The 72089-nt window shown below is 39.6% G+C and overlaps 1 protein-coding gene, 4 long non-coding RNA genes and 1 pseudogene across 8 annotated transcripts; 3 read left to right on the top strand and 3 right to left on the bottom strand.

The window, feature by feature from the left end:
• Positions 1–1806: 1806 nt before the first annotated feature.
• LOC121785306 lies at positions 1807–5233 on the bottom strand (annotated as a pseudogene).
• A 22001-nt stretch (positions 5234–27234) lies between these two features.
• LOC121783544 (FCS-Like Zinc finger 7-like) lies at positions 27235–28670 on the top strand. Its single transcript, XM_042181644.1, has 2 exons — positions 27235–27552; positions 28320–28670. The coding sequence occupies exons 1-2, from the start codon at positions 27305–27307 to the stop codon at positions 28471–28473; spliced, it is 402 nt and encodes a 133-aa protein (XP_042037578.1). The 5' UTR covers positions 27235–27304; the 3' UTR covers positions 28474–28670.
• A 10956-nt stretch (positions 28671–39626) lies between these two features.
• On the bottom strand, positions 39627–41858 carry LOC121784940. Of its 3 annotated transcripts, XR_006046863.1 has the most exons (4): positions 41790–41858; positions 41637–41711; positions 40333–40397; positions 39627–39866 (listed from the first exon to the last, which is right to left on the bottom strand). It is a non-coding gene; the product is annotated as an uncharacterized LOC121784940 (long non-coding RNA). The 3 variants fall into 3 exon arrangements; XR_006046864.1 differs by lacking the exon at positions 41790–41858 and having other exon boundaries at positions 41637–41759; XR_006046865.1 differs by lacking the exons at positions 40333–40397; positions 41790–41858 and having other exon boundaries at positions 41637–41770.
• On the top strand, positions 40996–42189 carry LOC121784937. Its single transcript, XR_006046859.1, has 2 exons — positions 40996–41842; positions 42027–42189. It is a non-coding gene; the product is annotated as an uncharacterized LOC121784937 (long non-coding RNA).
• Positions 42190–49097: 6908 nt separating this feature from the next.
• Positions 49098–51242, bottom strand: LOC121784939. 2 transcript variants are annotated; one of them, XR_006046861.1, is made up of 3 exons: positions 51109–51231; positions 49804–49868; positions 49098–49337 (listed from the first exon to the last, which is right to left on the bottom strand). It is a non-coding gene; the product is annotated as an uncharacterized LOC121784939 (long non-coding RNA). The 2 variants fall into 2 exon arrangements; XR_006046862.1 differs by lacking the exon at positions 49804–49868 and having other exon boundaries at positions 51109–51242.
• LOC121784938 lies at positions 51227–51661 on the top strand. The gene is made up of 2 exons (XR_006046860.1): positions 51227–51314; positions 51499–51661. It is a non-coding gene; the product is annotated as an uncharacterized LOC121784938 (long non-coding RNA).
• The last annotated feature ends 20428 nt before the right edge of the window (positions 51662–72089 follow it).

Below are 72089 nucleotides of genomic sequence, written 5' to 3' on the forward strand. Positions count from 1 at the left end.
AAAATCATGACACGATGGAAATATGTAAGAAACAGTAAAAAAACACTACCACACCCTCTGCTTTTGTTTCAAGACATCATGCTAGGCTCAAGAATATAGAATCATGGCTTTAGGAACCTCACAACAGTAGCTAATTTAATTAGTTGGGCCGAGGGAAATAAATGGGAAGAAGAAGAGGGCTAGTAATAAAGGTTTAATTAGAAGCTTGAGCCTAAAAGTGTTAAAGAAAAGAATGGACTTATTTATTTATTTTAGTTGGGCCAAGTGAATAAGTTAAAGGAACTAGTTGCTAATTTAAATCATGGGCTCTCTTAAGTTGCTCGATCGAATAATCGATGTTGAGTAATGATTCGCTAATTAATTCCGCGATGATGAATATAAACCTTGGATTTATTTTAGTGCTTGAATTTTGGATAGAAGATAATGCTCAAGGACTTTTCTATGAAATAAGAAAAAGAATAAAATGATCATGCACTTAGGAATGCATTCACGCTAAGTTTATTCGGCTTCCTAAAGCCTAATTTAAGTATACTTTATTTTTTTTCTTTTTGTTCTAAAGGGACGTCTCCGCACGTCGAGTAATACCTAGTCAAGAAAACTTTCGGTTAAGCAATTACGCTTTTGAGGTGAGCATTCCTTTTTAAAATGTGACTTTTAGCATGATTTTAGTGAAAATTGCTATACATGTTTTTGTCATGCCATGTTTTGTTTTATGAATACCTATTTGCTTGGCTATGCCAATTATGTTTAACCGAATTCGGATACCAGTAGGGCCGCAAACCCTACTTGGACTAGTGTACACATATGGGGATCGTGAGCTAGCTTTCGAGTTGGCCGGTCCAGTGACCGTCGTAGAATATGGCCACATTCCCGCTTTACATACGTTTCAGATATGGTATCTATGTTATGTGATTGAGTAATCAGTTTTATGAATAAAAGGAAATTTTAGTGAGTCGAGCCTTTTAAGTAAAACCCCATGCTCGCTCAACTGTGGCTGACAAAATATTAACGAAACTTATGATTTTTGGCAATGTGCCCACTGAGTATATTAAGTACTCAGCCCTGTATGTTTTTTTTCTAACGTGCAGATTGAACGTGGACGAGGAGCAAAGTGTTGAACAATGGCAATAATAAGTAGTACTAAGATGCCTAAAGAAGTGTGTCTTCACATATACTTATTTGTCTTGGTCGCTGACTCAACTTATTTTAACACAAGAAATTCCCGCAAGTGTACGGGGCTAGTGTAGCACAAAGTAAGCAAGAGTATCGTATCCCACAGAGACAAAATGTGTAAACTCAAGTACCGCGGACCGATTTTAACTACTATCTAGACGATTCAAAGGTTTGGTTTTTGATTTTTAAAAACAATTAAACATAAACAAATTAAAATCACGCAACAATTGAAAGGTTTCAAATAAGAGAAAGAAGTAGAGCTTTAGATCCAACTACAACGAACACAAAGTGAACAATTCAACAACTTCGATTACCCAATTGAAGTCTCTAGGATTACTAGGAAAGCCGCTAGTCTAGGCTAAGCCCTCTCTCGAGTGCACCCAACCCGTTGATTAACCATTAATATTGAAGTCTCCTTCTAATACTTCACAATTAACTCCTTAAAACAAAAGGCTCAAGCCCTCACTCTAGAATCCCTTCTCTCGAATGCAAATTATCTAGGTGTTGTTCATTCTTTTATCAATCCTAATTAGGTATCTCTCGATTACTCAAAACTAGGTTAACAAACTCAATTGGTAGCTAAGCAATTGAATTGAAAGAGCACAAGAATGAAACAAAGAAATCACAAGAGCATAGGTAATCAAAAGTCCTTAAATTAATCAAAAGCGTTCATTGTAGTCTTCTCTAAAACTCTACAAGGGATTTAGCTACTCATATTCAATGCAAATTCACAAGATAAATCCATGGAAAGTGAATTAAACATAAGAAAACTAATAAAGATACTCCCAAAGGTGGATTGAGTGGGCAAATCGTCTTCGTCTTCAACCTTCTTGATGAATCGGACTCTTTGTCGCTTTAATCTACTCTCCAATGTGAAAACTGCTCTTGGGGGCGTGTCTGCTGTCCTGGGCACGAAAACCTAGCTCCCCTTTTATACCCGGGGCGGAAATAATAGCAATTGACTCTCGCAGAACACATCGCCCGGTCGGGCGATTTTAAGTCGTCTAAACGCCCGGTCAGGCGATCTCTCGATGGCCCTGATTTCTTCACATCGCCCGGTCGGGCGATTCTTCCGAGGGATAACGCCCGGTCGGGCAAACTTTCTGTATTCGTTTCTTCTTTACACAAACGCCCGACCGGGCATTTCTCTTGTACACGAACGCCCGGTCGGGCACTTCTTCTGTAATCTAGCTTCAAGCTCGTTTTCAAGTAATTTTCATCTGTTTTATCCCCAAACACTAGACAAACTCATCAAAACACTTAAGTAGTGGATAATGGATGCAAACTCGAGTAATATGCTACAAAACATTGAAGTATTCACGTTAAACATCCAAAATACTTGCTATACTACGAGTTTATCAGTCGCTGCACTAGTAATTTTGTACTAAGACTTCATAAACCTAGTTATCGTACTCTGATTTTGATTGGTTTTGATTGGCAATGTACCACTTTCGCATTTGAAACTGATGTTTGAAATTGACTCACCATCTACGCTTATCTCTTCCTACCTTCAAGTTTTATTTAGTCACGCTTACTATCACTAGTAAGATGTGGTCGTGACACTTGTCCCGATTAAAAAATGTGTTATTTCGAATGGCATGAAATATAGTTCACCTTTCGTGATTGTATGAAGACGACTTCTTGAGCACGGCTCGTTCGCACAATCATTTGTCATAGATTCCACAATGCTACCGCTGAAGTACTCCTTCTCCTCGGCCTGCGAGTTCCCGAACCTCGGATTCTCCGACATGTAGCTGATCATCACCCGCTCATCCTAGGTCGCCATCTTGGCCGCCTTGCACATCACCCCCTTATGAAGGCTACTCCCGCCTCCTCCGCTGCAGCTCTTCCTCCCGGGGACGTGCTCCTTCACAGAGGCAGGGATCACGGCCCTCCTGAAGGAGCCCGTGCCCCCACACGCGATGAGGCTGAGCAGCATGGAGTTCCTGCTCAGCATCGGCTCGCTCCCGATGGGATCAGCCTCGCTGGGGACGGGGAGGCCGTCGCTCTGGGGGTTGTCGGAGGGGGTGGAGGAGGTGGTGGAGGGTGGCGAGGAGAGCGAGTTCGTGCCGAGGTTGAGCTCGGTGCGGGGCTGATGCCGCTCTTTAGCGAGTGCTTGTGCTTGATTTCATCCTCGGCTTCTTCGGTGGAGACGCCTCTCGAACAGGTGGTGTGCGTCGCGTCTTTCTCTTCGTATTCTTCGTCTTCGTCTTCCTCTTCCTCCTCTTCGACGTTCATCATTTCCTGCTTCGGAGATGGATTTCGGCATTTTGCAGGGTACAGATTTGCTTCCTAGTGCTGGAATTGCTGAGCATTGCCGAATTGTAGGTGGTGCAGCTTCTCTAAAATTCATCATTTTCAATTGGATTTTGTTGAAGTGACAAACAAACAAAGTGTGCTTTCTAGGGACAAATTGGTCTAAAAAAACAATGAAATTCGGTCAAATTATGATCCGTTTTCGTAATTTAGAAATTAGGCGAAAAAATCATAAAGTTTAAATTTGTCGCCATTACTTTACTACGAGTTTTTTTTTACCAAATTGTATCTAATATCGGTTACATGGATGTGAATGTCACCAATTCGTTAAACTTTGTGTCTAATAATGCATGATCGATCAAAATTCGATCAAAATTCATAATTAACAAACAAATCTAAACATCAAATATTTCCGTCCAATTTTAAAAATTATTATATGAGGGACCAAATTTCGACCAAAATTCATGATTTTAACCAACAGATCCAAGCATCCAAATTTCCATCAAATTTTAAAAATTATAGGACAGACCAAAATTCATGATTTTAATGAAAAAAATAATGAAGTTAATTACCAGCGCAGTCGACAAGTACTTCACATACCTTGAGCACATATTCACCTCCTTCCGATGGTAAAATCACATCATTTTGAGCCAAATCATTCCACACATACCCATTCTGAAGCTCCTATATTCCTTAAATCACAATTTATCTCTACAAATCAAAGGTAAAAAGGTAAAAAAAAATAGTACTAATAATAAACAATATAAAAAATCTATCAAATGAGGTAGTAGTACTAATTTTTTGATATTTAATTGTTAATGCAGTTGATATGTGACAATTCACAATTCAGTCCCAGTAACATAAATTTAGTAAAACAAAACAATATAAAAAATGTCAACGTTCACCTAAACGATGCAAAATCACACATCACTTCTGAAATTCTATATTCAAAAGTCTGAATTTGTTTACTGAAATTACTGAAATGTGATTAATAGGTAGTCCCCCACATATTTACTTTTTCTTCTTCCCTTTGTTTACTATCCTCCTTTTTGAAGTGAATGGAGTAAATTTGGGAACCTAATTAAATCTTTAATCATGATCAATTATCCATTATATGGCTTTGGATTCCATATTTGCACCAACTGCCTAATCATTTGTGTATGCTTTTACTTTTACTAAATCGACTTGTAATTATTAACTTCATTGACGCTCGTTGCTTCAATCATACTCATGATTTGTGATTGGAGAAATTAATCACACTTTTCCCAATCTAATATGTCTACCTTTTAGGGATGAATTACAATTTTTATACTATTATATCCTTCACTACATTTTAAATTTCAATGATCAGTGCATGTAATAAGTAGTACTAATAAGTAATCCTTTCGTCCTAGCCGTAGCGAGACATTTCATTTTCACACTTGTTTTGAAAAAATGAAGATAAATAGTTAAAGAGGAGATAAAATTAAGTATGAGAGCGAATAATGTAGAAGAGACTGGGATATAGGGATATACGAATAGCATATCTATTTTCATGTTTTTTTAGTCAAAATTTAATTAATTGTACAAATATTCTCTCTCTCTGCTTTAGCCCAATTGGATTCTCTGTACAATTTCTGAAATGGCTTAGAGGCCCAATTAAGGCAGGCCTATTAAATTAGATTCTCCTTGTCACGAATCTTGTTTCATCCCATGTTTTGTTATGGGTATTAATGTGGAATCTTATTTAATTATTCAAATTAAATTGTGAAACTTGAGAATATCTCAGCTTTAACTTAGTTAGAGTTACCCCTCCATCCGCCATTAGGAGTCTCATTTCTTAGCGGCACGAGTTTTAAGAAATGTTAAGAAAAGTGAGTCTTTTTATTTAAATAGACAGCAACTTTCAAAATGTAACTTTAGCATATACTATTATCGAAACAGACCTTAATAGTTGAATTCATTGACAATATATAATGTTTACTATATAGCGTAAGCCAAATCTCTGTTAGCAAATAAGTTCACTTGATTGTAACCAGACTATTTTAGGTTAGGTAGAGTTTTGGACGGGACCGAGCCGTGCTAAAGTGACAAAATGTAAAGTGGGCTTGGCTTGGCCCAGAGTACTAGACGATTTACACTAAGCTTAGAGGGATCGGGAGGTTATGGACAAGCCGAACTTGGTTCAGAGGAAAGACCCGGCGGGCTTAGGCCGAGCCAACCAAACTGATTGCCATCTCTAAGTGAAAATATTGAGTCTATGTTCAATGTAAAGTAGTAATACTTACTCGTCCCTTCAATATAGTTCAACCTTTTAAGTTCGTAGCAAGTAGGGTAAAAAATCACATTAGAAACCACGTTGATTTAGTAGTGTCAAATAGGATTAAAAAAGGCACGTAAGTTAGTCGAATATGGTAATTGACCTGCCGTGGAAAATAACAAACAACATGTAACATTTGTGATATTTAGACAAATTTTAAAGTTCATGAAAAATACCGAAATTTGGCCAAAGTTTATGATTTTGAGAACCAATATCTTTTAAATTTATTGGTTTATAAATAGAGTTACTATTTATTCGATTATGTGGGCCCCATGTATATAAATCAAATCCAGATTTATTTCTATTTGTTCCATACCATAGAAGGTGAACATGCCCTAAGTCTATAAGGATGAGAGAGAAGTAATGGACAAGTTCAATAAATTTTTTTACCTATAAGAGCACCCACAACCGTGCTCTTGCCAGCGGCATGGTTGTGGGCCCGGGCGGTACTATTCATGCCTGCTCTCTGGCAAGAGCACAACACCCACAACTGTGCTCTTCCGCAAGGACGAGCACAATTAATATAAAATTCAATTACACAAAAACATTTTCATAATACTAAAATTCATTAAAAAAACCACAATAAAAATTATAAATTACAAATAAAATAAAAAGACATAATTAAAATCCTAAAAATTAAAAATTACATAATTAAAATACTAAAAATTAAAAATTACATAATTAAACTCCTAAAAATTAAAAATTACATAATTATTGGCTAATATTACCCGAGGAAGACTACGCATCCGGCGCCACCAACCCCAATTATTTTTGGAGACCCAATATCATGGACTCGTGCGTTTGAAGTTGCGTAGGGGTCATAGTTGACCTATCGGCCATATTGAGTTGGGCCAAAAGGGTCCACAACGAGTTGTTCGGGGGTGGAGGTGGAACATAGGGTGCGGGTTCGGGAGCGGGGGCAGATGGAGTCGCGGCGCGACGGCGTTCGGCCGCCGCCTTCTTCCTTCCTTGCGGTAAGCGTCGGGAACCGCTTGGTCCGGCGTCGGGGCTACCCAAGTTAGCTTCGGCGAGTTGGCTAGCCACTTCTTCGCCGGCGTCGGATAGGGATGCCGACCGTGAGCGTTTGGAGGAGCCGCTAGAGGAGGATGTTACGCCTCCCAGATACTTCGGGTGCGTCCTCGTTTCCTGCCAAACATTAAGGTACTTGAACGACTTACCGTTCATGGATTGGTAGGTGCTCAGCGCGGCAGTGATGATGTCGACCTCGCTCCGCCCGCTCCCGGCATTCCGCGACTCCTGGAGGAAATAGCCGTTGAACTTGCCAATTTCGTCGTTGGCTCGGCCGATGCAGTTGCGCACCATACTCTCGTTGCGCTCGATCGTTCCCGGCGGCCGGTTTGCATTGTACCGCCGAGAGACGCGCCACCAAAAGTGATCGCCGGATTGGTTCGTGCCAACCACCGCATCTTCGGAGATTTCCAAGTACGACTTGAACAATCTATCCATCTCCGCCGGTGAGTACGGTGTGCGGACACCGGCGCGAGATGGAGGAGTCTGCGTTTGGGAAGGGACGGGAGGCCTAGGCTCCGGAGTCCACCCATATCGCCCATCGGAGCCACCTTGGTCGTCGACCGGGTATGGCCGGTAGCCACCCGGAACGCCCGAATCTTGGGTTTGAGGAGGGGCCGAATATTCCGTATCCGGACTAGGAAACGGTTGCGAGCGAACCATTCGGGGTTCCAACCGTGGGAGCCGCTTGGGTTGTCGTCGTGACCGGATATAGTGGTGTTGTAGGGTGTGAGAGGAAGATGAAAATGGATATGAGAGATTGAAGATGAGAATGGAGATGAGAGAATGATGATGAGAATTGTGTAGTGAAAGTGTGAATTTTTGGGAGTGAAATTGGGGGTATTTATAGATGAAAGTGTGTATTTTTGGGGTAAAAAAATGAAAAAAAAATTAAAAAGGTGTAAAAAACGGTTATAAACGGATATATTTTTTTGGGGAAGTGAATTTTTTTTTTATCGATTTTTTTATTAAAAAACCGATTTTTTTTTTTAAAAAAAAATTTTAAACTCAACGGCTATGCCGTTGACGAATGGGAGGGCGACACGTGTGCGTCCGCTGGCACGGACGTGCTCGATACATCGAGCAGCGCCGTGCCAGCGGCGCGGCTGCAGCGGCGGCGGTCCTTCGCCTTGCCAACGGCGCGGACGGCGGTGGCGACTTTCGCCACCGCTGCGGATGCTCTAATGAGAAAATTGAGGGCTATGTGCCAAATCACCCAGAAAAATTGGGTATTTGGGTTATGTAAAGGTGTTTAAGAAGCCCAATTACGTACAGATGGGCAAGAGTTGATAGCCCAATAATATTAAAAATTTGATGAATCAATTTCTTCAATCAATTACACATTTGAAATCTAAATTAAAACGTGTCATCTCAATAGAATTAAATCATTCAGATTTTGAATCCTAAATATTTAAAGATAATTAGAAATCTAAATTGCTAAAAACGTGATCAATTATAAAATCATTGTTTATGAATATAAGATATTAATAGTAGTTTTTTCCTTTTTACTTTAAAACGCGTCATCCAGATGATTAAACACTCAATAGCATAAAATCATTCAAATTTTGAAAGCTAATATTTATTTAAAGATAATTTTAGAAACTATTTTAGTTTAAGGGTGTCGAAATAATAATGTAGTTATAGCTTTTCATAACAATCTTCACATAAACAAATCGTATAAAATAAGAATGCAAATTATAATTTAAAATTTTATTAATATCAAATGTGAGAGACATCTAGAACTAAAATAAGTTGGATTACCGACGGAAACGATATTACCTAAGAAATTTCCAACGGATCCGGAAGCTCGTAGTGCAAAGGTAAAAATAATTTCCTGGTAAAAATAGGAATTATAATCAACAGAAATTTTCGTCGATAAAATTGTTGTTTTTTTAGTATAGGTTGGGATATTAAGCAAATTGGCACCACTAACCCTAAGGCTAGATAGATACGATCTACAATGCTACATAACATTCCTAAGAAATCTTTTATAGACCAAAAGCAATCGAACGTGGACAAACATAGCCAAGAATATAGTGACAATAAGCTTAGTTGTTAGGAAACATCAATTATTCTTTTCGAATTGATTGGAATCTCATAGTTGGGTACTTGTGATACTCTATATTTAACTATTATTTCACCCTAGCTAGTTATAGTACCAGTGAAATAAATAGTCATAGATTATAATCCTTGAATGTTATATACACTTATGTAAATACTATTCCCTCCATCTCATAATAGATGTCACACTTTACTTTTTAGTTTGTCTCATAAAATATATTACATTTTTTTTTGGAAAAAGTTCTCTCAAACATTAATATAAATATATTATTTTCTCTCTTCATGTAACACACAAAACTAACATCTCCTAAAATCTCTTGCTATTCTCCAACTATGTCATCTATTATGGGACGGGGGAGTACTAATTTTGTCCCCGAACAATAAACTAATTAAGAAAAGAACCTAAAGAAATATTCCTCTAAGAAAATATATTGTTATGTTGTGTAATGTTTAGGGCATCATTAAATACATTCACTTGTTGTAACATTTCAATGTGTTCAATTGTTTTATTTAGTCCCTCCGTCTACTAATTATGAAAAATATAATGTATTATCACATCATGCATCCACTTCCAAAAATCTTGGTAGTGTATAATATGAATTTGATGCAAATTTACAAAGTAAAAAAGATCGAGGTGGAGAGAAATTTACAAAGTAAAAATTTAATGTTGGAGGCTCAAATTATTGTTAATATTTATATGGTATTTTTGGTAACGAGGTCGTTAAAAGTAGTCGTAATGTAAGCAACATGGGTTCTGAGAAACATGAATAATAACGAGGGAAATAATAAGATTATTGATGGATCCGCGAATTTCTGATGTTAGTAAATGCTGGTAGAGAATGAAGACTACGACACAAAGAATTTACGTGGTTCGATTTACTGAAGTAAATCTACGTCCACGGGAAGAAGGGAGGGCAAGATTGTATTGCTTGATCTGGGATTACAGCTTACAACACAGACTTGCTATATGGTATTTTATCTCTAGAGAGCTTAACCTTTTTCTATCTGATCTAAGTTCTATTTATATATTGAACTAAGATCGTGGCTTGCATCACCACCCTAAGTCGTGGATGTCGTGTAGGTCATGGCCTAAGATCGTGGATGTAGCGTAGGTCATGGCCTACGATCGTGGCCTGAGTTGACACCAAGTGGTAGTGGGTGTGTTGGAAGTTGTGGAAATCCTGCATGGGTCCACTAACTCCTTGTTCGGTCGAATACTGAGACCGAACTGCTTTGGTTGCCGATCTGAGAGCAGAGCTTGATGCCGACCTGAGAGCAGAGCTTGATTGGTTGGCTTTTACCGAGCTGTAGGCTGAGGCCGAACTCTTTGTTCGGTCGAATACTGAGACCGAACTGCTTTGGTTGCCGATCTGAGAGTAGAGCTTGATTGGTTGGCTTTTACCGAGCTGTAGGCTGAGGCCGAACTCTTTGGTAATGCCGAACTCATACTCTTCCTTGGGCTTTGGGCTGATGGGCCGTCATTGCTGTTGGGCTTGTTTAGTACGCACCCCATCACTACCCCCCCCGAAGGGCGAAGTGAATCACTTCGGCGAAGTGAGTCACTTCGGCATTCTGGATAAAGGCAAGGGGGAGGCTGATGTCAGGGGACGTGCCTTGCATTAAATGCGACAGTAAAATCCGGCCGTTGAATCCTGAAAAGGTGGGATTCGAAACGGTGCGACGATTTTGAAATCTTCGCCGAATCTGATAAATACCTCCTTTCTTCATCATTGAAGCACTTTTGCGACTGCTTCTTCTGCACTCTCTCTTTTTTGCGAAAATTCTCTCTCCGCTTTCAAGAATTTCTTCAGACTTTCTTCACCTTCAAAAAGTAAGAAAAATGTCTTCTTCTTCTTCTTCGGAGTCGGGTAGCGGTAGGAGAGGCGGTAAGGGGTCTTCTGGCCGGAAAGAGTCCGGGGAGAAGACCGTAGAGTATTTCCATAGTATTTTGAGTAAGGATACTGTGATATCCCTACCCGAAAAATACTTTTTTCCTGGGGGGAAGGTGGTGGTACCTGACGGTGATCATAGGGCTGACTCCCCGCCGGAGGGTTACGCCACCGTGTACGAGGCCTGCTTAGAATGCGGGCTTCGTTTCCCCCTCCCTTCTGCTTTTATAGATTTACTAGATTTTTTTCAGCTTCCTTTAGGCCAGGTGACTCCGAACTCTTGGAGGCACTTGTCGGCCTTCGCTGCCGAACTCCGTAATTTAGGAAGGGATTTGTCTTTGAAGGCGATCCTTAAATTCTTTCAATTTAAGAGGAAGGGGTCTTGGTTTTACTTGATCCCTGTACAGCCCTTTAGGGCCTTTTGTAAAACGAAGTGGCCGAAGTGGCAAAACCGCTTCTTCTACTATGATAGGACCGCGGCTCCTAGTTTTCCCTGGAGAGGGCCGAAGTCCGTTATCCGTCATCCTCGGCCTGAACCGTTGGACGAGCTCGATGGCGAGCTCAACAAGATTCCCATAGTTAGGAAACAATACACGGAGTCTGAGCTCGTCAAGGGCGACGTCGTGTTCGACATCTCGTCTTCGGACGAAGAGGCCGAGGGTGAGGATTTCTCTTTATCTTTATGCTCTGCTGCTTTAACGAAGAAAACTAACCTTGTTTTCTTGCTTTTTGGCAGTGTACATGCTGAATAAGGCTATCCGAAAGTCCTCCGAGCTTGTGGAGCCGGAGAGGCAGAGAGCCCCTCGCTCGGCGTCTGAAGCCGAGAAGGATCCGAAGAGGCAAAAAACCTCTTCTTCGGATTCGAAAGAGCCGGAGTCGTGTTCGGCTAAAGGGAAGGGGAAATTTCATGAGTCCCCAAGAGTGCCGGGGAAAGACCTGGTCATCTCCGAGGTGGTTGCAGACATCCCGGAACACGTCCCTGAGCCTTTTCAATGGCCGACGAATTTTGTGGAGGTAAGCTTTCTGACTTGGCTTCTTTTCCACATTTTTTGATGGCCATTCTGTTGAGTTTTTTCCTTGTTCATCTTCAGAGAGCCAAGCTCGTCTCCGTGGAGCTCTCCAAAGCATCCCACGACTACGAGGAGATGCAGAAGAAGTTGCATCTTGCTCGTAGTCTGGCCGAACAGGCTGAGGCCAAATTTGAGAGGGCCCGAGCTGCTAGGATCTCGGCTCAGGATGAAGCCCGGTCAGCCAAAAACCAGCTCATCATCCTGCAAGAGCAGACGAAGCACCGGGAGGCTCAGAAGGAGGCTGCCGCCGTGGCTGCCCAGGGGGAGGCTCTCCGTGTTTACACGGAGAGACTCTTTTTGAGCAGCCAGTTCTCGGCCTTTGTCGGTAGTCTGGTAAGGCTAATTGCCGATAAGGGCGAGCAGGGGCCCGACGTCGTGTTGCCTCTGTACAGCCGAGAGATAGCAGCTCGGCTTCAGAATCTGCCGCTCCTTGAGGAGCTCGCTTCATCCTCGGTCCTGCTTTCTGCAGACCGAGTCCGGAGTTGTCGAGCTGATCGGGACGAGAACCTGGAGGCTATCTTTGCCTCCGTGGGACCCGTTTCACCCGCTTCGACTTACAACGGAGAGGGTGAGGCCGAGCCGCTGGAGCTGGAGGCCGAAGTCGAGCGGGCCGGGCATCCTGAGAAGGAAGCCGATCAGGAGGCGGAGGCGAGGCCGGCAGGATGCGAGGCCGAGGCTGAGGTAGCACAGGAGAAAGAAGCTGAACCAGACCGAGGATCCGGAGACGAAGCTGGCGGAGTATGATTTCGTCTCCCTTCTCTTAGTCTAGTTTCTTCCTTGTAAAATGGCCTTGAAGCCCTCCTAGTGTAAAAAATTTTCCTTGTGAATGAAAAATTCTCTACACTTGTCTTCGTATAGCTTTTCGTACTCGCCTTTATTCCTGTTGTATTTTACTATCTGCTCGGTACAGCTGCCGAACTAATATAGCTGCTTTGTACTCAAGGAGATGGAGATACTTCACTGGAAACGGCTGTACTCTTCGGCTTTAGACGAAGCTGAGAAAAGAGCTATAGCCGATCAGACGAAGAATGACGAGCTTCTGGCTCGTTTAGTGAAGCTGGAGGCCGATAATAAGGACTTAGAGTCCGATAAGAAGGATCTGGAGGCCGAGCTGAATACGACCATTGCTGAGAGGACTGCGTACGAGGATTACATCCGTGTGCGCGGGGGAGTGACCATATCAGATGTTCAGAGTCGAGTTGACGAACTGTGGGAGGAATATCATGTACTCCGGAGGAACAATGCGCTGGAGAGCTTGGCTTGCCAACAAGTTGTGAAATCATTACGGCGCTGGGCTTCTCGGTACGACATCATTCTTTCCCGGCGTCCCGCAATCGAGAGATTCCTTAGGCATTTCCCGCCAACAGATGCTCGCACTCCAGATCAAGCCTCTGGTTCCCTTGTTCAAAATCCTACTCCAAGTCAACAACGAACTCCGGAACAGCCGGAAACGTCAAGACGAGAACGGGCTCAGGAGCAACCGGAATCGTCAAGACAGGGACGGACTGAAATTCGCCGAGGAGTTGTGACTATGAGCGAGCAAGATCAGCAGATGCTTATTGCAGAGACTCTTCATCGCCGAGGGGTTAGAGCTTCTGGGGCTCGCGGAAGAGGTGTTGGGTCGAGGATAGCGTCTCGTCGACCTGCTTATTCTTCATCTGCTCGGAACAACCGAACTCGGCTTCCAGAGGATTTTGCAGATAGGTGGCTTAACTTCAGCAACCCTGGACATTAGAATAGTCCTTTGTAATAGCGTAACGCCATTTTGTAGGGTAGCTGAGTTGTATGCCGAACAAGATTTGAAAAATGAAATTTTGTTTTCGCTTCTAACACTGTATTTACAGCTTAGCGAAAAAATTTCATCGTACTTGTCCTCGGTCTTATGAAGTAAACTTCTTTGACCGGACTTGGTCCTTGGTCTTATGAAGTAAACTTCTTTGACCGGACTTGGTCCTTGGTCTGATGAAATAAACATCTTTGACCGGACTCGTCTTTGGTCTGATGAAATAAACATCTTTGACCGGACTCGTCTTTGGTCTGATGAAATAAACATCTTTGACCGGACTCGTCTTTGGTCTGATGAAATAAACATCTTTGACCGGACTCGTCTTTGGTCTGATGAAATAAACATCTTTGACCGGACTCGTCTTTGGTCTGATGAAATAAACATCTTTGACCGGACTTGGTTTGTGTCCTAATTTGGCGAGTTTTATCGCTCGGATCGGACTTTCCGTTGTCCTAATTCGGCGAGTTTTATCGCGTGGATCGGACTTTCCCTGTTAACCGAAGTGGTCTCATGCAGTAAACCTCTTTGACTAGACATGGTCGTCCCCGGTCTTATGAGGTAAACTTCTTTGACCGAACTTGGTCGTCCTAATTCGGCGAGGTTTATCGCGTGGATCGGACTTTCCCTTATTGCAGTTCGTTTCAGACGAAGTGCTTATTAAGCTGAATTGCGGTCTTGTATCCTCCTTGGAAGCTTGGACTCACAATCGTTGGCTTATTGCAGTTCGTTTCAGACGGACTGCTTGTTAAGCTGAATTGTGGTCTTATATCCTCCTTAGAAGCTTGGACTCACAATAGTCTTTAATAATCGATCTAAAAAGGGGATCAGTCTTTAAAGAACGATATACCTTGGTACCATTTGTAAGAGACGACAAGCACATAGAGACAGAACACATAGAGAAAAAATGAAAAAGATGAAGGAAAAAAACTTTAAACTTTTTTTTTTAAAAAACGACAAGTAAAAGGTACAAGTAAGAAACAAACAAATAAAAACACATACCCCTATGACCGAACTAGACACGAGACGGACTGACCGGACTTTTGTCTCTTACAAGTGGAACTTCTTGAGGTTGGAGACGTGCCATGTTCGGGGTACTTGTTCTCCTGACATGTGAGTCAATTTATAAGACCCTTTGCCGAGGACTTCTGACACCCGATATGGACCCTCCCATGTGGGTTCGAGTTTGCCCAGCTTTTCTGCTCGGCTTACTTCGTTGTTTCTCAAGACGAGATCTCCCACTTGAAATTGAAGCTTTTTCACCCTTTGGTTATAATACCGGGCTACTTGCTCCTTATACTTGGCTGCTTTTATGCACGCCAATTCTCTTCTTTCTTCGGCGAGATCTAGTTCTGCTCTCAGTCCGTCGTCATTCATTTCTGAGGAGAAATTTAGAGTTCGGGGACTGGGTACGCCGATCTCCACCGGAATTACGGCTTCAGTGCCGTACACCAGACTATACGGAGTTTCACCGTTGGAGGTTTTGGGTGTAGTTCGGTAGGACCATAGGACTTGAGGGAGATTTTCTACCCATTGTCCTTTGGCTTGTTCTAACCGAGCTTTTAACCCTTTCACCAGAATCCGGTTCGTTACTTCCGTTTGTCCGTTTGCTTGGGGATGGGAGACCGAAGTGAACCGCTGTTGAATGTTCAGCTCTTGGCACCAATTCTTGAACGTCTTGTCGGTGAACTGAGTCCCATTATCCGAGATGAGGATGTGGGGTATGCCAAATCGGCACACTATGTTCTTCCAGACGAAGTCCAATGCCTTTGAGCTCGTTATCGTAGCTAATGGTTCAGCCTCCACCCACTTCGTGAAGTAGTCCACGGCAACGATAAGGAATTTCATTTGCCGAGGAGCTTGAGGAAGTGGTCCCACTATGTCTATGCCCCATTGCATGAAAGGCCAAGGGCTTTGCATAGTGTATAGATCGGTCTGCGGCATCCTTGGGACATTTGCATGAATTTGGCACTTCGTACACTTCTTGACGAGCTGCACTGCCTCTTGTACCATGGTTGGCCAATAATATCCCCATCTCAGAACTTTTTTAGCTAAAGCTCTGGCTCCGATGTGGCTACCGCACGATCCTTCATGAACTTCTCTGAGGATGTAGTCCGTCTCTTCTGGTCCTACGCACCGCAATAACGGCTGGAGGTAAGACTTTCTAAAGAGGACTCCTTCATGAAGTTCGTACCGAAGTGCTCGGCACGTGATCTTCCGAGCTTCTCTCTTATCCTCGGGCAATTGTCCTTGATCCAGATACTGCAAGATCGGCGTCATCCAGTTCGGCGAGCTGGATACTGAATGTACCTCGGCTTCATCAATGCTTCGATGCATTAATTCTTCCGCCTTTGAGCTCGGATCTGAGGCCAACTTACTTAAGGTATCTGCTCGGCTATTTTCCGCTCTGGGAATGCGGATTATCCGAAAATAGGAGAAATTTCGGCTGATGCTTTGCGCTTTGTCCAAATACTTCTTCATTCTCTCGTCACGAGCTTCACTTGTACCCAACATGTGATTTACTATGACTTGTGAATCACAATGGACTTTGAGAGATTTGACGAGCAGACTTTGCGCTAACTGGAGTCCGGCCAGGAGGGCTTCGTACTCGGCTTCATTATTAGTAGTGGGGAATAGGAACCGAAGTGAGTAGGTTACCTCGTGTCCGTCGGGAGCGACAAGTAGAATACCAGCTCCACTTCCCATCTTGTTTGAAGCTCCATCTACGAATCCGCTCCAGCAGTCCGGCGGCTCTACTTCGGATTCCAAGGGCTGTGCTAGTTCGGCATTGGCGGAATTCTTCTGTTCGGCAATAACAGGAATTGCTTGATCGAACTTTGCTTCTGCAAGAAAATCTGCCAAGGCTTGTCCTTTGATGGCTTTCCGAGGTAGATATTCAATTGTGTGCTCTCCCAACTCTATAGCCCACTTGGCGATTCTGCCTGATGCTTCTGGTTTGGTCAACACTTGCCGAAGTGGCAGATCAGTTAAGACGCATACCTTGTGAGCATAGAAGTATGGCCGCAGTCTCCTTGCTGCATTTACTAATGCCAGAGCAATCTTTTCCAGAGGTTGATACCTGGTTTCTGGACCTCTTAATGCTCGGCTTGTAAAATAGATGGGAAGCTGCTTTAGGCCTTCTTCTCGTACAAGCACCGCGCTGATGGTTTGATCCGATGCCGCTAAGTATAAGAATATTACTTCGGCTTCGGTTGGAGCAGAGAGAATAGGAAGCTCGGCTAGATAACTTTTGAGCTCGTCAAAGGCCTTTTTCTGCTCGGCTCCCCACTCGAACTTTGGTGCCTTTTTCAACACCTTGAAGAACGGCAGTTGCTTTTCGGCTGCTTGGGAAAGGAATCGATTCAGTGCGGCTAGACATCCGGTTAGCCTTTGCACGTCATGTATGGACTTCGGCATTGCCATGTTCTGAACGACTTGAACTTTTGAGGGGTTTGCCTTGAGTCCGTCCTTTGAAACCCAACAACCCAGAAACTTTCCCGAATCTACCAAAAAGGTACACTTTTGGGGATTAAGTTTGAGGTTGGCTTTCTTGAGCACGTTGAGAGTGGACTTGAGGTTGTGCTCGTACTCCGAAGTGCTTTTGCTTTTGACGACTATATCGTCAACATACACTTCGACCTCCTTTCCAATCAGGCGCCGAAAAAGCTTGTCTACCATCCTTTGATAAGTGGCTCCGGCATTCTTTAAACCGAATGGCATCTTTTTATAAGCGAAAATGCCGAAATCAGTAATGAAGGCCGTCTTTGAAGCGTCAATCTCATCCATTAAAACTTGATGGTATCCTTTGTATAGATCAAGAAAACAAAAAATTTCAAAGCCTATCAAAGCTTCTACTTTTTTATCTATGTTCGGAAGGGGATAGCAATCTTTGGGACAGTGCTTATTTAGATCGGTGAAATCTATGCACATCCGCCATCCTCCTTCCTTTTTCTTGATCATGACAGGATTGGCCACCCACGAAGGATACTTCACTTCGAATAACACATCCGCCTTCAATAATTGACGGACTTCGTCATGGATGACTTGACTTCGTTCTGCCGCAAAGAGTCTTTGCTTCTGTTTTATCGGCCGGACCGAAGGATCAATATTTAAACGATGAGTGATTACCTCGGGGGGCACTCCGGTCATGTCCAACGGAGACCATGCAAAGACGTCTTTGTACTCCTTGAGGAGCTGGATGGTTTTTTCCCGAAGTAGAGGCGTTCCCGCGAAGCCGATCTTAACCGTTCTGGATGGATCGTCTTCGTACAGCTGAACTGTCATCGAATTCGGCTCCGGTATGACTTCGGTCATTGCCTCTGACTCCGGCTGCTGTGATTGCTATGCTTGGTGGTGCCGATCTGAATGCTCGGCACTTCTAAGCGCAATTTGCAGACATTCCTTTGCTCTCTTTTGGTCACCTCGGATGACCGCTATCCCTCCTTTAGTAGGGATCTTGATGGTGAGGTGATAAGTGGAGCAAATGGCCCGAACTGTGTTGAGCCAGTCTCTTCCCAGGATGACGTTGTACGGGGACCGAGCTTTCACCACGAAAAACTCAATCATCGTACTGGAGCTAGTAGGCGCTTTCCCCACCGTGATCGGAAGGCTGATAATACCTTCAGGGCGGGTGTCCTCCTGGGCGAAGCTCTTCAGGGGAAGCGGAGCCGGGCTGAGCCGAGCTGGGTCCACTTCTAGTTTGTCGAAGCACTCTTTAAAAAGAATGCTGACTGACGCTCCTGTATCCACAAACACCCTGTGGATCAGTTTGTTTGCCACTCCGGCTTGGATGACAATGGCGTCTTGGTGAGGAGAGATGGCCGGGACGGGATCAGCATCCGAGAACGTAATCACTTCGTCCTGCTTCAGCCTTTTATGCGTTGGCTCCTCTCGATTGGAGCCCCTGCGCTCTGACTTCAGGGACGACTTGGTCTTCCCGGCAGGGAGAGCGTCAATAGTCAGGATTACTCCATCATATTGCGGCTCGTCATCGTCTTCGGGATCCGGCTGCCTTTTCGGATCCTGAGGAGCGCAGTTCGCACCTCTCTGCTTCTTATTCTTCTTTGACTGCTTGCTTTGGTATTTTTTCAATGTCCCTGCCCTCACAAGAACATCGATACCTGCAGCCAAGTTTCTGCACTCCTCGGTATCGTGACCGTGGTCTTGATGGTAGGAGCAGTAGTTATCCTGGGGTCGGCGCGCGGCTGATTTCGTCATCCGCTTTGGCTTTTCGAACAGGTCAGAGTGCAGTTCGAAAATTTCCGCTCTCGGCTTATTCAGCGGTACGAACTGAGCGGGCGGCTTCTCGGGATTGAGACGGGGTCCCAATCTGTCTTGCACCGGAGTCCTTTGAATCCTTTCAAAAGGAGTTCGGCGAGGATGTCCCTGATCGTCAAAAGGAGTTCGGCGAGGATGTCCCTGATCGCTATGATCGGGCTTCCTCCTGTCTCCTCGGGATGAGCTGTCTAAAGACCGTTTGCGACGGTCAGCCTCATCGGCACGGGAGAACTGGTCCGCAATGTCCCACATCTCTTGAGCTGTTTGCGGACTGCATTCCACGAGCTTTCTGTAGAGAGCTCCGGGCAGGATTCCATTTTGGAATGCCGAAATGACAAGTAGATCGTTGAGATCATCTACTTGTAGGCATTCCTTGTGGAATCTCGTCATGAAGTCGCTGATCCTTTCGTCGCGACCTTGACGTATAGAAAGCAGCTGAGCCGAAGTGATCCGGGCTTCCGCTTTCTGAAAGAACCTCCTGTGGAAAGCATCCATTAGATCTCGGTAAGATCTAATGCTGCCTTGGGGGAGGCTATCGAACCACCTTCTCGCGTTCCCGATGAGCAGCTCGGGAAACAGCTTGCACATGTGGACCTCGTTGAGACCCTGGTTCGCCGTGTTATATTGATAGCGTCCCAAGAAATCATGAGGATCCACGAGTCCGTCATAGGTTATCGACGGAGTTCGGTAGTTCTGTGGTAGGGGAGTTCGGGTAATATCGTCCGAGAACGGAGTCCTCAATGCTCCGTACATGGCGAACCCGACATTTCTTCGGTATGGAGGAGATGGAGTTCTCCTGTGATTCCGGTACCGAGGATTCTTTCTCCTGGAAGACATGACACTACTGCGGTAGTGACTATCTCGTATGGAGGGAGAGGGGGAATCCGCCGTTTTCGTCTCCGGCTGCTTTTGGCTTTTTTGCAGGAAGGTTAAGAATTCCTCCTGCTTTTCAGCCAAAAACTGCTTGACAGCCTCATTCAAATCGGGCTGTTGGGAAGACTCAGTGGGACGATTTTTGGAGCGGCTTGTTCCTTCGCCATGAGAACTGGTGGTGGATTTATCCCTAGGCTGTTTTCCAGACCTATGGGATGGATTGGCTTCCTCCTGGTTCTCACGGGTAGGAATACGGGTACTCTGCGATCTGGTATGCATTTTTTGGGTGGAAAAAATGGATCAAAAATTCGCTTTATCACAAATTTTGTTCTTCGTTTCCCACAGACGGCGCCAGTGATGGATCCGCGAATTTCTGATGTTAGTAAATGCTGGTAGAGAATGAAGACTACGACACAAAGAATTTACGTGGTTCGATTTACTGAAGTAAATCTACGTCCACGGGAAGAAGGGAGGGCAAGATTGTATTGCTTGATCTGGGATTACAGCTTACAACACAGACTTGCTATATGGTATTTTATCTCTAGAGAGCTTAACCTTTTTCTATCTGATCTAAGTTCTATTTATATATTGAACTAAGATCGTGGCTTGCATCACCACCCTAAGTCGTGGATGTCGTGTAGGTCATGGCCTAAGATCGTGGATGTAGCGTAGGTCATGGCCTACGATCGTGGCCTGAGTTGACACCAAGTGGTAGTGGGTGTGTTGGAAGTTGTGGAAATCCTGCATGGGTCCACTAACTCCTTGTTCGGTCGAATACTGAGACCGAACTGCTTTGGTTGCCGATCTGAGAGCAGAGCTTGATGCCGACCTGAGAGCAGAGCTTGATTGGTTGGCTTTTACCGAGCTGTAGGCTGAGGCCGAACTCTTTGTTCGGTCGAATACTGAGACCGAACTGCTTTGGTTGCCGATCTGAGAGTAGAGCTTGATTGGTTGGCTTTTACCGAGCTGTAGGCTGAGGCCGAACTCTTTGGTAATGCCGAACTCATACTCTTCCTTGGGCTTTGGGCTGATGGGCCGTCATTGCTGTTGGGCTTGTTTAGTACGCACCCCATCAATTATCAATAATTTTGCAACTTTGATTATCTCAATATCATATAATAATATTCGTATCCATAACATTTCGTTGAACTACACGTAGCATGAAAAGAAATTGATGCATAAATTAAATATCAAAGTTAATTACATGGCAACTTTAGGATTTGGCACATGAGCGAAGACTACTTTGGTGAAGAAGGTGTGAGGGGTTTCCCCATAGCTCATAGGCATAAGGTATCATTAAGTGGAGTATTTATCTTTGAGGCCAACTTGCTAGTTTTCTACAAATGATGCTAGATGAGCTAGGGGTGTATAGAGTGTCGGTTTCTCGTGATTTTTTGGTTTACTGTGGATTGTCGATTCTTGATGGTTGTTGTCGGATGTTTCCCTCCTCTTGTTTCTATTTCTCTTTTTCGACTCTTGTTTAGTAGATTTTCTTTTTCGGGTATGGGCTAGGCTGATCTTGAGGATGGGCTTGTCTGTGTGTCTTTTGTGTGTGTCTTTTGATGTATTTTTTAAGCAATAAAACTCATTTTGAATTGTTACAAAAATACACAAACTTATAAGCTGTTTCTACGAACATATCTTTCTTGCATGTTCATGTTCATATTAGTAAATGAATAAGTTTTAGGAAATACTAATACAAACTAAGTTAGAAAAAATTAATAGAATGAGGATCTTATCTTTATATATTACTTTTATAGTACTAAAATGTAGTAAATGAAATCATGAAATATTAGAATGTGGATTTATTTATTAAAAATGAAATAAAATACTTAATGACTGATTTCTCAAAATAAAAATATGAGACATTTAATAATGGATGAAGAGAGTAATATAATTATAATGAAAAAATACGAAAGTTTTGTGTAGACACTATATTTTGTGTTTTATATCAGAAAAAAACAAGATTAAAGTATCATAACACAAAATTCTAAGCAATTGGCTAACTAATTTAAGGAATGGTGATGCTTTTAACACCCACTTTTCGAGTACATGAGTTGTTGGTGGTGTTAGAAGGGTCCCTCCAATGACAACACTAATCCCATAATTAATTTGTTGGGTTAATGTTAATTAATCCCATAGAAAATTCACTAGTTAATTATTTATCTTTTATGTTGTTTTACAGCCTTGTCACATTATGTCAAGTTGCACTATAATGCCCGACCCCAATAATAGACACATTTTGTCACATAATTATGTTGAAAATGATTTTTATAAGACTTTAGCATTGCCTAACAAGGTGACCGGTCTAGTATGTGACACAATTTTCTAATATATGGGTCACTTTCTTGAACATTAGAATAAAAAAAAGGTGAAAATATCATACACATACTTAATTTTTTTTGTCAAAAACTCTACTTAGAGAAGTGGACCATATTAAGAGAAGATTGATTGTTATGTCATATCATTATAATATACAGGATTTATGGGATGGTGGTAATATGCTTGCGTCACGTTTATTTTTTTAAGAGAATGGTGAATAATATTTTTATGGTGTTCTTTTGAGTCATTAAGTGGCTTGAATTTCAATCAATTAGATCGTTTATTAAATATAGAGTATTACTTAAGAAGCTGTTCAAATTCATTGTTTGTGTTAAAACTTTTCTAGTAAGTTTGAATGTGTCCCATACACTCAAACATATCAATCTAAGGGCACCCGCAACGCGTGCCGCCGGCGTTCCGCGTGCCGTTCCGTCGGAACGGTTTCGCCGCGGAACGCGTTGCGGCGCACCGTTCCGCTCCCATTCCGTTCCCATTCCGTTCCGCGTGCCGACGGCACGGAACGCGGCACGGCTTGTGCCGCCACGCGCTCGGGCGACGTGGCGCTCCCCGCTTCGTGCGTGCTTCCCACTCGCCGGCCCGCGAGTGGGACACTTCAGCGATGACGCAATAATTAATTTTTTTTAAAAAAAATATATTTTTATAATTTTTTTAAACGGTCATATTACCGTTTTTTTAACTTTTTTTTTAATTTTTTTTATTTTTATTTTTATTTTCTTATTCTATAAATACACCTAATTTATTACATTTCACACACAACTACACATCTACTCTTCCTAAACCAACATCAATTCCTCTCCAATTTTCTATTTCAATCTCCTTCACAAAATGTCCGGCGACGGGAATTACGGCGGTGGCGGCTCCGGTGGGTGGGATCTCAACGCGTTCGGCGATTGGGAGACCATGTACAACACACTAGGTGGTTCCGGGTCGTCGACGCCGGGCACCCAGGGGTCGGCGACGCCGGGTGGGTACCAACCACCCACTTTCGATGTGGATGCCTACGCTCGACCACCCGGCTCGCGGCTTTCTCAGGGTTTGTCCCAGATTCGGGAGGATATCCCCGTAGAACCCACCCAGGGAGGAAGCCGAGGCGGTGGAAGCTCTAGGGCTGCGTCTGAGGCACCCGAGGAGGAGGAGGAGGAGGAACTGGAGGATCTGGGCCGGCATCCGTACAACAACGAAGAAACTAAGGCGGTGTACACCGCCTGGCTCACCGTCTCGTACGATCCCATCGTCGGGAACCAACAAGCCGCCAAGTGCTTCTGGGAAAAGGTCCGTGATGTCTACCACCAGACTAAGCCGAAAGGGGCTCGGAAGCGCAAATATACAATGCTCCGTGCTCACTTTGGCCGAGTCGACGCACAGGTCAAAAAATTTTGCGGCATCTACGCGGCCGAAGCGGCGAACTACCAAAGCGGAGCTTCGGGCGCCGACATTCTGAGGGCGGCTTTGCGCGTTTTCTACCAGGACACCGGCCTACAGTTCAAATATGTTGATATTTGGCAGCTCGTCAAGGACGAGGAAAGGTGGGCCGGCGGTGTCCGCTCGAGCTCGGGCTCAACCTCAAAGCGCACGAAGCACACGGCGAGCGGCCGCTACTCGTCTGGTGACACCGGTGAGGCCAGCGAGGGTACACCGCAGGTGTTTGGGGGTACGGGGGATCCAATGCCCGACGAATACGGGGGATCCAGCCGTGGGCGCCGTCGGTCGCAAGGGACGAAGGCGGCGAAGACGGCTAGAGCGAGGAAGGGCCAAGGCGAATCAAGCCAGTCGGCCTCGGGATCGGGCTCGCGGGGAGGCTCGGACACACTTATGGTGGCGTACATGACCGCCACAATGGCGAACACTTCCCGCTTCTCGTACGCCCAATTCACGGCCTGGTGGAACGGAATTGTGTATATGGCATCACAACTTGGCCTTCCGACTCCCCCTCAACCTCGACCGCCTCCGGAGGATGATTCGCCGGCGGAGTAGTTTTTTTATTTTCCCACGTTTAATTGTGTGTTTTTTATTTTGTGTTTTTTATGTTTTTAGGATTTTAATTGTGTGCTTTTTTTTATTTTTTTAAGTTTAAGTTGAATTTTTTTTAATGTTGTGTGTTTTTTATTAAAGTGTGTTTATTTAAATTGAATTGGGTTGGAAATAAAAAAAATGAAATTGAATGAATAGTAATTTAAGGAACGGTTAAGGAACGGTTAAGGAACGAAGGGTTGCAGGTTCCGTTCCTTAGTTAAGGAATGGAGTAAAAAAGTACAGTGGGGCCCTCAAATAGTGGTTTAAGGAACGGTATAGGAACAGCGTTGTGGATGGCCTAATAAAGTGGAACGAATAATTGAAGGAGATAGCTTCTATATATGTAGGTGCATAATTTCCTAATTAAATACATGTATTGAAATGAATAAATAAATCAGCAATACTCCCTATTTACGTCCTTAAATTATCGATTTAAGAAATCAAATTAGGGTTATAACCATTTTAATCATGAATTTCGTCCAAATTCTAGTTATAAGTCTCAACATGTTTGAAAACGAAATATTAATTAAGAATTTAAAATTTTCTCAAGTGTCTCATACGTATACAAAATGACAAAATGACGTATTTGATGATACTTGAGATAATTTGTGTGATTAAAATTAAGAAAAAAAAAATTTTAAAAAGAAAAAAAAACTTATTCTAATTAAACAATATCGAACATCCTAACTATATCATTTTATAGAAATTGAGAAAATTTATAATTTTGGGATTTAATATTGTGTTTTCAAACCTAGGGGACGTGCATCCTATCTCCGGGTATGATTGTCTACGAGTATTGTATTTATTGTTTTTATTTCTATTTTTTTGTTTTCGCTTTATTGAGATGCTATCGGCTATTTTGTTAAACTTATAGTCTCTATATTTGGTAATTTGAATATTTAAATTTTTAAAGTAAACTTTTTATATAAAAAAATTGTGAACTTTGAGATTTTATAACCTAAATAACGACCTAGGTGATGTTGTAAAATTAGGGTAAAAAAGGAGTAGTATAATTAATTCATCGGTTACTAGAATAACCGGATCAATTAGTATGAACCAAGTGTGTAATAATCTTCAAATTGAAAAATTAAATAGATAACAAAAAGTGAGTTTGGTCGGCTCTCCCTCAAACTTTGGAAATTTATTTTGGGAAAAATAAAAGAAATATAAAAGATTGACAGCCCACTGACTCTGCAACCCTGGATGGGCTACACACCTAATAAAGAAAGATTGGCCATGCCACTATCAATTCTACAAATTCAACAATTTTTAATCTATGAATCCACTCATATAGGAGTATATTTTAATTTGAAGTTTTAGTAGGAGTATTTGGAAACATACGAAGCACACATATTATATGGGATTCAAAACAATAGAGTGACCCATTTTCCATTCTAATTATATATTCACATTTGAGTTTAATTTGCATTTAGCATGGCTTTTAAGAAATATAAAAAAAAATAAAAAATTGGTGAAATACAAATACCATTTTTATAAAAATATTAAATTTAAATACAATGTGAATAAGATGCATTAAAGGTCATTTATCAAAAATAAGCATTTTATCACACATGTCTACATATTTTTGACTAAGTAGGACACACTACACGCTATTTCGTGATGGAATTATTGACAGGAAAGAAAAGTTAGACTGTCCATAACGATATGAGGGCCAGTCCGGGATCGGTTGGGGGAGGGATGCATTACATGGGTGGTGGGACGTACAAGATGCCTGGCTGAAGGGAAAACGAGTCAGACGGCTTGCCATTTTTTTCCCTAATTTTTTTATAATATACACTATTTATCTTGTGAGTAAAAGCAAAATACTATTTTTAGTCTAATAAACATAGTTTCTTAAAAAATAATTTATTTTACATAGTTTCTTAAAAATGAATAAAGGTTTTTTTACCACATTGCCATATTCCACCATACTAAAATATTAAAATTACATTATTTTTATATGTTTAATCTATTTTTATCACTAAAATTCAATCTTTTTTCTAATTAGCAATGGACTGAATAATTCTTTTCCCCCAATTCTAAAAATCGATCTCTCAAAATATTAGTGTGTGATTTAAATTTTGTCAATTATTGGTGCTACCAAAAATATACCATAAATATGTGTATGTAAAAGTACATAAGTCGGTTCTATTTATGTATAGTCAATTGTATAACGATTACCAATGCCAATTGCCGACCTTACTAGTGAAAGCTAGAACAAAAAGACAACAGTCAACTAAACTGTGTGTTCAAATTTTTATTAAAGAAATAATTTAGCTCAAAATTATTGAGATGACTAGTCAAAAGTTGAAAAGAGAGAGAGAGTGAAGTTCAATACTTTGATCAAATGAATAATAGGTAAAATTTACTTACATATTATCATGTGAGCTTTTATTTCACCCCATTGTATGTTTGTGGATTATTGAAAAAATAATTCACTCGAAAGTATATCTAAATTTCAATAGTCAAATAGGAGTACTATATATGAGCCGTAGAAAAATATAACTTACTCGAAAATATTTCTGAGCTTCTACCCTGTAAGATTCACCCTAATATTGGCGAATAAAACAAATAAATATTAACATTGTTATTAAGAGAAAATTAGAACCGCCTTTCATGAATTATTTACCGTTGCAATCATTGCATTATCAGATTCAATAAATCGACCAAGATATAAATTCAATATTCTCAAAAATGGGGAGATTTTGAAAAACTATTACTATAAAAGATTCCTAAACATTTATGAATTTAACATATCTTGTTTGACTTAATTTGATTCGACATTACTCTCATCCTAATAACAAGGTAAAATTAACATGAATAATTCATAACACAAAAATAACATCCATAAAAACACCTTTATGTACTATCAAATTCATAAGCAAAGTAAATATAATTAAGTTTGACAAAATTGTGATTAATCAAATCAATCGCATTCGAAATCAGAATTATATTTTCAAAATTAAAAAATGTTTGCTAATATACGTTTCGTTCAATAACTACTCTTTTCATAGCCAATCAGCGCAAAAAAAAACAAAAAAACAAATGACAATATAAATCGATTAAAAATAGAAACTGATGATGACGTGGACATCTAGAAAAATGTGCAACACATCCAACGGCCACGATTCACTCCAACCATCTCTTTATCTCTCCCCCCAAAAACTCCCACCCACACACACACACACACACACACAAACGCACGCACAAAGTGTGATAGAATTCCGATCGAAAATTGATGTTGGGGAAGCGTAGCCGCCCTACTTTCGCGAGAACCAGCAGCATGTCTCGATTCACCGTCGACGTCGCTACCACGGATGCGCCGCCGCCTCCTCCGATCGGCGGCGAATTCTATCACATGCTGTCGCCGCGACACGTCAGGAGGACTTTTTCCGGCAGTTTGAGTGAGGAGACGCCGGATTTTCTCAGGAGCTGCGGTCTCTGCAACCGCAGTTTGGCGCCCGGTCGCGATATCTATATGTATAGGTAATTCCTCCGTCTTCTCTCCTTTTTCACTACTCCACCACCACCATTCCGCCGCCGCTGCCGTCGTCGTAAAAAATCACCGGAAATAGCGGAAATTGCTTCGTAACTTACTTTTTAAATTTGCTAATTTTCAAGTTTTATTAGCACTTGTTTATGTGACTCAACAAATGAAAGATATTTAATAAAAAAATACTCCTGAAATCAATAATTTAATTATGTTTTTATCAAATTTTATTGGTTTATTAATGATCAAATGAATTCCTTTCACATAAAGTAGCTTATTCTCTAATTTAATACTATCCATACATTTTTTATGATCGATATTGTTGTCAATTGTTAGTAATATTAGTAATGTTTATAAATTATAAACTCACTTTATATGGAAATATTCTCTTGATTACGTGAATGATATGTTCTTGTGAATTATTGAGTAATCTTAGATAAGATCTATCTCTTTGAAGCATCACAAAACCAATCTCTAGTTATAAATGGTCTCATAAATTATGTTGGTCGAATAATAGAAGAATGTATCATGTTATAATAGTACATAATACATGCTACCATCGTCGACAAAAAATAGCCTTCGATAGAGACTAATTTTGGTTGATATATGTAACACATTTATTATAATTTTGGTCATGAATATTAATTCAAATAAGGACTATGATGAGAATCCCCTGTTTCACATGCATCAATTATTGGTTCCATAGCTTAATAAATCATCACTAATTATTGGTCAATTTCAATTAATTGGTCCATGATTATAGGGGTGACACAGCATTCTGTAGCTTGGAGTGTAGAGAGCAGCAAATGAACCAAGACGAAAGCAAAGAGAGGCGTGCCGCGGCTAAGGGTGGCGAAATCCACCACCCCGAGCAGGCTGCCACTGCCGTGGAAGCGGAGACTGTGGCGGCAGCCTAAAAAAATATATGAAGCTGATCTATCTAAGTTTCTAATATAATAGTATGTGGTTTTTGTGTTTAGGTGTATATTTTGCATGGATGGAATATTAGGTCCCTAGTCGTATTAATGGTGCGTTGTGTTTAAGTAGATATATGGTTGCAAAAAAGTGTAAGGATGTTGGTAAAGAGTGAACTAATCTAATTATGTTTTCGACATTCTCGTTTTCGCTTCGTCCACTACTGTTCGCGCATATGCTTCTTTCTAAGGGGGAAGGAATCAAGGAACGCGCAAGCATCTTGTATAACGGAAAAAAAAGTTGGCGGCTCCTTCGTATCGGCAATAAGACTGAAAAAGTATCTAGCACAGTGGTGGAATGGAAATTTGGTACAAACATCAAAATTGTCAATTAATTTCTTATAAAAGCACAAGAACAAAATAAGTGTAGATTGGGGATGATGGAATGTGCCATATACATTGAACTTGCCCCAACAAAGCTTGGTAGCTTCCATTTTTAGTTCTTTGTTGGATGAAAAATGGAAGTGAATCCGTTTAGATTGGAGCTGAGCTGTCGAATTGTTGAGTCTCCGACAACTCTAATAGCCGAATAGAGTTTTCCTGTGTTCGTGGGCTAGAGGGGCGTTGATCGATCACCCGACCCCACTCGGATCAACAATTGCTAACCTTTCAAACGTATAAAATAGGGATTTATATGATTGGCGTGTAACCTTATAAATTATAAATAATTGCAATTAGTGGTCATTGTCGTATGGAACTTTTTTGGCTTAAAATTTGGGCAACAAATCAGTACTATAACCGTCAACTTCTCTTTATCTCACGCAATTTCATAATTAAATGAGATTGCGGGTTAAGTTAAGAGTGCTTAACGATTTTCTTCTTTTAACAAAATAATAAATGCAAATTAAACAAGAATTTTAAACAATAGTATAACAATGTCAGACACCACAAATTCCTTCACCATTGCTACACGCAACTACACTTCAATTTCGGAAGTGTAAGAGACTCCACAAGAGAAGAAAAAAATAAAATAAAATCAGTTCTAAGGTTTTATTGGGTGATTTACTATTTTTTACGATATTATACGGGAACGAGTCATCCAAGAGAAGGTCTTCTATGCGCGCCAACCCATACACGCACCACAAAAATTATGCATATAATAAATACTTAGTCCGTTTTTTAAATTCATAACTTTTCAGATCGTCACTCTACCGACTAGTAATTTTTAAACGAATTACTCTCTCCGCCCTTCCTCTCATATTTTTGGTCATAAATGAAGATTCTTTGAGAAAACTATTTAGGGGGACAATACTAGTCCTATTGACATTGAATTCCATGTTTCGAAATTTCATCACAACTTCAAAGCACAAGATTTCATTATGTCCACTCATCCCATCTTTAGGTATTTTCCTATATTAATAAATCGGCAATTGAAAAACATTTGTTGTAATCTTAAAATCACGCTCACATATAATACAAATAATTCCACTAATGTAGATTGACATTCCTAAAATGCATAGAAATAAACTTTAAAATGTAGAACTCAAGTAAAAACTACTACAAGTATTTAAAAAGCACTCAAACAAAAATTAGCATGTGTGTGATCGATGGGCTTCAGTTATGGGCCTGGCGCATAACGGGCCATGGGAAATTGTTATTCTCTCTTCTCTTAAAAATCAAAATATAGGTGTCCCTAATTTTCTAATTGATTCACAGTGATTAATGTTTGAAGCCATAAATTTAAAATTCGAGACCATATTGTAATTTTTTAAGACTGCTTTTTGTGAATGGGGGGAGCATAATTTATTTATATTATTGTGATTTACAATCTTACTGCACATTGAAACAGTGTTCATCAAAAGTAACGATTTTGGATTCACATGAGATAAAAAAAAGGAACTCAAAAAGTGATTGGTAAAATAGTGAGTATAGTTGTTAATTACTAACTTTTTATACTAGCTAGTTGACTCCAAGAACAAAATTTCCAATGACTCCAAATGGCATGATGACATTATGCCATTATCAAACCTAGTTTTTATCACCAAAAAAATCTAATCAATCTTCTTGCCTAAGTATATAAATATTGACAACTTCTCTCTCCAAAATATTATTTTTTTGCTATCAAAATGTGCTTCGATTTGCCATTCAAAATGAGGAAGGGAAGATTTGTATATGTGAGGAAAAGGGATGGTGAAGATAGTGAAGAAATAGGGCTATTGGAGAAGGAGATTGAAAAGTGGAACAAGAAAAAACAAGTAGGAGTCACTCAAGGAGAAGGTGGTAATCATGATTTGTATCCCTCCAACCACAAATAATTTTTGTTATTTGGTGATGTATGTCATAGTGTTTTAGTATTGGAAAGTGAACAAAGTATTTCCAATTTCATAGGTGATTGGATACTTATAAATCATTTTCTTTTTAAGTACTAAATGTTATACTAGTTATGGATGTGATCTAATGTTAGTTTTTATGAAAATGATCTCAAATTTTGCTTCATAAACAAAACATCTATATAGCCGGGGGCAACTGCAAGTTCAGAAAATGAAAGTCATGGGTTGAAAACAGTGAAAGTTGATGTCCCATCAACTTAGTTTAGGAAGAAGCAAGATAAAATAAGTTATAGAAGTGAGAGTCATAAAAAAAAGCAAATTAAAGTAAGTTATAGAAGGTCATTGCTGGCTCGCCGTTTCACCAACTGCCGTCTAGATTTCAAAATTGGAAGGTTTTTTTTCCTCTTTTTGTTGTTGTCTTTCCTTCCTCTTTACCTTTGTCTCCTCGTGTTGTCACTCTTTCACAAATAAATGGATAGGGCTAAGAGCATCCGCAATGGCGGATGTCCCGGCGGATATCGGACCGGCATGCCGGGCATCCGCGCGGGACGTCCGCCATTGGGTCGGAAGAGGCGGACGCGGACGTCCCCGGCGGATGTGAGGTATCCGCGGCCTTCCGGCGACGTCCATCCCGCTATTGCGGTGCCACGACCGACGTCCCGTGGACGTCCCGATTTTTGATTTTTTTTAACTATGTATTTTTTAAAAATAATCATGTATGTTTTTTACTATATAAATAAAATCGATGCATTTTCCCCGTGTTCGTGTCGAAATTTTAATTCCGTAAATTGCATATTTGTGAATTTGTGAATTTTTATTATTATGAATGTCCGCTATTGTGCAGTGGGATGTCCTTATGACGTGGTAGGAGGTGTTTTTTTGGTGTCCGCCGGACATCCATACCCATTGTAGAGGCTCGTGTGAACAAAATAATACATTACGCAAAAGCCCAACATCGGTCTTAATATCATCAAGCCCAATATTAATTAAATAAACATAAATATTTTTTGTCACGCTCTTTCTATAGTGATAAAACATAAAATTTCTTTTGTGATTACAACATTACATTGTAAATTCGAAGCCATTAACTATTCCAATTCTTTTTGTAGTATAATAGATTTTATAATAGATTTACATAGTCCAACAAACTAAAGCCCAAATAGTTCAGCTAGATTGGATAAGAAAACCCGAATATAAATTCTAAGCCCAGACCGGCCCATTAAAATGGAATTGAGAATTAAAATAGGATCAAGAACAAATAATAACAACTAACCAAACTTACTAAGAAACAACGAAATGTCTCCATATTTTTTTCCTTCCTTATTCCTATCAATTCATGAATTTGTCCATATATGATATATTCTTATTTCTCACGAGAGAAGTATATTCTCATTTGATCCATTGTCCACGTTAGAAATTCCAAAACTTTATAACAACAAAAATTTTATCTATTATATATAGGATTAGGACCAGGGCCGTCCGACAAAATCAGAGGCCCTGTGCAAAAATCTAAAATGAGGCCTACCACTATAGAAAAAAAAGACAATGCATTTTAAAGCTATATGATAATTAAAGAAATATACCATTTCGAACCTCGATTGCATAGTCTTTACTTGAACAACATCATTCTTTTGGTGTTCTTTGAAATGAAATCTTCGACGATGTTCTCATATGCAATCTTCTCCAGCATCTCACTCTCGAGTGCGATTATGGCCAAATCATTCAGTCTATCTTGTGTCATTGTAGAACGCAAATATGACTTCAAAAAATAGTCACGGTGCTAGAAAAAGGCCTGGGCGTTGCTATACAAGAGAAATAGCTTTGTTGGGCTGAAAAAATAGGAATACATGTATATGGGCTGAAATATTTCAGAAGCCCCTGAAAATTGGGGGCCCTGTGCGGCCGCACAGGCCGCACGGGCCAAGGGACGGGCCTGATTAGGACGAATCAAATAACTATTCATTTTCTCAAATATACAACAAAATTTTCGGTGAAGTTATACCTCAATTAAAAACCAAAAAGAGGTCACGGGTTCAAACCCCGCCACCCGCTGGGAGACTTTCGGCCTTAATCCGCAAGCCCGGTCCAGCAGGATTAGTCGGATTCCGCCAAAAGGCGGATTCGGTACCCCTGTGGTTAAACTAAAATAAAAAAACAAAAAAATTGTCAACCAAATATTATATTGATGCCTTTTAATCTATAACTCTCAATGCCAAATTAATTATTTCTCATTTTTAATTCATATATTATATGATATCATAAACTGCATATTTGTGTTACTGAAAAGTCAAATTAAATACCATAAATCTATATAAGGAAGTTACATAGTATTTTGCATGGTTTAATTAATTAGCTACGTTAATAGTGATGGCTCATTATTGACTCACATTATGATAAGACCAAGACTAAGGCGAAGTCATTCTTAATATGGAAAAAGAAATCTCATTTTCCTTAATTAATACTCACTCTCTTTCTAAAAAATATAGTTCTTCTATAAAATTAGTATACTTCTATTTTTTGAAATTTTTTTTGTCACACATTACACTACTATCTATAATTAACACTACTTAAACTATTTAATCTCTATATCTCTCATACTTTATTAATTTTATATTTAAATTCATGTCTTCCTCAAAATCTATATAAACATATACACCATATATACCATATCAGAACCAAGTTTTAGTTTATACCATATCAGAACCAAGTTTTAGTTTACTTTCACTTCAACTTTTGATTCTATTTGAATTACTCTAATGCAAGAAATCAGATAATTAATCATGTACACAATTACAAGAAATAAAGTAAACTAAATATTTTAAGCTTGGATTAGCTTTGTTCAATCGAATTATGCATGTGACACCTACATAGTACTTAACGTGAAGGAAACCTTCGTGTATTTCCGATTGTTGGATTCGTGCTTGATCAAACGACTTTGACTAATAATAAATGTTATAAGACATTTAATTTTGTGAAATTAAATGCAATAGTTTCGATCTACGTTCCGAGTAGATGACCGTAGTATATTCATTTTCTCAAATCCGATTCCCGGTGATAAAGCTAGACATGAGCTATGAGAAAAACTAATGGATTAATTAACTGAATGTTAATTATCTCACATCGGGGATGATAAATTTCTTATTTAATAAGATAATTATTATGTGTAATAATTATCGTGGAATCAGATGGGTGACAGAGCCCACACGCGCGAGCACGCGCGCGCGCCGCCGCTCGCCCGCGAGCCACGAGCCGCGCACCGTGCCCCATGTACCGGGCACCGTGTGCCTTGTGCCTTGGATCTTGGATCTTGGCAATTGGTCTTTGGGCTGCTCTTTAGAGCTGGTCGTTGAGCGTGGTTCAAGCCCTGTTTGTTCTTTTTAGACCACCTCAAACTCCACGCTATCCCCGACGGATCCCGACTCATGGTGGTCCTGGTCCACGTCATGTCCCCGCTGGATCCCGACGCATAACGGGAGACAAAAGGTCCCCGCTGGACCCCGACGCATAACAGGAGACAAAAGGTCCCCGATGGACCCCGACGGTCCATGGTGTATCCCGTCGTGTAGTGTGTCCAGATGCGTCGTGTCTCTTCAGCTCCCAATGGCTAGTGCACCAGTCAGTTGTTAGGGTTTTGTATACTAGAAATCACCTTTCGAGTGATTGGATACTGTAAAACTCTAATTGTTATTTTCCAATAAATGCAACAGATTATATTTTGTCATAATGTTGTTATGTTTTACATTTAATGGTTGTTTATTGCATATTAAATGTATAAGCAAACGTAACAAAGTCTAAGCCTTTGTTTTAGTAGACCGGTTGTGGGCATCGTCCAATTTAAGGTAACACGGTCAGTTCTAAACAAAGAAAAATAAGAATTTCAAAACCTAGATATGCCTAGACTACCTATCTTGAAAGGTTGCAATGTCAGTCCGATTATTTCTAAGCCTTATTGAAATAAGATGACGTTGATGTGGTATAGCACTGAATGGATCTAACAGCAAGACGAGTCTTTATGCTATCTACTGAAAGACGAGGTCTTGATAATTAATTTCTTAATCAATGTACGTTAGCATTGAGCATACGATATTGAGTATCTACTACTTTGACTTACCAAAGGTGTGGGTTTTTCGTCACCCAACGATCCAGGTATATTGGGTAGTGACGATCATTATCTAGCGGTGCTAGGATTGCTATTACGTTGAATCGTGCGCGAGGAGAGTCTCGTTTGATAACATCCACAAGAGGAGCTCGAAACAAGGTTTTATTAATCGGAACCTAGCTAGTTGGAGTTTAATTACTCCATGAATAATAAATAAGAGTTTCTTGCTAAGTCCACTCTTGGAGATTAAAATATGTTAATTAATTAAGTCCATAGCAGACAATAATTAATTAATGGATGTTTCTATCTTAAGCGCGGGAAATAAATTAAATGCAATTAAAGGAAACCCGGAATACTTGTAATTTCGGATTTGGAAGGCAGTGCAATATTACTTCTGTAGTGGCTGCTTGTAATATTCCAATATAAACTTATATTAAATTGTGGGTTCAATTTAATTGGTAAAAAGCTAATTGGGTGAGGCATGTTCCAAACTCTTCCTTAGATCCCTAACTGGGCCCAATATGTGACTTAATATAAATAGGAGAATAAATGAGACAGAAAACACAACATTATTACTCTATCAAATTTTCGTCCCCCTCTAAGAAAGAGAGAGCTCGGAATTTTGCCTCCTCCGTGAGCTGAGTTCTGTCTTCGTTATTCAAGTCCTAGAACGTTGGTGAGATTTGCCCACACAAATATCAGCGTATAGTCTGGGACACCGGTCAGAAGATCCAAGGTCGAGTATTGAAGATCTTCACGTGGAGACGGAGCAAGCCATCATCGATTCTTGATTGAATCAACGAGGTAAATTGGTTAATTCTGTAGTAAGCATGTTTTAGGGATTTTATATGCTAAACTGTAGGGATGTCAATCGGGCCAGCCCACCGGGTTTCGGGCCAACCCTATTCGGGTTGCGGGCTAATCGGGTTGTTATTTTTTCGGGTTATAAAAGTTCAGCCCTAACCCTAAAAGCTCGGGTTTCGGGCTAGCCCATCGGGTTAATCGGGTTGCTACCGATAAAATTAACATGCAATCAATCCAATAAATAATGGTGAAAATTAGTTATATTTATAAAATGTAAAATATATAATTATGATAAATTTGAGATATATGCGTAAACTCAAATATTAACATGATCAAATACTAATATTTGAGATTTATGCAACATAAAACATAAATATCAAGAAATTTTAAAGCATGTTTAGAAATTTAAATATATATTTTTAGTGAATTTGAAGTTTCTAATTCATTTATCTATTATTATATTAATAAAAACTTAATATATAATTTATATATTTAATATATAAAATGGAAAGTTATTTTTTCAGTAATCTGTATTATAAAATAATCAATGAAGTGTCGAATTAGAGTCAAACAAATAGAACAATATAAATTTTATCGGGTTTTCGGGCCAGCCCATCGGGTTTTCGGGTCTGGCCCTAACGGGTTGCGGGTTAATCGGGTGCGGGCGAATCGGGCTGTAATTTTATCGGGCTGGAAATTTTCAGCCCTAACCCTATAAATTTGGCGGGCTATTCGGGTCAGCCCACGGGTTGCGGGCTAAATTGACATCCCTATGCTAAAGCATGTTTTAATTCAATTTATGAGCATGATACATGTGATAATTATGCGAATAGAATTTATCTAAATAATCTGCTAAATAGATCAAATTTATGTGATCATTAAATGTTGCACGCTTCCGCCGCCAACCCCTTCATCAGTAACCCCCGGCGGTTACAGTCAAGCCATCATGGCACACATAATGGTTGTTGACTCCATCAATGCCCAATGGGTGGACTTGGCCTATAAATAGGTAGTCACTCCATGCATTGCATACGATTGAACAAACAACAAACTCAAGTATTCTTGCATACACGCTCTCTCCCTCTCTGCATAATCTTCCCGTCGAAGCTCTGCCCCCGCCTTACTCCCGTTCGCCGGAGCTCTGCTACTAGCGGTGCTGCTACTTCAGAGACGAAGCCGTTTTATCTTTGGGGACGACACGCCAAACCTAGAGCACTACCGGGGCGTATCTTGTCTTGCGGAAAGATGACTTCTTGACTCTGCTTACAAATTATATCTACGGTTTATAGTTTCTAATTTGTTATTTCAATTCAGTTTATTTCCGTTTAGTTTCTTCGTTCTTCATTGGATTGTATTACGCCCGGTTAGTGTATCTTTGTATTACAGTCATTTTTTCAACTCTATGAGTAATTAATATAAAACTAAAGATGGGTAATTAATTTATAAAGATGGGTAATTAATTTAAAATACAATTAAAAAATTTCAAAAAAATTTAAATCATGTTTCTATATATACCGTAGTAAAAATCACTATGAGTATAAATCAGGAGACACATTATTATAAGTGAAAAATAGTCAGTTCTTGTAATGTATTGAAGTCAGAAAAATGGTTGAAATTTTTTGTCATATGCTACTTTATTTAGAGTTAAATGGGCAAAAAACTGATTTCTTTTATTTATAAAAAGTCAATTCAGTTTCAAAATACAAGACCACGAATTCATGCCATAAAATAACTAAAAGCAGAAACTGAAACTCAATCTAAAGCAAAGATAAGGAAATACATAATCGAAAATATTCTCAACTATCTATTTCCTGAACTGAAGTGTCTAGATCGGGCTGGCCTTGTTGTGGCTCGTTTCGGGCCTCGATCGGTTGTTGCAGTTTGACCTCGATCAGACGAGCTCGTGGGGCTGAGTCGGGGGCCCTATATGTGACCTTAATTAGCTTTCAAAATTGTCATTTTATGCACACTCACACACACGCAATTAAAAGAGAAAGAGAGAGAGATTATACATGTCAATATTGTGCACCATGCTTGATTCACCATAAAAAATAAAATCAGTAAAATAATTTACATACCTTTTATGTATAGAGAGAGTGAGAAAGAGAGAGACTCTTTGAGTTTGTCAAATTCGTTGAGAGGGCAAGTGGCGTATGGAAGTGGGAACAGGGGTACAACTGTTATGAGGATTGGGGCAAAACTGCACAATCAGTTCAGTTCGGTTACCAATATACTGTTCGGCGATTAGGGACCGATAGGATTGGGGCAAAACTGCACAATCAGTTCAGTTCGGTTACCAATATACTGTTCGGCGATTAGGGACCGATATGCTGTTCAGTGATCTGACGAACTGCAATCATGCTCGGTGATTGGTCGAGTTTGTAGTCGTGCTCACGGATTAACCGAGCTCAATGTTCGGTGTTGAGCTCGGTGCTCGGTGCTCGGTGTTGGTGCTCGGTGTTGGCCGAACTTAAACGAGTTCGGAGTTGACAGTTGTTATTAACTGATGCACGTCGTCGGATGCGACTAGTTAGTTAGCTTTAAATGAAAGCCGTTAGGTTTGAACTAGTTGTTAGATAAGTGTTAGTTAAATAGAGCCGAGCTGTGGAAAAAGAAAAAGAATTTTTCCATCCATGAGTTTTGTAATCTTCCACACAAATAAAACACAAGATTTCCATTGACTCTCCAAGAATTGTTTTTTTTATTCATTTTCATATCAAGTATTCGTTCTTCTCGTTCCGGAATCGATCTCGTTGTGATAACAAGATTGAGTCGCGTATCTGATAGCATTACAAATTGGCGCCGTCTGTGGGAATCGAAGAAGGACGACGAATTCAACAATGTCTACCGCAAAGTTCGACGTTGAGAAATTCACCGGCGAAAATGATTTCGGCCTGTGGAGATTGAAGATGAGAGCTGTTCTGATGCAGCAAGGCGTCTGGGATTATGTGAAATCCAAGACGGACAAGAAAGAGATTCAAGGGATGGATGCGGCGAAATGTCAAGAACTGGAATACAAGGCGTATAGCTCGATTGTCTTGTGCCTCAGCGATAGAGTCTTGAGGGAGGTTCAGAAAGAGGATGATGCCGCGGGAGTGTGGGAGAAATTGGAGAAAATATATATGGAGAAGTCAATCTCCAATAGGTTGCATCTCAAGCAAAGATTGTTCAACTTTAGATTTTCTGACTCCAAGAATCTGGCGGATCAGCTGGAAGATTTTCGAAAGTATATAGATGATCTTGAGGGTGTGGATGATCCCATGAAAGATGAGGATAAAGCTTTGATGTTATTGAATGCTCTGCCTCAGAGTTTTGAGCAATTCAAAGACTCAATACTTCTTGGAAGGGATTCGAAAGTGACTTTGGAGGAGGTATTTTCTGCATTAAAGCTGAAGGCAATGCAGAAATGTGTCAGCAAGCCAATCGATCAAGCTGCTGAAAGCCTCAATGTGAAGGCAACTTCAAAGAAACAATTCAAATTCAAGAAACCCCCATCTGACAAGTGGAAGCCAAGATCATCTAAGGAAGGAGATCAAAAGGAATCTAGAAGCTGCTTCTGGTGTAAGAAACCAGGACACATCAAGCAAAATTGTTTTGCTTGGAAGAAAAAGCAATCTGAAAATCACAAAGGAGATGGCACAGCAGCTATCACTGAGGAAATTGAAGAGGCAAGAGCTCTCAATGTGGTGGAGGATAGCCCATTATCAAGGCTATGGATCATGGACTCAGGCTGCAGTTTCCATATGTCCTCCAATCTCGACTGGTTCCAAGATTTAAAGGAATCTGAAGGCTCGGTGTTGCTGGGAGATGACCATGTCACGACCGCCCTTTAGGGTTAATAAATACGGGCGATCGTGATTAAAAGAATTAAATAGAAAGACGAAAAGAATTAGGGTTTCAACACAAGATGGACCAACAATTAATATCCAAATGAATAAGCAAGAGTTTAATATTATCCAACAAGAAATTCAGAACATCCAATAGCCCAACAATTAAAGTTGTCGGCCCAAATAATTCATAATTTAACGACACGTCACAGCGGAAACGACCAAGAGAAAGAGTGACGTCATGTGTGACGACACAACGACACTCAAGGTTCAAAGACATCAATAACATATTAGGTTCACTTGCTCAACACCACCACATCCTCGTCGCCGCTCAACCTGCACATAGGGAAAACACATGCAGGGCTGAGTATTTTAAGAATACCCAGGGGCTAATGCCGAAAACATTTGCAACAAAAGTAATTTATCATGCCATTCACAAGTAACCATCGGGGTTTAGCTTTAGAAAGGCCCGAGGCACTCAAATCATTTCCCATTGTAAAATTCGACTGATCAGTCATTTTCCCATAGACAATAGCCATATCTGCCAATACATGACAAGGAATGCGGCCGCAAACCAAGTCACTAGACCGGCCAGCCCGTAGCTAGCACACGATCTACCATAGGTGTACACTAGTCCAGGTAGGGTTTGCGGCCCTACGAGGACCCGAATTCGATTTATATAACAATGGCACATAGCCATACCAGATAGGCACGTAAAACACAAATCACGGCATGATAAAATCATTTTCATTTCCATTGATAAAATATTTAGGACGTTGTCCTTATTTAAAAGAGAGCCCACCTCGAGTGCTTAATCCAAAACTATTTTCTTTCCTTTGCGATCACGATTCCCTTGCGAGATATCACCTTTAGAATTAAAATAACACATAAATCAACACACTTTCAAATTAAATAAATAAAATGCATGCACCCTAGTTTAAATCTTTTATCTTTTTTTTTCTCGATTTTTCGTTTATTCGGCGGCCGCCCAAGGCGTCGCGTGCGACGCCGGTCGACCGCTTACGTCAACAATCGCTCTGAAGGCTCCTCGTATTTTCTTCAAAATGTAGATATTAATCCTAATATTTACTTAAGCTCGTAATTAAATCCCCGCTATTATTTCTCTTTGAATTAATTATTTCCGACATAAGATAAACTTACTCCCTCTTCGAATTATACTGGAGATTAATTAAATATTTGTCACAATTAATTATCGGCCCAAAACTTAATTCCTTCCCACCTTATGTCTTTTAATTTAATTAATCAACACCCCCACTAAAGAAGGCCCAAACTTTAAATTGATCACCTAAAATAATTTATCAAGCCCAATTCAATTAAAATCAAAAGGCCAGAATCATTTAATTAAAAGCCCAAGATTTAATTAATTCCTCCACTTTATCTTCAATTACAATTTAAGGTCCAACAATTAAATGGAATCCATCTTTAATAATTTACCCATGTCAATTTATGAAGCCCAATTGCCCAAGACATCTCATTTAATTTAATAGGCCCATTTTTATTATTTGGAACCCAAACTACCAAGTCTCCCAATTTAATCTATACGGCCCAATTCTCTTTTTTTTTAGCCAACAAAAAGCCCAATTTCCTCCTACCATCTCCACGCCACCTCTCATTCTCTTTTCTATCTCTCTCTCTCGACGGATGACTCTCTCGACGGAAGCAACGATTTCAGAAGCTCGACGCCTTGAAGGAATCAGATCTGGCGTCACCTTCCGCCTCCGCCGTCGGGAAGGCTGCTGTCACTGCACCGAGCCGTCTCCAGCCACCGCGTCGCTGCTCCGCCGCGAAGGTGTGTTGCTGCCGCCAATTCAGCCATCGTCCATCACCGAACCAACCTCGAACAGATACCACGCAGCCCCAATTAACCCCGATTTCACCCGAAAGATAAGTTCTCATTCAAAAAGTGTTTCTGTTCGTTCTTAATTTTCGGTTCGCAGCAAGGGGGGTTCCAATTAGTAACATTCGATTGGTTTTGAATGCTTGATTGCTAATGATTAGTTCTTTGTTTGGGAGATTGATGCTGAGTATGTGATAAATGGTGCAGAATGCAGAAATTCACGTTTTAAGATTGGGTAGGAAATATACCTCTTTGAATTGAATTTGGATTGTGAAGTTCACACGGCTGAAAAACAGGTTCTTGAAGCTGGATAATTTTGATTACTGCCAATAGCAACAATTTGATGTTAGATTTTTTTGAAGCAGGAGAAAGTTTAGATACAAACGATAGACGTAGCTTACCTTGAAGGAGAAAGATTGGTTGCAGAGATTGCAGAGATTGCAGAGGACGATTGGTGAGGGGATATAACTGATTATAGATTTTATATAGGGAAGAGGGGGTTGAGATACGGGAGAGATTTGTGGGAGAGATGGGGGACGGTTTTTCCCAACGTGGGGAAAGAGTAGGATTCAAATTTTCTTTTTTTATTTTAACGTGATTTTGATTAAATCTGGGTTTGTTTGGTATTTTATTTGCAGCTTACGGAGGAGGAAAATTCCATCACGGAGCAGGATAATCTACATAAAATCTTTAATTAAATATTGAATTAAAGATATTTTATTTTAGTTGGTTTAGATTAATTCGCAGCCCATTGTATTTTATTTTAAATTGTGCAGTCCATAATTTATTTATCACGGACTAGATTTTTATTTTAATTATTTAATTTATCGAATCCAACACGGAATTGAGTCCAATAAATATTCCTCACGGACAAGAATTAATTAAATTCGCATAATCATTTATTTCACAAATCTCCAATCAACAACAATTAATTCACGGCCCTCGAAAAAAAAATAATAGCATTAAAACCCGTAATTTATGGTTCACAATTTAGGTTTAGAAAAACGGGGCGTTACATCCTACCAACCTTAGCAGAAATTTCGTCCCGAAATTTGTTACCCTCAAGTAAAGAGTTCGGGATACAATTCCATCATTTTATCCTCATTCTCCCACGTGGCTTCTTCATGCCCATGATTTTCCCATAGTACTTTCACACAAGCAACATTTTTATTTCTCACAATTTGGATCTTTCGGTCCAGAATAGATTGGGGTCTCTCTTCATAGCTTAAGTCCGGATTCAACGCGACTTCCTCAAAACGGATCACGTGCTTCGGGTTGAACACGTATTTTCGTAACTGCGACACATGAAAAACGTTGTGAACATTTCCAAGGTTTGGTGGTAGCGCCAAACGGTATGCAACGGGGCCCACTCCTTCGAGAATTTCGTAAGGTTCGATAAATCGCGGTTTCAATTTGCCCTTGACGTCGAATCGTGTTATCCCTTTTGACGGAGATACCTTCAAGAAAACTTTATCGCCAGCTTGAAATTGTACGTCGGTTCGTCGGACATCCGCGTATGATTTCTGTCTGTCTTGAGCTTCTTTTATCCTCTCACGAATTTGTCAAACGATTCCCACCATCTCTTCAACTGCATCAGGTCCGAGTATTCTTCTCTCGTCAACCTCATCCCACTAGAGCGGCGATCTACACTTTCTTCCATATAATGCCTCATACGGCGCCATGTTTATCGTTGCCTGAAAACTGTTGTTGTAGGCGAACTCGATCAGTGGTAGTGCTGCCTCCCAACTTCCCCCTCGGTCGAGTACCACGGCTCTCAACATATCCTCAAGAGTTTGGATCGTTCTTTCGGATTGTCCATCGGTTTGCGGGTGAAACGCTGTACTGAAATTCAATTTGGTTCCAAGCTCTTTTTGTAGACTCATCCAAAATCTTGAGGTGAATTTTGGGTCACGTTCGGACGTGATAGTCACTGGGACTCCATGCAATCGAACTATCTCCCTTATGTAGATTTGAGCCAGTTTGTTGGACCCATAGCTTATGAGAATCGGTATGAAATGCGTACTCTTGGTAAGCCGATCTATACTTACCCAAATGACGGTGTTCCCTCTCAGAGTCCTTGGCAACCCGGTCACGAAATCCATGGAGATGTGTTCCCATTTCCACTCGGGAATCTCTAGTGGATGTAACTTCCCATACGGTCGTTGATGTAGAATCCTCACTTGCAGACAGACTAAACATCTCTCGCCGAATGACGCTATGTCCCTCTTCATACCATTCCACCAAAAGGACTTCCTCAGATCTTGATACATTTTCGTACTTCCTGGGTGAGCGGTGTAAGGAGTCTCAAGCGCTTTACTCATAACCTCGTTTTTTAGTCCCTCGTTATCCGGCATGCATAGCCTTCCTTCGAAAGTAAGGGCATTGTCACCATCTTCACTAAAATTCCCAGATTCACCAGTTTGCACTTCTATACGAATTTCCTCCAATTTCGCATCCATCCGTTGTGCTTCAATAATCCTCGACCTTAGATCAGGTTCAACGGCTAGAGTGGCGATTCGTGCATCCACTGTTTCAGGTGCCCTCACCACTTCCAAACGCATCTTCTGAACTCACAAATTAGGCGTTCCTCTGTGGTGAGAAAAGTGGCTAGTTAGGACTGGTCCTTCCGGCTCAATGCATCTGCTACTACATTTGCCTTGCCGGGGTGATAATTGATGCCACAATTGTAGTCTTTCACCAACTCGAGCCATCTTCGTTGCCGCATGTTCAAATCTTTCTGCTCGAAGAAGTACTTCAGGCTTTTGTGATCCGTGAAGATCTCACATCGGACTCCGTAGGGGTGATGTCTCCAAATCTTTAAGGCGTGTACTACCACTGCTAACTCCAAGTCGTGGGTTGGATAGTTCAACTCGTGTGGCCTCAATTGTCGTGATGCATAAGCAATCACTTTGTTGTTCTGTATCAACACACATCCAAGTCCCACCTTCGAAGCGTATGTGTATACCACGTAGTTCACTCCATATTCTGGCACAACTAGAATCAGTGCACTAGTTAGCTTTTCCTTCAACAGTTGGAAACTGGCCTCACACTCTGGGGTCCAATTGACTTTTACCCCTTTCTTGAGTTGTTGGGGCATGGGTCTCACTATCTTGGAGAATCCGTCTATAAAACTTCGGTAGTATCCTGCCATGCCTAGGAAACTCTGAATCTCGTTTGGTGTTGAAGGTGCTTTCTATTGTTGTACCGCCTCGACCTTGGCGAGATCCACTCGAATTCCTTCTGCCGACACAATGTGACCAAGGAAGTTTACTTCCTTAAGCCAAAACTCACACTTGCTGAATTTGGCATACAGTTTCTCACTCCTCAACGTCTCCAAAGTGATTCGCAGGTGCTCCTCGCGTTCCTTCTCATTCCTCGAATAGACGAGTACATCATCTATGAATACCAAAACGAATTTACCCAAGTATGGGTGGAATACCCTGGTTCATCAAATCCATGAATGCTGCAGGTGCATTCATCAATCCAAACGGCATCACCACAAACTCATGGTGACCATATCTCGTGTGAAAAGCAGTCTTCGGTATGTCTTCTCGTCGGACTCTCAACTGATGGTATCCAGACCTTAAATCCATCTTTGAGAACACACCAGCTCCTCGAAGTTGCTCGAATAGGTCGTCTATTCTCGGTAGTGGATATTTGTTCTTGAGAGTCATCTTGTTCAACTCTCTATAATCGATACACATTCTCATCGATCCATCCTTCTTCTTCACAAAAGCACATGTGCGCCCCACGGTGAAACACTGGCTCTAATGAAACCCAAGTCTATAAGCTCTTGAAGTTGTATCTTGAGTTCTTCCAACTCTTTAGCCGCCATTCGATATGGGGCCTTAGACACCTGTGCTGACCCTAGCTCTAGGTCGATTGTGAACTCCAATTGTCGATCTGGCGGTGGGCCAGGTAAAGCTTCAGGAAAAACGTCTGCAAATTCTCGTACCACATCGACATCCTCCACTTTCCTTTCTTCCTTCTCATCTCCTTGTAGGTAGACCAGGTAGGCAGGACGCCCTTTTCTCAACATCGTTGTGGCTTGGAGTGCGGAGATGATAGACGTTTTTATGTTCACTGTGGTTCCATGATACACGATTGGTTCCTTTCCGGGGCTTGTAATGATATTCGTCTCTCCTTACATCGAATCGTAGCAAAATTTGCAGTCAACCAATCCATTCCCAAGATTACATCAACATCCTTCATGGCCATATCTTGTAAGTCGTGCGCGACTAGCCTAAGTCCTCCCATAACAATTTCTATGTTCGAGCATGTTCGAGAAATTTCTATTACCCCTCCCACTGGTGAGGTCACCATCATCTTATGTTCAGATTTATTAGCAGGCAACTTAATGTGTCCACACATAGTTCTGCCAAATTTCCGCTCTCGTGACTCCCTTGTTCAGTCTTGGTTTGTCTAGAACTCAGCGCATACGCTCTAGCCTGGGAGGGAAGTCTTGGGCGGTGAGGTTGTTGTTGTCGCGGAGATTGATCACGATTCATCCTTAGTTCAGCCGGTGGTGCCCTCGACTGCTGACGGAATCCTTGATTGTTCTGCCTTGACCCCATCCCCGCATTCTTGATCAGACACTCCCTAGAGAAGTGGTCATTTCCCCCACAGTTAAAGCACTTGGTAGTTTTCTGCACTCTACACTCTCCAAAATGGTACCTGGAGCACACATTGCATTGTGGTGGTCTGGGTCGGAAGTCACCCCTCTGGTTAGAGAAATTTTGTCTACCCCCATGCGGTGGTCGGTTTTGATTGGGCTGGTACCTCTTGTTTTCTTAGTGGGTCCTATTCCTATCCCACTTTCTCTTCTCCCGAGAATAATGTGGTGGAGGCAGTGCCAGTGTAGTGTTCTCCGTCACCCTCTCCTTGGGCATAGCTGCCTCAACATCTAGCGCAAGGGCCAACGCTTCCGCGTATGTAAGCCTCCCATGACTAGCCAATGCCATCTTTATCTCATGCCTTAGACCTTCACGGAACTTATCGGTCAGCTTCTCGTCGGTGTCAACTTGTTCAGGTGCATACCGAGTCATATCGCAGAGCGCGCGATCATATTCCGTCACCGACATGCGTCCTTGGGTTAAGTTGTAAAACTCAGCCTCCTTTACCTTTCGGTAACTTTTTGGGGTATACTTGTTGTATATTTCCGCCTTAATGTCCTCCCATGTCATTGTATCCACTTTCTTAGGGGCCAGGTCCCTTGCTTGGTCCCACCTAAAGTCGGCCGAATCCGTGAGTTGGTAGGTTACATAAATCAATTGCTCTTCCTCGGTGCACTTCAAGAATTCGAAGATGCTCTCCAATACGCGTATCCAAGTCTCGGCCTTTGCTGGCTCTCCTATCCCATCGAATATAGAAGGATTTTGCTTTAGCAAAAACTATTCAATATGCCATTCTGGCTTAGGTGGAGGAGGTAATGCTGATGGTACTAGCACGCGTTCCCCCTTTCAATTGTTTACCATTTTAGATGATTCGATTTCGCCACTTGCTAGACGATTTCCTCTCGTCGGCTACCTTCGTTCGTATATCTTAATCTATCAGGGGTGCTCGTATTTACATTCCAATACAATCGTTCAACGATGATCTTATGCGACGTCCTTAATACTCCGACTCTCAGTTGTTATCCGTATAACCCTTAATCAACCACTTACCTAAATTCTGAGCCGCAAAACGTGATCATTTGATGTGCACGCTTCTCTCAGCTTTTGTTTCTCAAGACCTAATGTCTGGTATGGCATAAAGTTCAATTCTTTGGCTGCTTGCTACAACATAACATAGATGCGAAAATATTCGACTGCTCGTGTTGTTGGTGTATCTTTTTTTTGTATGTGTCTCTTGAAACTTATTCCTCATATGTGGTTGCAGAGATCAAGCCATTGTCTTTCTTGAGGGTCTTGTATAAAGAATTTAGAAATTTATTTAACAGTCTTTACTTGGATCAGAACAGGTTTCAATATGAGGAGCACTATTGAAATTGCCTTTGATTGGAATGGCTCCAAAAATGACTCAAGAGGAACAAGAATGAGTCACTACTTTCATTAAAAGGAAACAGTGATGCATCACTTGCAAATTGCAGGTCAATCAAAAGTTCTAAATGCACGAAAAGAATATCATTGTCAAGGAGCTTCATAGTAAGAAATTTCTGATAATCCAAGTAAGTACTGTCAATTAAATTCATCCATTCTAGCTACAAAGGTGGCACTCCGTCATTTTCCGAAGATAATAGAAGCGTTCTCGAAAACTCTAGATTCTAAGTCAAGATTCTTGGTGTCGTTACAACAATTAACTGTCCTTGAAGGTCACATCTTCATATTGTTTTTGGCACGCCATAGCGACCATTCTCATTAAATGCATGGTAATAACCTCCTGGCCTTAACATGTCATAAGTGTTGTCATATTTGTAACGCGTAGTCGCATTAACATGTTATGCACGATTGCATTCACTTTATTTGATTGCAGGCACAATTTCTCGTCGATGTAAGGATACATCACCTAACATTTCTTCTTGTCTTGATCTCGTTAGGAACATCCTTTCATTTTGTTCTTATCATCCAGGGAAGACAATAGACAATTATAATAATCCGTCTAGTTCGAAGTATATGTTTTCGTTTGTCCCATCACTCAGGAAAGTGATATTGTGGTCATCAATTTACAACTATGTTCAAGCACGTTCAACCTAGCATACTTCTTAGGCACTCTATGTTTTCCAGACATAGTGCATAGTCTCATACTTCAACACATATTCGATCGTTGCTTAATTCAAGCTTCATATGGGTTCTACGTTTGCAACGAAGTTCAAAATTCAACATTTCACTTTCATATTGATTCTATAGTATTTCATCAATCATGAACTATCACATAAAACGTCATTTATACATTGCGCAGTCAAACATGTTGATCCATATAAACCATTTGACATTCCATAGCATTTCATCCAGCATATATTAATATTTAAAATAGTAACTCAATCAATCCGTCGCCCATGGAATCACATTTCATAAATCATGCAATTCATGTCCATCTTTATACCACAATCACGTAATTGCAACTACACACGCGTCATAGTTTGCGTTTCATACTTCCAAAATCATATGATTTCAACAAAATATGCATTAGAATTTTCGCCGTTCAAGTATTCAACATATATGTTCTTCAAATTAAATTCGCAGTTCACACATGTAATAACAAGTCCCCGTCTCAAGCATGCGATTAATTTTCATACTTCAATATCCATCACATTCAACACATTCAATAACATACTTCCATAGTGTCTCACGTCCCATAGTTTGTCGCGTCTCGTATGACCACAATATTTTCCAAAGCCATAGCATTTACTTTAAAATTCCAATAGGCCCAGAATTGCCATTTTTGCAAGGAACCATTTTTCAACCGAATTTCAAAATTTTCGGTAATTCATTTTAAAAAATCGCCAAAATGTTCTTACCGCTTCTTTCGTGGTTGAGCGTGACGAGTTGTGGTGTTGAGCCTTCGAGGTTTAACACTTTAGCCAATTAATACAAGGATAGATTTTGACTCCAAAAGACTCTTGGGTCCAGAGCGGAAAGAAACTGAGGCTCTGATACCAAACTGTCACGACCGCCCTTTAGGGTTAATAAATACGGGCGATCGTGATTAAAAGAATTAAATAGAAAGACGAAAAGAATTAGGGTTTCAACACAAGATGGACCAACAATTAATATCCAAATGAATAAGCAAGAGTTTAATATTATCCAACAAGAAATTCAGAACATCCAATAGCCCAACAATTAAAGTTGTCGGCCCAAATAATTCATAATTTAACGACACGTCACAGCGGAAACGACCAAGAGAAAGAGTGACGTCATGTGTGACGACACAACGACACTCAAGGTTCAAAGACATCAATAACATATTAGGTTCACTTGCTCAACACCACCACATCCTCGTCGCCGCTCAACCTGCACATAGGGAAAACACATGCAGGGCTGAGTATTTTAAGAATACCCAGTGGCTAATGCCGAAAACATTTGCAACAAAAGTAATTTATCATGCCATTCACAAGTAACCATCGGGGTTTAGCTTTGGAAATACCCGAGGCACTCAAATCATTTCCCATTGTAAAATTCGACTGATCAGTCATTTTCCCATAGACGTTCGCCATATCTGCCAATACATGACTTGGAATGTGGCCACAAACCAAGCTACTAGACCGGCCAGCCCGTAGCTAGCACACGATCTACCATAGGTGTACACTAGTCCAGGTAGGGTTTGCGGCCCTACGAGGACCCGAATTCGATTTATATAACAATGGCACATAGCCATACCAGATAGGCACGTAAAACACAAATCACGGCATGATAAAATCATTTTCATTTCCATTGATAAAATATTTAGGACGTTGTCCTTATTTAAAAGAGAGCCCACCTCGAGTGCTTAATCCAAAACTATTTTCTTTCCTTTGCGATCACGATTCCCTTGCGAGATATCACCTTTAGAATTAAAATAACACATAAATCAACACACTTTCAAATTAAATAAATAAAATGCATGCACCCTAGTTTAAATCTTTTATCTTTTTTTTTTCTCGATTTTTCGTTTATTCGGCGGCCGCCCAAGGCGTCGCGTGCGACGCCGGTCGACCGCTTACGTCAACAATCGCTCTGAAGGCTCCTCGTATTTTCTTCAAAATGTAGATATTAATCCTAATATTTACTTAAGCTCGTAATTAAATCCCCGCTATTATTTCTCTTTGAATTAATTATTTCCGACATAAGATAAACTTACTCCCTCTTCGAATTATACTGGAGATTAATTAAATATTTGTCACAATTAATTATCGGCCCAAAACTTAATTCCTTCCCACCTTATGTCTTTTAATTTAATTAATCAACACCCCCACTAAAGAAGGCCCAAACTTTAAATTGATCACCTAAAATAATTTATCAAGCCCAATTCAATTAAAATCAAAAGGCCAGAATCATTTAATTAAAAGCCCAAGATTTAATTAATTCCTCCACTTTATCTTCAATTACAATTTAAGGTCCAACAATTAAATGGAATCCATCTTTAATAATTTACCCATGTCAATTTATGAAGCCCAATTGCCCAAGACATCTCATTTAATTTAATAGGCCCATTTTTATTATTTGGAACCCAAACTACCAAGTCTCCCAATTTAATCTATACGGCCCAATTCTCTTTTTTTTTAGCCAACAAAAAGCCCAATTTCCTCCTACCATCTCCACGCCACCTCTCATTCTCTTTTCTATCTCTCTCTCTCGACGGATGACTCTCTCGACGGAAGCAACGATTTCAGAAGCTCGACGCCTTGAAGGAATCAGATCTGGCGTCACCTTCCGCCTCCGCCGTCGGGAAGGCTGCTGTCACTGCACCGAGCCGTCTCCAGCCACCGCGTCGCTGCTCCGCCGCGAAGGTGTGTTGCTGCCGCCAATTCAGCCATCGTCCATCACCGAACCAACCTCGAACAGATACCACGCAGCCCCAATTAACCCCGATTTCACCCGAAAGATAAGTTCTCATTCAAAAAGTGTTTCTGTTCGTTCTTAATTTTCGGTTCGCAGCAAGGGGGGTTCCAATTAGTAACATTCGATTGGTTTTGAATGCTTGATTGCTAATGATTAGTTCTTTGTTTGGGAGATTGATGCTGAGTATGTGATAAATGGTGCAGAATGCAGAAATTCACGTTTTAAGATTGGGTAGGAAATATACCTCTTTGAATTGAATTTGGATTGTGAAGTTCACACGGCTGAAAAACAGGTTCTTGAAGCTGGATAATTTTGATTACTGCCAATAGCAACAATTTGATGTTAGATTTTTTTGAAGCAGGAGAAAGTTTAGATACAAACGATAGACGTAGCTTACCTTGAAGGAGAAAGATTGGTTGCAGAGATTGCAGAGATTGCAGAGGACGATTGGTGAGGGGATATAACTGATTAGAGATTTTATATAGGGAAGAGGGGGTTGAGATACGGGAGAGATTTGTGGGAGAGATGGGGGACGGTTTTTCCCAACGTGGGGAAAGAGTAGGATTCAAATTTTCTTTTTTTATTTTAACGTGATTTTGATTAAATCTGGGTTTGTTTGGTATTTTATTTGCAGCTTACGGAGGAGGAAAATTCCATCACGGAGCAGGATAATCTACATAAAATCTTTAATTAAATATTGAATTAAAGATATTTTATTTTAGTTGGTTTAGATTAATTCGCAGCCCATTGTATTTTATTTTAAATTGTGCAGTCCATAATTTATTTATCACGGACTAGATTTTTATTTTAATTATTTAATTTATCGAATCCAACACGGAATTGAGTCCAATAAATATTCCTCACGGACAAGAATTAATTAAATTCGCATAATCATTTATTTCACAAATCTCCAATCAACAACAATTAATTCACGGCCCTCGAAAAAAAAATAATAGCATTAAAACCCGTAATTTATGGTTCACAATTTAGGTTTAGAAAAACGGGGCGTTACATGACCATGTGTGTGATGTAAGGGGTGTTGGGAGCATATGTTTGAGGATGGACAATGGAATTTTCAGAACTCTCACTGATGTGAGATACATCCCATCCATTAAAAGGAATCTTATATCCTTGGGTCTTCTTGAGAAGAATGGCTACGAATTGACTCTCTTTGGTGGAGAGATGCTTGTCAAAAAGGATGGCCAAATGATCATGAAGGCTGTCAGAAACAATGTGCTCTATTATCTGAAAGCTGAGGCAGTTGCTGGAACAGCTAACAACACACAAAGGACCATCAATTGGCATGCTAGGCTGGGCCATGTGGGGGACACTGGGCTGATGCAGCTGGTAAAGCAAGGCATTATTCAGATGGCTGATTCAGAGATACAAAGAGCCATTGGATCGTGTGAAGAATGCATTCTTGGCAAAAACAAGAAGCTGCCATATGGAGTGGGCAAACATAACTCAACACAACCTCTCCAATATGTTCACAGTGACATATGGGGCCCTGCACCAGTAAATAGCATTGGAGGAGGCAGGTATTTCTTATCATTTGTTGATGATTTTTCAAGAAAGGTTTGGATAATGATCATGAAAGAAAAGTCAGAGACCTTCAAGAAATTTCAGGAGTGGTGTACTGCAGTTGAGCTAGAAAAGGGGAAGCCTTTGAGATGCCTAAGAACTGACAATGGGCTGGAATTTTTGTCCCATGAGTTTGATGAGTTTTGCAAGAGAAAAGGAATTAAAAGGCATAGAACGGTGCCTCACAACCCACAACAAAATGGGGTCGCCGAGAGAATAAATAGAACCATTCTTGAAAGGGTAAGATGCATGTTGATAGCATCTGGAATGTCAAAACCATTTTGGGCAGAAGCAGCCTCCACAGCTGTTGTTTTAATCAACAAATGCCCCTCTGCTGCCATTGAAAATCAGACTCCGGATAGTAGATGGTATGGATCTTATGGAGACTATTCAAAATTAAGACCATTTGGGTGTAGAGCATATGCTCACATCAAACAAGGAAAGCTGGAACCAAGGGCTCTCAGATGTGTGATGATAGGCTATCAGGTTGGAGTTAAAGGTTACAGATTATGGTGCTGTGAGGAAGGGAATAAGAAGGTTGTCATCAGTAGGGATGTTATTTTCAGGGAATCTGAAATGCCTTTCTTCATGAAGCAAGTTCAGACTGTTGAGTTTGAGGTGGAGGGTCAGAGGGAATCCTCATCTGATGCTGTAAGAAGTCCACCAGATACTGTGAGAAATTCACAAGAAACCAGTGTTGGTGGATCCTCTGAACATGAAAGTAACATCAAGACTCCACAGAGACTGGTTGCAAGAGACAGAACCAGAAGAAGGATCAAGCTCCCTTCCAGATTTCAGGATTTTGATATGATGCACTATGCACTGGCCATAGCTGAGGAGATGGACTATCATGAGCCTTCAAATTACAAGGAAGCAATAAGGAGTCCGGAGAAGGATCAGTGGCTATTAGCCATGCAGGAGGAGATTGATAGCTTGTACAAAAATCACACATGGATTTTGGTGTTGAGGCCAACTGATCAGAAAACAGTTGGTTGTAAATGGATTTTTAAGAAGAAAATTGAGGCCTTCAACAACAATCAAATCAGATTTAAAGCCAGGTTGGTGGCCAAAGGCTTTACACAAAAGGAGGGAGTAGATTATAATGAAATATTCTCCCCTGTGGTAAAGCATAGCTCCATCAGGATTCTACTTGCCATTGTTGCTCAGAGAAATTGGGAATTGCAGCAACTCGATGTCAAAACAGCCTTTCTTCATGGAGAGCTCGAAGAGAAAATTTACATGGAGCAGCCTCCTGGTTTTGTCCAACCAGGAAATGAAGGAAAGGTGTGTTTGCTGAAAAGAAGCTTGTATGGTCTAAAACAAAGTTCAAGACAGTGGTATCTCAGGTTCAATGAGTTCATGCATAAGATCGGTTTTGAGAAGTCTTTGTATGATCATTGTGTCTTCATCAAGAGAAGAGGTGGAGTTGCTGTGGCATATCTACTATTGTATGTAGATGATATGCTGATCTCTGCAGAGCATAAGGAAGAGGTGGAGTTAGTGAAAGGTAATCTGAAATCTGAATTTGATATGAAGGATCTTGGAGATGCAAAGAAGATCCTTGGAATGGAGATCATAAGGGATAGAGACAAGAAAAGGATATGGCTAACTCAGAAAGATTACATCAGGAATGTGATCAAGAAATTTCAGATGGATAAAAGCAAACCAGTGAGTGTGCCCCTGAGCCAGCAGTTTAAGCTCAGTGTAAATCAGTGCCCTAAAGATGATAGTCAGAGAAGAGAGATGGATAAAATCCCATATGCAAACATAGTGGGAAGCATCATGTACACCATGGTGTGTACAAGGCCAGACATCAGCCAAGCCATAAGTGTTGTGAGCAGATACATGGCAGATCCAGGTATGGAGCATTGGCATGCTTTAAAATGGATACTAAGGTATCTGAATGGTACTCAGGATTATGGCATACTGTTTGATGGAAGTAAGAATTTTGATGCACAGCCTCTATTGGGATATTGTGATTCTGATTTTGCTACTAACATTGACACAAGGAAGTCCCAATCCGGCTATGTTTTCTGCATGTATGGAGCTGCTGTAAGTTGGAAGTCGAGTTTGCAATCTGTGGTGGCACTCTCAACAACTGAGGCAGAATATATTTCCATGGCTGAGGCCGTAAAGGAGAGCATGTGGCTGAAAGGAATCTGCTCGGATTTTGGAGTTGATCAAGGAGCTGTGACTGTATTATGTGATTCAAATAGTGCCATATGTTTGTCAAAACATCAGACATTCCATGAGAGGAGCAAGCATGTGGATGTTAAGCTTCATTTTGTGAGGGATGAAGTTGAAATGGGCTCAGTGAAGATTGAAAAGGTAGCTACTGAGCACAATGCAGCTGATATGCTAACAAAGGTGTTGCCCGGACTTAAGTTGAAGTATTGCATGGATTTGGTGAATCTGATTCAGCTGGAGTGATTGTGGAAGATGGATGAAATCTATGGATTGTCCAGTTATGTCCCAAGGTGGAGATTTGTTATGAGGATTGGGGCAAAACTGCACAATCAGTTCAGTTCGGTTACCAATATACTGTTCGGCGATTAGGGACCGATAGGATTGGGGGAAAACTGCACAATCAGTTCAGTTCGGTTACCAATATACTGTTCGGCGATTAGGGACCGATATGCTGTTCAGTGATCTGACGAACTGCAATCATGCTCGGTGATTGGTCGAGTTTGTAGTCGTGCTCACGGATTAACCGAGCTCAATGTTCGGTGTTGAGCTCGGTGCTCGGTGCTCGGTGTTGGTGCTCGGTGTTGGCCGAACTTAAACGAGTTCGGAGTTGACAGTTGTTATTAACTGATGCACGTCGTCGGATGCGACTAGTTAGTTAGCTTTAAATGAAAGCCGTTAGGTTTGAACTAGTTGTTAGATAAGTGTTAGTTAAATAGAGCCGAGCTGTGGAAAAAGAAAAAGAATTTTTCCATCCATGAGTTTTGTAATCTTCCACACAAATAAAACACAAGATTTCCATTGACTCTCCAAGAATTGTTTTTTTTATTCATTTTCATATCAAGTATTCGTTCTTCTCGTTCCGGAATCGATCTCGTTGTGATAACAAGATTGAGTCGCGTATCTGATAGCATTACAACAACTGTACCCCAAAATTCATGATATTAATACAAGATTTATTGACAATTTACATCAAAGCTTGGTGCTCCAGTGGTCCGTCGCTCATAATTCCTCTTTCAACTTTTATTCTCCTTCTCTTTTCCTTTTCTTTTTGATTTATGAAAACTACTACCTTTTTATTTCTATACTCAACATTTTCATTTTTGTTATGCATTCTCCTTTTCATTGTTTTAATTATGTTTATGTTTGAATACTTTTTTATTTCTGTACTAACATTTTCATTTTTGTTAAAGTACTTAGTTTTTTTAGTTAGTTAATTATTTGCACTCCTACTAACATTTTCGTTATTGTAATGTAGTACTCCAGCAATTAATTTTTAATTAGGTAAAAATTTGCATTCCTATTTTATTTTATAGATATTAGGATTGTTTACTTTACTTTAATTATTTTGATTTTCCCTATTATGTTTGTTATTTCATTTATTTTAATTGCTTTATTTATTATATTGATACTCTATTTTTTTTATCATTTTAAGTAACGCAACTCGTACTTCAAATAAAAAAATTCTAAGTTTTTTTATTGCTTTTATTTTTAATATAAAATTCTTATTTTTTAATGTAAATAAAAGTTGGTGAAAATGATAGTGGAATGTGAGTCTCATTTTTATATATTAATATTATAATAAAGTATGAGTGAAATAAAGTTAGTAGAATGTGAGGCCTATTGCCATTTATGGAATATTTTAATCGAAACTCCTAATGTGGGACAGACTAAAATGGTTAACCGAGACTCCTAAAATGGGATGGATGGAGTATTATTTTTAGTACAACTCGTACTTCATATAAAAAAATTCTTACTATTTAAATTATTTTTATAATCAATATTATTTTATTTATAATAATTATTCTGCATATAATTCGTATCCCAAATCAAAAACTCTGGATACGCCACTGGAGAGGGCATGTGGGAGTAAATGCAATCAATGTAACCTTAACATCGCTGCGCACAGCGACTTCTCTGGCCTTGCTCTTCTCAATTTTGTTGCTACCCATTTGTAGAGATTGAAAGAGAGAGTGAGAGAAGTGGTTGAAGGAGCGGAGAGAGAAAAGAGTTGCAACTGCTTTGAAGTTGTATGAGCGGGGAGAGAATCTTGCTGATGAATAAAGTAGGGCTAGTTATGTTTCACACTAATTACTAAGGGTATCCCTGGGTTCAGCGCGCTCGGCTCGCGTAGGTGTTAATTAGATGGGTCCACGTCAATCCTCTCTCGTAAACAAAAGTCGGTGTCGAGGCCTTTTTGAATTTTCTGATTCATGTTTTGAAGTAACTAAATGATTTAACAAAGCTAAAAATTTCAACCACTTTTTCATACTCCCACCGTCCATGAAAAATAGTGTCATTTTGCTATTTTAGAATGTCCAAAAAAATAGTCTCATTTCTTGAAATGGAAAGTTTCTCTATCATACTTTTCATACTTTTTCTCATCTCTCTCATATTTACCTACTTTTTCTCTTCAATCTCTTAATCTTTGTTACTTTAGCCACTTTTTCTTTTTTTTCTTTCTTACTTTACCAATTTCTCATTAAAACCCGTGATATTCACAAATAAAACTATTTTTTTTGGACGGAAGAAGTATTAATACGTTTATAATATAGTTAAAAATCTTAGTAATTAATTTTTTCATATGGGATAAGTTGACATTGTGTACAACCATTAATAAGCATTATTTCATGCGACTTTGGTTGGCACCAACTTCTTTCAATAGAGTGTTGACATCAATTCTTTCTAATTAATACTATACAGCGTGTAACCTTTTAATTTCTTGTTGAAAACTTATCCCTACCAAATTTATACTACTACATACTCCCTCCATTCCATAGTAGAATCATTTTCCATTTCAGAACATTCCATTATAATAGAGTCATTTCCCTATTTTATTCTAATTCATCATCAGTTATTTAAAAGCTATATTTCGCGAATGTAAAGTGAAACCTATAGAATAAACCCTTGACACACGTATATCCGTATAATCGACAATATACCGGCAAATAAAAAAAATATTGATTCGAAGAAATATGTTATCTAATTTTTTTATTCTAATGCGTCCTTAGTACAGTAACTCATTGTTAATGTACAATCGACAAAATACCGACAAATAAAAATAAAATATCGTCGATTTAAAAAATAAATTACATGTGTATGAGGTGGGACCCCAGAATAAAATCACAGCGTCGTACAATAATTAACTCCAGACAGTATACCGACAAACGAAAATAAATAGATTCGGAGAAATCGCTTACGCGTATTTGGATATTAGTTACCGGAACACCGGGAATAGAAAATTCAAAAAGGCCTCGACACCGACTTTTGGTTACGAGAGAGGATTGACGTGGACCCGTCTAATACTAATTAACACCTACGTGAGCCGAGCGCGCCCAACCCAGGGATACCCTTAGTAATTAGTGTGAAACATAACTAGCCCTACTTTATTCATCAGCAAGATTCTCTCCCCGCCTATAAATAGCCCTCGTTGCTACTCTAACTCACTCCACTTCAAAGTAATTGCATCATCTTTTCTCTCTAGCTTCCTCCGCTCCTTCAACTACTTCTGTCACTCTCTCTTTCAATCTCTACAAATGGGTGGCAACAAAATTGAGAAGAGCAAGGCCAGAGAAGTCGCTGTGCACAGCGATGTTAAGGTTACATTGACTGCATTTACTCCCTCAGGCCCTCTCAACGAGTTTGACAAACTCAAAGAGTCTCTCTCTTTCTCACTCTCTCTATACATAAAAATTAAATAATTAATTTTACTGATTTTAGTTGATTTTTGATGAATTGAAACAGGATTGAAGAGTTCCAAAATCAGTATATGAATACGCTAGAGTACAGGATCATGATGAAGTAATTAAAACCACTTCTTTATTAATTTTTTTTTTGTTTGATTTTGATTTTTTCAAGTTCTTAATATTTTTTCTTGGTACAATTTCGTGCGATTATTTGGTGCACAGACATAAGTAGCACGCGGAGGTATGTGCGTTTTTCTCAAATTCAAGAATTTTGGTTTCAAATCTCTTTAATTTACATATAATTTTCTAATTAGATTTATTTATACAGCAAGAATTGATGGAGAAGTTAGACAACCTTAGCCTCATCAATGGTGAATCTAGCATTGTGCACAATATTGACATGTATAATCTCTCTCTCTCTCTTTTAATTTGTGCGTGTGTGTGAGTGCATAAAATGACAATTTTGAAAGCTAATTAAGGTCACATGATAGGGCCCCGACTCAGCCCGACGAGCTCGTCCGACCGAGGTCAAACTGTGTCAACCGACCGAGGCCCAAAACGAGCCACAACAAGGCCACCCCGATCCAGAAGGTTTAGATCAGGAAATAGATAGTTGAGAGTTTTTTGATTATGTATTTCCTTATTTTTTACTTTAGATTGGGTTTCAATTTCTGCTTTTAGTATTTTATGGCCTGAATTAACTTTTTATATATAAAAAAGTGAGTTTTTGTCCATTTAAATCTAAATATTGGAGCATATGACAGAAAAAAATCTCAACCATTTTCCTGACTTAAATACAAGAACGGACTATTTGGTATTTACTCCATCCGTTTCCTAAGAATATACACTTTAGATCCGGCATGAGTTTTAATGCAAAATTGGTAAAGTAAGAAAGAGGTAGAGAGAAGAAGTAATTAAACTATTGTTAGTGGAGAATAAGTCCCACCTCATTAGAGAGAAAAGAGTTACCAAAATTGGAAGGTGCATATTCTTGTGGGACTGACTATAAAAGAAAGAGTGCATATTCTTGTGGGACGGAGGGAATATAATTTAAAATTTGAAATACCTTCATTGCTAAAAATCTCAACAACTTTTTCATTTTAATATGTTTATATATACTCAAAAATCTTATTTATTTATTTTTTATCTGAGATAAGTTGCCCCTACACTATGTTTCACTAAATTTTTAAACTCACGTCTCATTATAAAACTTGCATATTAACGTTAGTAGGCGTTCACAGTGCGTGCGTGCGTGCGTGCGTGCAGCCAATAATATGCGTTAATTACATGAATTAACATATTAATTATGATCATTAAGTTTTACTTAAGATAATCCAGTGTTGATTAGGGTGATTATTTAATCCCACCATGTCACTAGTACTAGACATTGTTTTTGCAATGAGTGGGCGTTAGATTTTACGCTTGTTATATTGGTCAATTAAGTTTTAAATTATTTAACATTTTTACCACTAAATTGAGTTGGAGTTAGATTTTATGCTAGTTATGTTTTGTTAAGTATTACAACATTTTACATTTTTGAGCACTATATTGAACTAAAATACAAGTAGTAATCATGGGTTATTTATTCGCCTACAGTTTTCTACAACTTTATTCTCTCAAGATGGGCTAATTTGTCTTAATAGCTCACGCATGTAATGACATATATGAAGAAAAAGTGTGCTGTGAAGATTTGCACCGATTTGTTTCAAATGTAGGGATAGTGTTTGTTTTAGTCTCTAAGTGAAAGAATACATAAAAAGAATAATAAAATAAGCATTACTTGATTTTCACACCTACCTTATTTATCGCAAGATGATGATTTTCATGTGAAACGAGATCCAACTGCGTCGTCCGATCGAGATCCAACTGCTTCAACCGATCGAGGCCCGAAACGAGCCACAACGAGGCCGGCCGATCCAGAGACTTTAGCTCAACAAATAGATAGTTGAGAATCTTCTTGATTATGTATTTCTTTGCGTTTGCATTAGATTGGGTTTCAGTTTCTGCTTTTAGTTATTTTATAGCATGAATTTGTGGTTTTGTATTTTGAAACTGAATTGACTTTTTATATATCAAAAAAATCAGTTATATAGTAGCATATGAAAAAAAATTTCAACCATTTTCCTGACTTCAATACAAGAACTGACTATTTTGTAGTATTTATGATAATCTGTCTCCTAATTTATTCTCGTAGTAATTTTTACTACTGTATAGAAACAGAATTGTTAAAGTACATGATTTAAATTTTTTGAATTTTTTTAAAATTAATTACTCATCTTTATAAATATTTTTATATAATTTTTTCTATAGTATTATTTTTTTGAATTTAATCCTACGTAAAAGTGAACAGTGTTAGTCTCATCACAATAACATCAACATAATAAAGAGAATTGAAACAAAAAAAAAAATTGAGAAAAACGCACAAACCTGCACATTGCTTATATGGCTGTGCATTCACCCAAAATTGAGAAAAACGCACAAACCTGCACGTTACAATTCATCCAATAATTAACTAAAATCAGTAAAATAATTTACTTAATTTTGATATATATAAATATATATATAGAGGCATAGTTTTTTAGATTGGAAAATTTGGTGTCACGGCCAGAAGGAGAAAAAGCGACGAAAGCAACATCTGCATCGCAGCACACAGCCACTTCATTGGCCTTCTTCATTAAGCTGCTGCGACGCTTCGAGAATGTTACTTGACATTTGGTAACATCAACGATCTTCTTCATTTCGATTTTGCGGCCCATTTCTTGGAGATTGAAGGAGTGAAAGAGAGAGAGCTTGTTGAAAGAGAGGAGGAAGCGAGACAAGAGAGGTTTCAAAATGCTTTGAAATGATATAACTAAAATTTATTAGAATTATTAATTATTTGTTATAGATTTGGAAATTATAATTCTGACAATTTTAATGTAAAATTAAATAAGAGTAGTGATTAATGATACAAAAAATATTGAGATTTGGATAGTCTAGTTTAATCAAATTCAAATACTCCTTAAATTAATTCATCTTCAAATATATTTCAACTTAAGTTTGGTTTGGTAAATTTTAAGTTATAACTGTAACATAGTCGAAATAAAGATTTTGTTTATAATCGTAATTTAATTTACATAATTTAATTAAAAATTTTAAAAATAAAATGTGCCCCGCATATGACCACTTTATTAATAATTCATATTAGTGTGAACAAAGTAAAATTGATCGTGCATTGCACGGGCGTGAAACAAGTTCTTGTTAATAAGTACGGAATTCAACTATGGGTATCCATGGGTTCGGCGCGCTAGGGTTTGTATAGGTGTTAATTAGACGGGCACACATCAATCCTCTCTCGTAAAAAAATTCGGTGTCAAGGTCTTTATGAAATTTCTATTCCCGACATTCTGGTAATTAATATCCAAATACAGGTACTAGATTTCTTTGAATCTATTATTTTTGTTTGTCGGTGTACTGTCTGCAGTTAGTTATTGTACGGCGCTGAGATTTCATTCTGGGGTCCCATTTCATACACGTGTAACTTAGTTATTAAATTCAACGATCAAAATAAATATTGATGACACTTAGAATTAAAAAAACTTGTGTTAGAGATTTCTTCGAATTTTGTTTTTATTTGTCGGTATATTGTCGATTGTACATTAACGATTATTTATTGTACTGATAACGCATTAGAATAAAATATTTGGATAACAGATTTCTTCGAATCTATTTGTTTTATTTGTCGGTGTATTATTGATTATACATTAACGATTAGTTATTGTTATGATACACATGCGCATGGTGGTTCATTCTATAGATTCCACTTTATATACTTGAAATAACTTTTAAATCCAACGAATCCAAATAATAACTAAAGACAAATTAGAATCAAAGTTTGTCGATACAGACTAAATATTAACTATGCTCACAGATGGTGCATACATACATTGACCAACACAAATGTGGTGCTAAAGGAACCTGAACCCCTACCTAATTTGTTTTTCAATTATTTTTCTAATACTCCGATTTCAAATTTATTTAAATTTTATGTAAATTGTTACGCAAACACTCGTATTAGTGATTTAAATCACCTAAAAATATCAATTTTTACCAAAAAAACACTCATGTGTATGTTGAGCACAGTGTATATATGTATGTATGTACTCCCTCCTTGTTATGTTAGTCGCTTTTTTTCATTTTAGGTCGTAAATTTGGGATTAATTTTTAGTGTAATTGAATTAGTATTTTAAGTGTAATGAGATATCACTTAATAAGGAAACACTTAATTAACTCTATTATATTAATTAAATACTCTAATTCTTAAAATAAAAATAGTATAAATAGTTTGAGACGAGATGAAATAAAAAAGTGTGAGTAACATGATAGAGAAGAAATACTACATCTATACAGTGGGCTCAAATAGGGACAACTCCAATTTAAATTAATAGAGATAATGGGATAAGACTAATCGACTTATTTCATTGTTCTTTTTCATATTCTTTCACTTAGAGATTAAAACACAGATAATGGGATAAGACTAATTGGTTATTTTATTATTTTTCTTTTTTTTAATTGTTTCACTTAGAGACTAAAACACTATCCCTACATTTGAAATAAATCGGTGCAAATATTCATACTTTTTCTTCAATCTCACGTGAGCTATTAGGACACTTTTTCTTCAATCTCACATGAGCTATCAGCCCATCTTGACAAAATCAGCCAATCTTAAAACCGAGCAAAGTCAAACTAAGCCTATTAATAGCGGACGAGGAGAGTATTAATTTATTTTTGTAATTAGTAATTATAAAAATTAAAAATCGATTTTACTTTTTATATATTAAAAAGTTCATTTTTTTTATCAAAATGTAGTACTCCTTCCGTCCCGCTTTAGCAGTCTCAGTTACTTTTGCGCACTCGTTGTGTAAAATGATAATAAATAGTTAAAGTGGAAAAATGTTAAAGTAAGAATAATGTAGAGAAGACTCTCTCTTACTTTACCATTTCTCCGCTTTAACTATTTATTATTATTTTACAAAACGAATGCGCAAAAGTAACTGGGACTGCTAAAGCGGGACGGAGAGAGTACCATGTATGCAAAGTCTCAACAATTTGCGTGACTTCAGTAATAGACAAGAACAAAATATAACGAAATATTTGGTATTCATATTCCCAAAATTGATAAATAATTTAAAATTTTAAATCCCTTCATAGTTAAAAATCTCAACTATATTTCATTTTAATAAGTTTATATAATCAAAATCTTAGTTAATTTTATTTATCTGGGATAAGTTGACCTTTAGTAAATTTTTTAAACTCTCATCTCATTGTAAAACTAGCATAATAACTTGAGTAGGCGTTGACGTTGCAGCCATTAATATGCATTAACAACATGAATTAATATAGTTAAGATGATTAAGTTTTACTAAGATAATCCAGTGTTAATTAAGGTGATTTATTAATTTCCTTTAGTGATATGCACGAACTAACGAGTATAGAGCTACATTTAAAATTTCACTTTCATAAATAAAATCATCAATTGCAAACAATATGTTTCAAGAGATTTTCCAGAGTATAGATTAACACCAAATATTAGATGCACAAGAGATTTAAAATTTTGGATCATCCAATCTATAGGTATCACAAAAATAAAACTATATTTCACACAATTTAGTAAAATATGAGAATGTTATTAATTTTTGTAACTAGGGGAAATGTAATTAAAGATCAAGTGTTTATTCATGATTAGTTCTTAGATGAAAGCAATTATAATAAACAATAGGGAAAATGTTAGTTCACTTTGTATGTTTTTTACTTGGTTCTTTTTTTTGTTTATTTTCATCAATTTACCTCTTTGACCAATAGTCTAGTACTCTAGTTCTATCACATTTATTAATGGGAATGGTCAAATAATATCGTAGTCGTGGGGAGGCCTTTATGCCTTTGATTATCTTCTTTAGAGAGTTTGAATAAAATATTTGGTCTTATGTTGATTTCATTTTCTCATTCTCATCTACATTTTGACTTGCTTCTGTACTTTGGTTAATTTAGATATATGCACTTTATTTGTATAAAAAAAGTAGTATGATTTCCTAAATAAATTTATATAGGGAGGGCATCCGGATATCTAAATACTATTATTATGGTAATTTGTGTAAAATAATGTACATTCATTATTATATTGTTGTAAATTCAATGTTATTATAGTACTGTAAATTAATTAATGAACAGAATTTGGGTGTTTTAAAAACAAATTTTATTTTAAAGCATATTGTAAGAAAATTTGCTCCCCACATCCGAAATCGATCTTATGTGTAGATTTCTAAAATAATAAAAATGTTAAACATTTGGGATTGAAAATTTTATCCCTTATCTACTTCTCTTCATGGTGTTCGACTATTAAATTCACTTCTATTTTATAATTACTTATTTCAACAATAAAATTATAATTTCCCACATCCACCATTAATAGGCTTAATTTTATTTAGCATGGTTTTAAGAAATGTAGACAATGTCAAACCTTTGAGATTAAAAGTGTTATCCCTATATGTATCTCTTTATTGTGTCCCACTATTAATTTCACTATTTTATAATTCCTTATTAAAAAGTTAAAGTTGATACTTCCTGCATCCGTGATTAAGAGGCTCAATTTGATTCGATTTAAAAAAATGTAATGTAAAATGTCAAAACCTTTGAGATTAAAAATGTTATCCCCAATCTGTGTCTCTTCATTGTGTCCCACTATTAAATTCACTATTTTATAATTACTTATTATAATAATAAAATTAATAATTTCACACCCACCCTTAATAGCCCAATTGACTCGATCTTATTTTAAGAAATATAATAGAAAATGTCAAACATTTGAGATTAAAAGTGTTATCCCCTAACTATATCTCTTCATTATATCTCATCATTCATTTCACTATTTTATAATTACTTATAAAATATAAAACATACTATCGATTTTTATTCATTTATAAAAACAATCTTCATAAATTTTATATGTAACAGATATAACTTAAATAATGTAGATGAAAGTACTGCTCTCCTTTCACTACCAATAATAATTACACGAACTGCAACACAAATTTGGTATGACACTGATGGGATACGAACTAAACAACTAAACCCTAATTGCGAGCCCAATAGCAGTGACGGCCCATCAGCCCAAAACCCAAGAAAGAGTATCAGTTCGGCACAACCAAAGAGTTCGGTCACAGCCTATAGCTCGGTAGTATCAGTTCGGCACAACCAAAGAGTTCGGTCACAGCCTATAGCTCGGTAAAAGCCGACCAATCGAGCTCAACTCTCAGATCGGCAAAAGCTGATCGGCAAAGTCCAGCAGTTCGGTCTCAGTATTCGACCGAACAAGGAGATAGTGGACCCCTGCAGGATCTCCACGACCTACACGATCTCCACGACCTCTATTACACCCACGATCTATTTAGTGGTATGAAGCAGTTATCAACCCCCCTACCAGGGCTGTAAACCACGATCTTAGTTCGAATTGTATAAATAGAACTGAGATCAGATAGACAAGGGTTAAGCTCTCTAGATCCCAAATCTTATAGCAAATCAGTATTGTAATCTGTAAGCGAGACCAAGCAATACAAATTTGCCCTCTCTTCTTCCCGTGGACGTAGATTTACCTCAGTAAATCGAACCACGTAATTTTCCGTGTTGTGATCGTTTATTACTTGCATTTATTCCCATCAAAGATTCGCGAAATCATCACTGGCGCCGTCTGTGGGAAACGACAGAAAACCAAAACTGTGATAAAAGCGAGTTTTTGATCCTCTTCCACCAAAAAAATGCATACCAGATCACATAATACCCATACTTCCGTCCGTGACGAACGTGAGGAAGCTAGTCCAGCCCGTAGGTCTGGAAAACAGCCTCGGGAGAAATCTGCCTCCAGTTCTCACGGTGAAAGAACAAACCACTCAAAAAGTCATCGCACCGAGCCTCCCCAGCAGCTCGCTTTGAATGAGGCTGTCAAGTTGTTCTTGGCTGAGAAGCAGGATGAGTTCTTAACATTCCTGCAAAAGAGCCAGAAGCCGGAGAAGAAAACGGCGGATTCTCCCTCCCCCTCCAGACATGAAAGTCACTACCGCAGTAGTGTCGTATCTTCCAGGAGAAAGAATCCTCACCACCGATATGTTCCTTCTCCTCCTTGTTACCGAAATCACAGGAGAACTCCATCTCCACCATACCGTAGGGATGTCGGATTCGCTATGTATGGAGCGCTGAAGACTCCATTTTCGGATGATATCACCAGAACTCCGTTGCCACAGAATTACCGAACTCCGTCAGTGACTTATGACGGGTTAGTGGACCCTCATGATTTCCTGGGACGCTATCAGTATAATATGGCGAACCAAGGTCTCAATGAGGTTCATATGTGTAAGCTGTTTCCCGAGCTGCTCATCGGGAACGCAAGAAGGTGGTTCGATAGCCTCCCTCAAGGCAGCATTAGATCTTACAGAGATCTAATGGATGCTTTTCATAGGAGGTTCTTCCAGAAAGCGGAAACCCGAATCACTTCGGCTCAGCTGCTTTCTATACGTCAAGGTCGCGATGAAAAGATTAGCGACTTCATGACAAGATTCCACAAGGAATGCCTACAAGTAGATGATCTCAATGATCTACTTGTCATTTCGGCATTCCAAAATGGAATTCTGCCAGGAGCTCTCTACAGAAAGCTCGTTGAATGCAGTCCGCAAACAGCTCAAGAGATGTGGGACATTGCGGACCAGTTTTCTCGTGCTGATGAGGCAGACCGTCGAAAACGGTCTTTAGACAGCTCTTCCAGAGGAGACAAGAGGAAGCCCGATCATAGCGATCAGGGACATCCTCGCCGAACTCCTTTTGAAAGAATTCAAAGGGCACCGGTACAAGACAGATTGGGACCACGTCTCAATCCTGAGAAACCACCCGCTCAGTTCGTACCATTGAACAAGTCGAGAGCGGAAATTTTCGAACTGCATTCTGATATGTTCGAAAAACCAAAGTCGATGACGAAATCGGCCACGCGCCGAAGTCAGGATAAATATTGCTCCTTCCATCAAGACCACGGTCACGATACCGAGGAGTGCCGAAATTTGGCAGCAGATATTGATGTTCTTGTGAAAGCAGGGACGTTAAAAAAATACCAAAGCAAGCCGCCGAAAAAGAATAAGAAACAGAGAAGTGCGAACTGCGCTCCTCAGGATCCTAAAAGGCAACAGGATCCCGAAGACGATGACGAGCCGCAATATGATGGAGTGATCCAGACTATTGACGCTCTCCCAGCCGGGAAGACTAAATCGTCTCTAAAATCATAGCGCAGAGGCTTCAATCGAGAGGAGCCAACACATAAAAGGCTGAAGAAGGAGGAAGTAATTACATTTTCAGATGCAGATCCCGTCCCGGCCATTTCTCCTCATCAAGACGCTATTGTCATTCAAGCTGGAGTGACAAACAAACTGATCCACAGAGTGTTTGTGGATACAGGAGCGTCGGTTAGCATTCTTTTTAAAGAATGTTTTGATAAACTGGAAGTGGATCCAGCTCGGCTCAGTCCGGCCCCAATTCCTCTGAAAAGTTTCGCCCAGGAGGACACCCGCCCTGAAGGTATTATCAGCCTTCCGATTACGGTAGGAAGAGCGCCTACTAGCTCCAGTACGGTGATCGAGTTTTTTGTGGTAAAAGCTCGATCCCCGTATAACATTATACTGGGAAGAGACTGGCTCAACACAGTTCGGGCCATTTGCTTTACTTATCACCTCACAATCAAGATCCCCACTAAAGGAGGGATAGCAGTCATCCGAGGTGATCAAAAGAGAGCAAAAGAATGTCTGCAGATTGCGCTTAAAAGTGCCGAACAATCAGATCGGCACCATCAAGCATAGCAATCACAGCAGCCGGAGTCAGAGGCAGGCGAAATGAACGAAGTCACACCGGAGCCGAACTCACGACCAGTTCAGTTATACGAAGACGATCCATCCAGAACGGTCAAGATCGGTTTCGCGGGAACACCTCTACTCCGGGAAAAGAGCATCCAGCTCCTCAAAGAGTACAAAGATGTCTTTGCGTGGTCTCCGTTGGACATGACTGGAGTGTCTCCCGAGGTAATTACACATCGGTTAAATATTGATCCTTCAGCCCGGCCTATAAAACAGAAGCAAAGACTCTTTGCGGCAGAAAGAAATCAAGTCATCCATGACGAAGTCCGCCAATTACTGAAAGCGGATGTATTATTTGAAGTAAAATATCCTTCTTGGGTGGCCAATCCTGTGATGATCAAGAAAAAAGAAGGAGGATGGCGGATGTGCATAGATTTTACGGATCTAAATAAGCATTGTCCTAAAGATTGCTACCCCCTTCCCAACATAGATAAAAAAGTAGAAGCTCTGATAGGCTTCGAAATTTTCTGTTTTCTTGATTTGTATAAAGGATACCACCAAGTTTTAATGGATGAGAATGATGCTTCAAAAACGGCTTTCATTACTGACTTCGGTATTTTTGCTTATAAAAAGATGCCATTTGGTTTAAAGAATGCCGGAGCCACATATCAAAGGATGGTAGATAAGCTATTTCGGCACCTGATCGGAAAAGAGGTTGAAGTATATGTTGACGACATAGTTGTTAAAAGCAGAAGCACTTCGGAGTACGAAAACAATCTCAAATCCACTCTCGACGTGCTCAAAAAAGCCAACCTTAAACTCAATCCCCAAAAATGTACCTTTTTGGTAGATTCGGGAAAATTTCTGGGTTGTTGGGTTTCAAAGGAAGGACTCAAGGCAAATCCCCTAAAAGTTCAAGTTGTTCAGAACATGGCAATGCCGAAGTCCATACATGATGTGCAAAGGCTAACTGGATGTCTAGCCGCACTGAATAGATTCCTTTCCCAAGCAGCCGAAAAGCAAATGCCGTTCTTCAATGTTTTGAAGAAGGCACCAAAGTTTGAGTGGGGAGCCGAACAGAAAAAGGCTTTTGACGAACTCAAAAGTTATTTAACCGAACTTCCTACTCTCTCTGCTCCAACAGATGCCGAAGTGATATTCTTATATTTAGCAGCATCAGATCAAACCATTAGCGCGGTGCTTGTACGAGAAAAAGGCCTAAAACAGCGTCCTATCTTCTTTACAAGCCGAGCATTAAGAGGTCCCGAAACAAGGTATCAACCTCTGGAAAAAATTGCTCTGGCATTAGTAAATGCAGCAAGGAGACTGCGGCCATATTTCTATGCTCACAAAGTGTGCGTCTTAACCGATCTTCCACTTCGGCAAGTTTTGACTAAGCCCGAAGCATCGGGCAGAATTGCCAAGTGGGCCATAGAGTTGGGAGAACATTCAATAGAATATCTACCTCGGAAAGCCATCAAGGGACAAGCCTTGGCAGATTTTCTTGTAGAGGCAAAGTTCGATCAGGCAATCCCTATTATTGCCGAACAGAAAAATCCTACCAATGACGAACTAACACAGCCCCAAAAACCCGAAGTAGAGCCGCCGGACTGTTGGATTGGATTCGTAGATGGAGCTTCGAATAAGACAGGAAGTGGAGCTGGTATTCTACTTATCGCTCCCGACGGACACGAAGTAACTTATTCACTTCGGTTCTTATTCCCAACCACTAATAACGAAGCCGAATACGAAGCCCTTCTTGCCGGACTTCAGTTAGCGCAACATCTACTTGTCAAATCTCTCAAAATTCATTGTGATTCACAAGTCATAGTGAATCACATGCTGGGTACAAGTGAAGCCCGTGGTGAAAGGATGAAAAAATACTTGGACAAAGCGCAAAGTATTAGCCGAAATTTCTCTTATTTTCGGATAATCCACATTCCCAGAGCGGGAAATAGCCGAGCAGATACTTTAAGTAAGTTGGCCTCATATCCGAGCTCAAAGGTGGAGGAATTACCGCACAGAAGCATTGATGAAGCTGAAGTACACTCAGTAACCAGTTCACCAAACTGGATGACGCCAATATTAAAGTATCTAGATCAAGGACAACTGCCCGAGGATAGGAGAGAAGCAAGGAAAATCACATGCCGAGCACTTCGGTATGAACTTCATGAAGGAGTCCTATATAGAAAGTCCTACCTTCAACCGTTATTGCGATGTGTAGGACCAGAAGAGACGGATTACATCCTTAGAGAAGTTCATGAAGGATCTTGCGGTAGCCACATCGGAGCTAGAGCATTAGCTAAAAAGGTTCTGAGATGGGGATATTATTGGCCAACTTTGGTACAAGAAGCAGTACAGCTAGTTAAGAAATGTACGAAATGCCAAATCCATGCAAATATCCCAAGGACGCCGCAGACTGATCTCTGTGCTATGCAAAGCCCTTGGCCTTTTATGCAATGAGGCATAGACATAGTAGGGCCACTACCACAAGCTCCTCGGCAAATGAAATTCCTGATCGTTGCCGTGGATTACTTCACAAAGTGGGTGGAGGCTGAACCATTAGCTACGATAACGAGCTCAAAGGCATTAGATTTTGTCTGGAAGAACATAGTTTGCCGATTTGGCATACCCCATATCCTCATTTCGGATAATGGGACTCAGTTTACTGACAAAACATTCAAGAATTGGTGCCAAGAGTTGAATATTCAACAGCGGTTCACTTCGGTCTCTCACCCACAAGCAAACGGACAAACGGAAGTAACAAACCGTATTTTGGTGAAAGGATTAAAAGCTCGGTTAGAACAAGCCAAAGGACAATGGGTAGAAAATCTTCCTCAAGTCCTATGGTCTTACCGAACTACACCAAAAACCTCCAACGGTGAAACTCCGTACAGTCTAGTGTACGGCACTGAAGCCGTAATTCCGGTTGAGATCGGCATACCCAGCCCCCGAACTCTTAATTTCTCAACAGAACTGAATGACGACGGACTGAGAGCCGAACTAGATCTTGCCGAAGAAAGAAGAGAATTGGCCTTCATAAAAGAAGCCAAGTACAAGGAGCAAGTAACCCGGTATTATAACCAAAGGGTGAAAAAGCTGCAGTTTCAAGTGGGAGATCTCGTATTGAGAAACAATGAAGTAAGCCGAGCAGAAAAGCTGGGCAAACTTGAACCCACATGGGAAGGTCCGTATCGGGTGTCAGAAGTCCTGGGAAAAGGGTCTTATAAATTGACTCACATGTCAGGAGAACAAGTACCCCGAACATGGCATATTTCCAACCTCAAGAAGTTCTATTTGTAAGAGACAAGGTCCGGTCAGTCTTGTGTCTAGTTCGGTCCTAGGGTTATGTGCTTTCATATTTTTATTGTTCTTTTTACTTGTCGTTTTTTAAAAGGTTAAAATCTTTTTCGTCCTTTTTATTTGTCTCTCTATGTGCGTTTTGTCTCTCTATGTGCGTTTTGTCTCTTATAAATGTTACTGAGGTATATTGTTCTTTAAAGGCTGATCCCCTTTTTAGATCAATTATTAAAGACAATTGTGAGTCCAAGCTTCTAAGGAAGATACAAGACTCCACAATTCAGCTTAAGAAACAAGCAGTTCGTCTGAAACGGACTGCAATAAGCCGAAAACCACTTCGGTTAAATAGGGAAAGTCCAATCCAAGCGATAAAACTCGCCAAATAAGGACACAAACTAAGTCCGGTCAAAGAAGAGTTTACTTCATAAGACCAAGGACGAGTACACAAACTAAGTCCGGTCAAAGAAGAGTTTACTTCATAAGACCGAGGACGAGTACAGGGAAAGTCCAATCCAAGCGATAAAACTCGCCAAATAAGGACACTAACTCAGTCCGGTCAAAGAAGAGTTTACTTCATAAGACCGAGGACGAGTACAATAAATGAAATAAAA

This window comes from Salvia splendens, chromosome 21 (assembly GCF_004379255.2).
Source record: "Salvia splendens isolate huo1 chromosome 21, SspV2, whole genome shotgun sequence".
Lineage (NCBI taxonomy): Eukaryota > Viridiplantae > Streptophyta > Magnoliopsida > Lamiales > Lamiaceae > Salvia > Salvia splendens.

Excerpts from the sequence above, each read along its gene's own strand:
- LOC121783544 (XM_042181644.1), top strand. The coding sequence starts at position 27,305 with ATGTTGGGGAAGCGTAGCCGCCCTACTTTCGCGAGAACCAGCAGCATG. Across the intron at positions 27,553-28,319 it reads CGCGATATCTATATGTATAG|GGGTGACACAGCATTCTGTA; the intron begins GTAATTCCTCCG and ends CCATGATTATAG.